This window comes from Schistocerca nitens, chromosome 5, assembly GCF_023898315.1.
Source record: "Schistocerca nitens isolate TAMUIC-IGC-003100 chromosome 5, iqSchNite1.1, whole genome shotgun sequence".
Taxonomy (NCBI): Eukaryota; Metazoa; Arthropoda; class Insecta; order Orthoptera; family Acrididae; genus Schistocerca; species Schistocerca nitens.
In genome coordinates this window covers 426739152-426811240 of record NC_064618.1, presented here as the reverse complement: position 1 = coordinate 426811240, position 72089 = coordinate 426739152, and positions in this window count along the sequence as shown.

Sequence of the window (72089 nt, the reverse complement as noted above, 5' to 3'; positions counted from 1 at the left end):
TAGGACCTACGCTGTGCTTAACAAGGTTGTGGGGAACTCAATTACAACATGAAATACCCAGTTTTATAGTATAGTTAGTCATAATCTCATAAAATGTGTAAAAATTTTTTCTTCCCACTGATGCCTGCAAACGATGTAGCTTTTTGTTTCTGTAGCTGTGGTGCTTCCGTAGATGCATGGCGGTACTGTCGGTCGGAAGAAGTCATCTGCCCAAGCGCAGCAAACTCTGCTGCTACAGAGTTCGCACACAGTGGCCGGTGTCAACAATGTGCTTCTTCAAACAAACTTCTGTGAGGCCGCGCGTGGTTGCGCCTGGCATGTACTGTACACACAGACACACACATACTCCGATGTTTGCAACCGCAGCGAGCTCGGCTCAGTGGAGTTGCCGCGCTTGAGCACTCGCCCGAAGCGGGCCTCCGCAAACCACGACCTCTGCCAGACTGAAGCACTGTTTCCCTTACTAGTACTGGTTGTTTTGCTTCATCGGAGAAAGATAGTAAAGATAGTTTAAAGATACTATGTAATTTTTCTTCATTTTATTAATGGTGAGGACTTCTGAAGAGATTAACTGAATGATCCGTTTTATTTCAAACAACAGCCTATCACCGTTCTCACAGTATAATCTGCAAGTGTTCATTTATATGCCTGCCTAGCACCAAACTAAGAAGCCAGCTAAAACATATCTCAATACACAAGGTAATTTCGTTATGAGAACACATGGATTTTACTATTGTTTTCCATACAATCAATCTTGAATACAAGGACAAGATAAGTTAACAATCATATAATGTATACTACGTTCTGAAGATAAGACACGTTTCTTCATATCGTTATTGGAGCGTTGTGGTGACGATGTCAGCTTTATTCTGCTGTCAGCTGAGACGTAACAAACGTCTTTTAAGTTCAGGCGGGAGGATCTCCCCATGGCACGCAGCTTGAGCCCAAATAAGTTAGTAAAGGCGTTACGAGCTATGACAGTTCTCAATTATGTGACCGAAACATTTAGCGGCAAACATTATCAATGGACAAATAAGCTTCATAGACAAAAAGAATAATGCATAATAAGACAAGGATATATAATAAGACCAGGATTTATTCATTAAGTGATATAGCAGTAAATCTAAGTTTGTTTAATGTCTTATCATTTGGAGTGTTTTTGAATGCAAATAAAATGAAGATCACAAGTTTCTTCTAAATTTTGTTACTCTGAACGTCTTTGTATGCTGAACACTTGAGTAATACACAGTCTTTGGTTTTCCGATGTTGCAGTCAGTGTGGGCAAGCATTTGGGTGACTGTCGAATCGAGTCACAGCCTTGGGCAGTGCTAGCACTTCAGTCCTGGAGACGGGGTGTTGTATAATGCCGGAATGAGCAGCTTGGATAGCGGATGTGCCGCACAGAGATTTCTGTTTGAGGTGTTCCATGATGTGTGACCTGAGGATTAAGGATGATTTTTAAGATGATTGTTTAAAGAGACACCGCTTCAGAAAAAAAGGTAACTTTCGAGTCTGTTTGTTGCAAGTGGTGGTTCAGAAATTGCTATGGTACAAATGATTCATTGGGTCCAATAATATCTACGTCTCGATAATCAGGGAGAGCAATGAATCATGCATTCAGTATTCTAATTAGCTTTTCCCCATCTAGGTTACTAAAATTCTAGTGTACTAAGAATCCAAGAAAACAAATATTCTGTAGTACCAGAAATTGTGTTGTATGACCATTCCAAGAAAGACAATACTGACTGTTCATATAAGTTTGTGTCTAATTTTGTGTCACTAAATCGACTGACTATAATTTCAAAGTAGTTCCTTTTGTCATTCATAAATATCTCACAAACATATATCCAGTCTTCAAAGATAAATATTTGTAAGTTTGTAAGTATGTATAAACGTTGTGGGAAGTTCTTGCAGAAAGTAAATACTTCAGGCCTGATGGATACCACTCACTGAAGAGGAGATGCTTTGAGTAGGCGATAGAAACATACAAACGGAAGAATATGAATTGCGAAGGGTGGACAGGATGCAGGAATGGGAAAGTACAACATCATGCAAGACATTTAAGTACAATACTTTGTAACTACTAACTCTTTTCACAACCGATTTTTCAGACAGTATCCATATAAGCCACTGACTTACCTACAAAAATATATCGTTGTACGATATGAGAGTTCAGGAGATGTACCGCAACACTGAGATGCGTGGAAAACTGCCGCACCATGTATGACATTATAATTTATTACTCCTTTACTGGTAATTCTGTTCACTACACATTTCGCAAACAGTAGCCACATATAACATTGTATGTATCTGCAAAATTATATCAATATGCATCACATACTTCAGGAGATACGATGTCATAAAAGTTGAGCTTTTTCAAATGAAATTACTGGACCAAATTCACTTCCCTTCCAGGTGCAGTATTTGTGCAAAAACTTGTGAAATATGTTAAAAATCAGTGAAAGTGTTTTTTGTGTACATATGCAGATGAAGTCATGGGTAGAAATCTCATCCCTGGAATGACACCAATCAGATCTGGTACACATGTTAGATACAATACTACCTGCCTCCTATTAGGGTCAATGTGATGAGATAGAGAGAGAAGGTGGAGTAGGAGATGGGCAGACAGTGGGGCAGGGGGCAGGAGAACACAGGCACAGGTAGGAGGAGGAGGAGGAGGAGGAGGAGGAGGAGGAGGAAATGAACAGATACAGAGGAGGGGAAAGGACGGAGAAAGGGGAGATGGACAAAGAAAACTTAGTGGGAGGTGAGATATGCAGATTGGGGAGGAGGAGATGATTGTACAGAGGGAAATAAGGAAATGGAGTGAGGATTGAAAGATAAGACAAAGAAAAGGAAGAGGGAATGAAATATAGTTCGTAATAAAAAAGTAGAAATAAAAGTGTCCTGGTACAGGTGCCAATTTCTGTGAATGACCATAAAAAATGTAGTAAGGTCCTAAATGCTCTCATTATCAAATACCGGACACCTACTCCCGCTTCGTGGACTATATTGTTTTTTCGCCTCCCGCCTTACCCCAGAAAGATTCGTTGCAGACAAAATGGTTCAAATGGCTCTGAGCACTATGGAACCTAGCTTCTCAGGTCATCAGTCCCCTAGAACTTAGAACTACTTAAACCTAACTAACCTAAGCACATCACACACATCCATGCCCGAGGCAGTATTCTAACCTGCGACCGTAGCGGTCGTGCGGTTCCACATCGTTCCAGACAATAAATGATATTTGTACCAAGTTTGCTTGAATTGGTCCCATGGTTTACGGGAAATGTGGAACATAAATACATATACATATTTACATGCATATATACATCCCTTTTTATAATTTCTGTAGATCAATTGGTGAAACCGTTCACCATGTTATCTTATATATCCCAAATTCTGAGTCAATAAATCAGTATCTGAATCCAGCTAGTGTATTTTAAATGATATTCTGCATCCAATGGCTCTGTAGTTTTGAATTAGGGCATATATAAGCTAAATGTAATTCTCACTGCATTTCTTGCCTAGAAATCTTTGCCCCGGCATTATGAGTTGCTCACATGAATTACATTCTTCTGGAGTCATCTTTACTTCCTCCGGAATTTTTCATTGTGAGCCGAATTTGGGGCCCAGTATGGATTTCACATTTCACATTTTTTCAGATATCTGGGGAAAGATCCATACTAATTATAAGAATTGATGTACATAAGTTTCCATGTTTCACATCTCCTCCTAAACCTATGGGACGATTTCAAACAAATTTGACAAACATGTCACTTACCTTATAGAATGATAGTGGGTGTTAAAACAATCCACCTATGAAAGAGGTAGGGGAAGGGCGAAAAATCAGAGTAGCCCGTGACACGAGAATCCTCGCAATTTAGTTATCTAGTATTTGAGAATGAGAGCACTTACAGACTCGCAGCAAACTCTGTGCAAAATTTCGAGGTTTCCCGAAACTTTTTCTGTCTGATGATGTCCACAAAGTAATGAAAGGAAAAAAAAGTTTATCGCTTACTGTATTTTCGCTGTTCAAGAAGAAAAACTTCCACTTAAAGCATGACGTTTTAATTTCTTACTTCTTTTCTACTGACTGCATTCACAAAACATTTTCCAGGCGGAATTCACATAAACCATCAAGTACACTAGAAAAATTACGTCACTGTACGACTCTTAGTTTATTAGATATGATGTCATCAACGTTGAGATGCATGTAAAACTATTTTATCGTGCACGATGTTTAAATTTATTACTTCATTACTACAGACTCTATTGAGAAGACTCCTGCAGACAGTATCCACATCTGCCGCTGGATGTACCTACAGGAACATACCATTGTACGACACATAGTTCATGACATATTATGTCAAATACAGAAAAGCATGAAAAACAGCCGTATCATGCACGACGTTTTAATTGATTACTTCTTTGCTATTAAATCTATTTTCAACTCATACCGCAGTCAGTATCCACATACGCTGCCGAACATACCTACAAAAATTTATCATTGTAAGACACACAGTTCAGGAGATATGACATCATGAACACTGCTATGCGTGAGAGACTGTGCGACCATGCATAAAGTTTTAATTTATTACTTCGTTACTACTAACTTTGTTCGCAACACATTTCGCAGACGGTATGCACATATAACAATGGATGTACGAGCAAACTGTATCATTGTGCAACGTATAGTTCAGGAGTCAAGTAGTCATAAACACGCATCTGCGTAAAAATTGTAGAGCAGGGCGAATTTCACTAAACATACAGGTGAAATATGTGTATAATACGCGTGACATATGTTAAATATGGGTGAATTATGTCTGGGTATCTGTTGAGAGGCCAGACAAATGTGTAGTTCCTTAAGAGGGGCAGCAGCCTTTTAAGTAGTTGCAGGGACAACAGTCTGGATGATGACTGATTTGGCCCTGTAACACTAGCCAAAACGGCATTACTGTTTTGGTACTGCGAACGGCTGAAAGCAAGGGGAAACTACAGCCGTAATTTTTCCCGATAGCATGCAGGTTTACTGTATGATTAAATGATGATGGCGTCCTCTTGGGTAAAATATTTCGGAGGTAAAATAGTCCCCCATTCGGATCTCGGGGCGGGGACTACTCAAGAGGACATCGTTATCAGGAGAAAGGAAACTGGCGTTCTACGGATCGGAGCGTGGAATGTCAGATCCCTTAATCGGGCAGGTAGGTTAGAAAATTTAAAAAGGGAAATGGATAGGTTAAAGTAAGATATAGTGGGAACTAGAGAAGTTCGGTGGCAGGAGGAACAAGACTTTTGGTCAGGTGAATACAGGGTTATAAATACAAAATCAAATAGGGGTAATGCAGGAGTTGGTTTAATAATGAATAAAAAAAATAGGAGTGCGGGTAAGCTACTACAAACAGCATAGTGAACGCATTATTGTGGCCAAGATAGACACGAAGCCCACGTCTACTACAGTAGTACAAGTTTATATGCCAACTAGCTCTGCAGATAATGAAGAAATTGATGAAATGCATGATGAGATAAAAGAAATTATTCAGGTAGTGAAGGGGATGAAAATTTAATAGTCATGGGTGACTGGAATTCGAAGGTAGGAAAAGGAAGAGAAGGAAACGTAGCAGGTGAATATCTATTGGGGGTAAGAAATGAAAGGGGAAGCCGCCTGGTAGAATTTTGCACAGAGCATAACTTAATCATAGCTAACACTTGCTTCAAGAATCATGAAAGAAGGTTTATATACATGGAAGAACCCTAGAGATACTAAAAGGTTTCAGATAGACTATATAAAGGTAATCAGAGATTTAGGAACCAGGTTTTAATTATAAGACATTTCCAGGGGGAGGTGTGGACTCTGACCACAATCTATTGGGTATGAACTGTAGATTAAAACAGAAGAAACTGCAAAAAGGTGGGAATTGAAGGAGATGGGACCTGGATAATCTGAAGGAAACAGAGGTAGAGAGTTTCAGGGAGGGCATAAGGGAACAATTGACAGGAATGGGGGAAAGAAATACAGTAGAAGAAGAATCGGTAGCTTTGAGGAATGAAATAGTGAAGGCAGCAGAGGATCAAGTAGGTAAAAAGACGAGGGCTAGTAGAAATCCTTGGGTAGCAGAAGAGATACTGAATTTAATTGATGAAAGGAGAAAATACAAAAATGCAGCAAGTGAAGCAGGCAAAAAGGAATACAAGAGTCTCAAAAATGAGATCGACAGGAAGTGCAAAATGGCTAAGCAGGGATGGCTAGAGAACAAATGTAAGGATGTAGAGGCTTATCTCACCTGGGGTAAGATAGATACTGCCTACAGGAAAATTAAAGAGACCTTTGGAGAAAAGAGAACCACTTGCATGAATATCAAGAGCTCAGATGGAAATCAAGTTCTTAGCAAAGAAGGGAAGGCAGAAAGGTGGAAGGAGTATATAGAGGGTCTATACAGGGGCGATGTTCTTGAGGACAATATTATGGAAATGGAAGAGGAGGTAGATGAAGATGAAATGGGAGATATGGTACTGCGTGAAGAGTCTGAAAGAGCACTGGAAGACCTAGGTCGAAACAAGGCTCCAGGAGTAGACAACATTCCATTAGAACTACTGACTGCAGAGGGTGAGCCAGATGTATGTCGAAATTCCCTTTAAGAAGAATTCCCTTTTAAGAAGAATATAATAATTCCAATCCGAAAGAAAGCAGGTGTTGACAGTTGTGAAAATTACCGAACTATCAGTTTAATAAGCTACAGCTGCAAAATACTAACGCGAATTCTTTACAGACGAATGGAAAAACTGGTAGAAGGAGACCTCGGGGAAGATCAGTTTGGATTCCGTAGAAATGTTGAAACATGTTAGGCAATACTGACCCTACGCTTAACTTAGAAGAAAGATCAAGGAAAGGCAAATCTACGTTTCTAGCATTTGTAGACTTAGAGAAAGCTTTTGACAACGTTGGCTGGAATACTCTCTTTTAAATTCTGAAGGTGGCAGGGGTAAATTACCGGGAGTGAGAGGCTATTTACAATTTGTACAGAAACCAGATGGTAGTTATAAGAGTCGAGGGACACGAAAGGGAGTGGTTGGGAAGGCAGTGAGACACGGTTGTAGCCTCTCCCCGACGTTATTCAATTTGTGTATTAAGCAAGCCGTGGAGGAAACAAAAGAAAAATTCGGAGTAGGTATTAAAATCCACGGAGAAGAAATAAAAACTTTCAGGTTCGCCGATGACATTGTAATTGTGTCAGAGACAGCAAAGGACTTGGCAGAGCAGTTGAAATGAATGGATAGTGTCTTGAAAGGAGGGTATAAGATGAACATCAGCAAAAGCAAAACGAGTATAATGGAATGTAGTCGAATTAAGTCGGGTGATGCTGAGGGAATTAGATTAGGAAATGAGACACTTAAAGTAGTAAAGGAGTTTTGCTATTTGGGGAGCAAAGTAACTGATGATGGTCGAAGTAGAGAGGATATAAAATGTAGACTGGCAATAGCAAGGAAAGCGTTTCTGAAGAAGAGAAATTTGTTAACATCGAGTATAGATTTAAGTGTCGGGAAGTCGTTTCTGAAAGTATTTGTATGGAGTGTAGCCATGTATGGAAGTGAGACATGGACGATAAATAGTTTGGGCAGGAAGAGAATAGAAGCTTTCGAAATGTGGTGCTAAAGAATAATGGTGAAGTGTAGATGGGTAGATCACATAACTAATGAGGAGGTATTGAAGAGAATTGGGGAGAAGAGGAGTTTGTGGCACAAGTTGACTAGAAGAAGGGTTCGGTTGGTAGAACATGTTCTGAGGCATCAAGGGATCACCAATTTAGTACTGGAGGGCAGCGTGGAGGGTAAAAATCGTAGAGGGAGACGAAGCGATGAATACACTAAGCAGATTCAGAAGGATGTAAGCTGCAGTAGGTGCTGGGAGATGAAGAGGCTTGCAGAGGGTAGAGTAGCATGGAGAGCTGTATCAAATCCGTCTCAGGACTGAAGACCACAACAACAACAACATGTCTGACATGTGACTATGTGTGCAAAACGTTAGGTAAAACGCTTATTCTTAACCCTCAAATGATTTGAGTCAAATTCAGCACGGAAGCTACTTACACTCATGAAAGAAATCCTCAGCAGTTTGAACTAGCAGCCTTCTACTGGAGTGAGTGTGATAACGTGGAGACAGAGGAGGGGGAGGTGGACAAATGGGGAGTGGGATGGAGGAGACCGGCATAGGCAGGTAATTGATAGAGGTAGGGGAGGGGAAAGTGGAGAAAGAGAGAGGAGAGGAGGAGATTAGCATAGAAAGGAAAGAGGATGAGATGGACTAGGACCGTGGAGTTAGAAGTTAGACAGAGAGGAGAGAGGGGGAGAAGATCAACAGAAAGATGGAGAGGAAAAGATACAGAGAAAGGGAAGAGGAGAAAATAGAGATATGAGAGAGGGAGTGATAGGGAATAAGAATGAACAGACTGTGGTGGGAAGGGGTAGTGGATCGAGAGAGGGAGAGGAGTATATGGATATAGAGAGGTGCAGGGAGGGATTAACAAAGGGAGATGGAGAAAAAAACAGAATAAGTGGGGGGAGAAGAAGATCTATTGAGGGGGGAGAAGTAGATTGATAGAGTGGGGAGAATGAGACGGACAGAGAAGGGCCAGAGACGGACAGAAAGTGTGGGATGGAGGAGATAGTGAGAGATGTCGGTTCACATAGAGTGACAGTAAGGGAAGGAGGGAGATTGGAATAAATAATGTGATGGAGTAAATACTGCAGCACCAATAAGTATTTAATGCAGCTTAATGTAATTTCGGGAATACGTTTGTGTAGGTAATGTAATTAAACGATTAATGTTGCAAGGTCACAAGTTAATGTAAGAGCGAGATAACTCATTGCAAATGTGGAATGCTGGAACATTAAGAAACGGTGTAGCTGCCAGAATGTTAAACGGAAGAATGCAAACGTTCGTGCACTTTGTTTTACAGGTGCTGATGTAAATTTGTAGGACACAGCTCTGTCCCCGTTGCAGTTGGTCCGCCAATATTGGGATTGTTAATGCTGTTTGTGGATGACACTGGAGCAGTGATCCGATGATGTCCCATGTGCGCTCAATTAGAGACGGAAATGGTATTCGAAAAGGTCAAGGCTACATGTCGATACTCTTTCGAGCACTTCGGGTTACAAGACTGGTACGTGGCCAAGTGCTATCCTGCTGGGATACATCTCCTGGAATACTGTTCTTGAAAGCAACACAACAGTTTGAATTATCAGACTGAATTACAAATCTGCTGTCAGGGTGCGTGAGATGACCACGAGAGTTCCCCTCCTGTCGTAGAAAATCGCACCAAGGGCCATTACTCCTGTTGTAGGGCCGTCAGTGTACATACCCAGGCAACACCGGATACTATGCTAGTTTGTCTTATAAAGTGATGAGCAACAGCCAACCATTTACTGAAATGTTCAATTAGTCCCAGTTTAATATTTAGGGGAAAAAAAGTTTTCCCCAAGTACAGGAGATTCTTGAAGTACATTTATTATGACTGGAATTAACTCTCCTATCGCCGGTGAAATGTGTCTTCTTTAAGTAGGCCAGTTTTCTCATGTTCCATTTATTTACATGAGGATTACTGGCACTTTGTAATGTTGTTGCTTTAATTTGCTATGAAAGCGGTACTGATAGCCAATAAAAGCGGGTTAAAAGCTGTGAGCTGTCTGGCGAAGTTAACCTTGTATTAGTGAGCAACTGTTTCACCAGGTATCCAGTCTAGCTTACCAAATCCCCAACCAGACTAACATTAATTATAATCTTTTAATAGTCATACGACAACCGGTGATATGTATATAAAAAAGAGAATTTAAATAAAAAGAAGTAAATCAGTTTATATTTGGAAATTTATTTTAACATTGGTCATTGAAATTGTAGCATATTAAACTTGATTCATAACTAAGTTAGTGCCTTATTTAGGATTGTGAAAATGTGAGATTGTAATCTTACGGAACACATCAAATATGGAGCCGAGATTGGGAGACTGCATACAACACTGTATTCATAAAATAACACACGAAGAACGTTGAAACATATGCCAGAGGAAATTAACCACAACCAACCGATTCAATTTTCACCCAAAGATGTTACGTTCGTAGCACAATCCTGTCTGTCATGTAATTACCACACACTGGTATACTAAATTCATACTAACTCTGTGTGAAATCTTCCCGAAAAGAATAGCTGAGGGCTACTTTGATGAATACACCACATGCTTCGCGTTGTCAACTTGGTTTACACAAAGAGTGTAACTCCACAATAATTTTGATAATTAAAATAAATTAGATCGAAAAGCAATTTACAAAAGAAAAACCTCGAACTGGTTACTATCGTCTTACTATTAACCTGATGGGTCAAACAATTGTATGAGCACGTGGCACTGGTCTCACAAAGTACACCCCACGTGGGTTGAACATAAAGAAAAGTTGATATCTTGAAAAATATTGTCAAGACGAGACGTTATAATTTCACGCACATTCGCATTTAAGATTGATGAACTTAGAGTTACTGATCAACACGTGGTTCCACTTTACTCACAAAGTAGTGACAAAGCAACTACCGAAATATATTCTGAACTTCACACTCGAATTACACTGCGTTGCAATTTAAGATAACATTAGATATTTTAGGGCTAAATCTGAAATAAAAGTGATTAAATTTTCAGTTTGGCTGAACTTAAGAAATCCATTGTCCTGCGGACTTAGCAGACACGCGCTTAGCCGGAGATCTTACCACTACAGACGCTCGCCGCGGACAAGACTGCCGTGATCCCTTCCTGAGGGGTGGCTCACCAATACAAACGGAAGTTACCAGAGAGGCAGCTTCCTATACCAACATGACAAGGGACGGACAGGACCATACTAAGGATAGAAACCTCTTTGCTTTTAGAAAGCGTAGCTACCTGTTCCGACGTTGGTCCTACTGTTCTCTAGCAGACAGGCTTGTCTGCTACCATCCAGCATGCAACTAGAAATACATTTGTTCATTCATCCTTTCACACAGAAGGGAAGGGGGATGACAGTATCTTATCCTATACGGTATGTAAAAGAAAGCGGATGTAGGTTCCGTATGAGACTGTGTGACATGAATTACATATAAACTGTGTTTTAAAGTGTAGTAGTGTGACAGATCATCCTTGTTTATGTGTAAAAGTAACACGTTTCACTGCTCAGTCTGCTCCCAGAGAGTCAGAAACACCACAGTAATTTTAGAAGAGGAATTTATGCCGTAAATGACACCATATTTAAGAAATTAACATGAAAGGGATCCAACAGAGACCTTTCAACTTACTTATTGTGCCACTGACATATAGATCGATTTCCGCATTTTCTATGCTGTATCAGCTACACTGAGGTCTTTGCTTGTGATCTTACAAGCGAGTTTGGCTCACATAAGAGCGAAGGTGTGATCACCTTACTTGGGCAGGTTGGTTTTCAAAACGAGAAAGTAGCATAAAAAGGCGGAAAAATTTCCAAATTCCATCCCTGCCAACCTCCATCCCATGGGTTCGCAGCAGTAATAGCAGCATGAACGGACAACATTCTGACTAGAGACGGAATCAGTAACGGACCTTAAACTCAGTGATACTGAAGCCACAAGAGAAGTGTAAGTAGCAGAAAGGACCAGGGGTCACTGCTTGAAGAAGAGACCATCACCGTGATTGCAATTCAGTTCTTCTGCTTACTGGGCATATGCGTTAGCCATTGGGCTACAGTGGCACTGCAGTCGCCACACATGCACGGACTGCTGTAACACGTCTCCCTCTCCAATACAAATTGCAACCTACACTTCAGCCAGTCCCTATTCTCCTTTTAAAGTTGCATTAGTATTTCCAAGGGAGACATACTAGGATAGTCAGTGCGGCGTCGACTACTGCAGTACGAGTGGTGGCGTAACGGCTAGCGCATCTGCCTAGTAATCATGGAAGCTGTGTTCGAATCCTACTGTTGGCACAAACTTTAATTCATTACTTAGGCCTATATCATTAATCTAAATAAAGGTGAGACTCAGTACGTCTCAGGGTAATAAATTGTTTATGAAATTCTACCAGTTCAATAACTCAGCGGCAATGAGCCTCTTCTGTGCGACCACTTCCGCATGTCAGTGACCTGGGAGTGGACCGTACTTCAGGAGCGTACTGCAGTTTGACCAACTATCGCCTAACGACAGCCAGACGTTGGTCATCGGCCTCTGTCCTGGACATTTCTGAATGGTATACGAATTCACACCTTTCTGTAAAGTCAGCCTGGAATAGCAGTATTTGACCCCCCCCCCCCCCCCCCCCCAAACTACCAGCACTTCAGAATCGAACAGCTTGGCAGTTGTATGACGACCGCTCTGCGTGCTTTGCGGACGACCCTCAAAACTCCTTCCGTTATCTGACCATCCAGGTGCTTAGGCTACTCAGCCCTCTGTCGCCTCCTCGGGGCTGTGATATGGGGATCGACCCGTCTCCAGCTCTGCTGTAGTATCTGCGGAGCACTTCCTCCCATTTTGCCACTGGGCAGCCTTTCAGATTCACAGCGACAGCCGTCTTCGCCGTGCCGACAACGCTACGGACTGGCGATAAAGCGATGCTTCAGTGAGTCTGCCACAGCCGTATCGGTGTCACACAGTCAGCGGTGTCATTTACACGGCCGGGCTGATAGTCGGCTCACCGAGAGACGCCGTGTCGGTCTATTTGCTGTGCTTGCCACTGGATCTATCAGCATCAAAGTCTAAATGAATGTAATCAAACAGCAATAAACGGTTTCTTGTATCCACGAGCTGCCTTTTTGGCTGTAATTTTTTCTATCTTCGGTAGAGAGACTGCCCGTTCTTACTCAGCCTACACACCCTATTATATTCGACGCACCACTTGCTTTTCACTATAAAAAGTACACTGAGCGGTTCTGGACATTCCTTATCCAGCAACAAAAGCACCTGAAATTTTCAAACAGTGTTGATGAACTAAAATATAAATGTCATTTACCAATTGGCTTTAGATTTATCGTTTCTACAAAGAATTTGCTTACACTTTGACATTCGTGACAAGAGTGCTACAAAACCAATTAACCGGACCAAACGAAATACAATAACTCCCTTATACCAACATACAAAAAGAAAGAACTAATTTCAGTTTCCAGAATGAGTGCTTGGGTAGCTCAGATGGTTGAGCACTTGTCCGCGAAAAGCAATGGTCCCGAGTTCGAGTCTAGGCCCGGCACACAGTTTTAATCTGCCAAGAAGTTTCATATCAGCGCACACTCCTCTGCAGAGTGAAAATCTCGCTCTGCAAACACCCCCCAGGCTGTGGTTAAGACATGTCTTCCCAGAATCCTTTCTTCCAGGAGTGCTAGTTCTGCAAGGTTCGCAGAAGAGCTTCTGTGACGTTTGGAAGGTAGGAGATGAGGCACTGGCAGAAGTAAAGCTGTGAGGACGGGTCGTGAGCCGTGCTTGGGTAGCTCAGATGGTAGAGCACTTACCTGCGAAAGGCAACGGTCACGATTTCGAGTCTCGGTCCGGAACATATTTTTAATCTGCCAGGAAGTTTCAGATTTCACTTGATTATTACAGACAAACTATGAAAGACAGAAACACGTTCCGCATGTTACTGGACTGAGAAAGATTCAGTTTGACACAGTACGTTTTTAGCATTATGGCGACCACCCCACAAGACATATTATTTTGTGTGCTGGAATTTGAGCGCAGTCAATCCATTGTTCAAGTGCACCGTGCATTCCGCTGTCGATTCAGCAAGAAGTCGCCTTTGCACAAGGAGATTTATGACTGACAAGTTGGGTGTATACAAAGAAGAACAGTGGTTGGCCACACACTTCACATGGAAATGTCGATTGTATCCCAGATGCGTTCACACGGAGCTCACGGAAATCCTGAAGACCGGCAGGCTTAGGAACTTTACCTTCCTCAAACAACAACGTGGAATGAGACTTCCTGACAGATTAAAACTGTGTGCCGGATCGAGACTCGTACTCGGGACCTTTGCCTTTCGCGGGCAAGTGCTCTACCAACTGAGCTACCCAAGCACAACTCACGCCTCGTCCTCACAGCTTTACTTCTGCCAGTAGCACACAGTTTTAATCTGCCAGGAAATTTCATATCAGCGCACACTCCGCTGTAGAGTGGAAATTTCATTCTAGAAACATCCCCCAGGCTGCGGCTAAGCCATGTCTCCGCAATATCCTTTCTTTCAAGAGTGCTAGTTCTGCAAGGTTCGCAGGAGAGCTTCTGTAAAGTTTGGAAAGTAGGAGACTAGGTATTGGCAGAAGTAAAGTTGTGAGGACGGGGCGTGAGTCGTGCTTGGGTAGCTCAGTCCGTAGAGCACTTGCCCGCTAAAGGCAAAGGTCCCGAGTTCGAGTCTCGGTCCGGCACACAGTTTTAATCTGCCAGGAAGTTTCACATCAGCGCACACTCCGCTGTAGAGTGAAAATTTCGTTCTAGAAAGAACGCGGAATGTTCTGAAACGGTATCTGCATATGAAGTCTTACAAGTTGCAGTTTCTGCAACATTACGTCCAGAAGACCATGGCAGAAGATACGAATTTTACTTTACAGTTCTCCAGGATACTGCAAAGGACATTTTTTTCCTAACGACTCATCTTTTCGGATGAATCGACTTTTCAGCTACCGCTGAAAGTTAACCGCCATCATGTAAGAATTGGAAGCTCACAAAATCCTGGAGTCGTCGTCGAACATGAAAAAGACTCACCGAAACTTAATGTGCTTTTTTCGTATCTGTTCCCAAAGTTTACGGACCTCTCTCTTTTGCAACATAAACTGTGACAGGAAAGTCATACCTGGAGATGCTGCAAAATTGGTTGTTTCCTCAACTTCACGAAGAGTACAATAACTTCATTTTTCTGCGTGCGGAGCTTCGCCTCCTTTTCATCACGAGGTCTTGCCGCTATTTTAAAAGCACCATCCCACAACTTTGGACTGAAAGAGATGGCTAAGAAAATCTTGTTCATTATTTTTTGCCTCAGTATCGCCAGAACCTACTTCTTGCGATTTTTTTCTGTTTGGCTTCGCATTAGACAGAGTCTTTGTCCCGCCTATAGCAGCTTCTCTTCAAGTACTGACTGCAAAATCGAACTGTTGAAGCTGTCCAGTCAATAAACAGAGGCGTGCTGATTAGTGTGTGGAATGAAATGGAAAACCATTTCGATGTATCTCGAGCAACACGTGATGCTCATGTCGAGTGCATGGTATAGTATCTGTGCGAACTTGTGAAGTTCGAACCTTCGTCTGTCCACTGACATGCACAACATGTTTCCATCTTTCACAGTTTGTCAGTAATAAGCAGCTAAAATCTTTCTTTTTGACTCATCCTGTGCTCTGAAGCTATACCTGAACACCCTCTGAGAGTTTGTCGGTGGGTGAAGCTCTGTATATAACAATTGATATATTATACTATGAGATTTCGGCGTTAATTACTCGAATGTTACTGCAACAGAAAGGAGAAATCCTTGGCAGTATTGTGACAAGATATCTTTTAAAAGAGCTCTTAACTGATGACAGGTAGATGGCACAAAGATAACTCGGACGTAATTGGCTGCATTGAGCTGACGATATTATTGCTGGAAGATGTTTATAGAACAACTTTTCCTACTAAGGAAGATGATTAGGTGCTTAACATGACAATTATGATTATGAACAAAAGGAAGAACAAGATGAAGCAGTCACGGAAAGTACCAAATTGGTCGCAAAGTTGAATAACCTTTGCCGATTGTAGCGGATACGGATACGGTGGTAACATTTATAGTGTTAGGTTTATGCGTAAGTTCGTAGCGCTTTTGTTTTGCATGTTGGTATTCTCGTTGCTATCGCTTTATATGTCGGTCTTAATTTTTTATTTGTAATTCACTGTTGCTATTTGAGTTTACGGCTACCCCGCGCGGTCTTGGGCGTCTTGTCACGGTTCGCGCGGCTTCCCCCGTCGGAGGTTCGAGTCCTCACTCGGGCATGGGTGTGTGTGTTGTCCTTAGCGTAAGCTAGTTTAAGTTAAATTTAGCAGTGTGTAAGCTTAAGGACCGATGACATCAGCAGTTTGGTCTCGTAAGACCATACTACAATTTCCAAAGTTTGGAGTTTACATACTGTCATGTTGTCGTCTGAAGGTAATGAATGGAGATGTGGACGCTACAAAATCGAGTCTCAAGCGGAGAAATTTGAACGTTTCCGATATTTTGTTCAGTTTGAATTCAATAGCGAGCTGACAGCAGCGAAGGCAGCCAGAAACATTTGCGCTGTGTATGCGGATAATGCTAATGTTCTGAGCATAGCAAAAAAATAGTTTTCTCATTTTGAGGAGGATCGTTTTGACATTAGTGACTTTTCACGTTCAGAAATATCTTCGGGGTTTGATGAAGATCGTTTAAACACATTAGTCCACAATGATACTCGTCTGTGAACCCCAGAACTGGCAAATGTGATGCACTGTGATCATTTCACCGTTGTGGTACATTTACATACAATGAGGAATGTACGGATACCGCACTCTCTAAGCCGAAATTACACAAATGAGTGGGTGGCCACAGGTGCATCTCCGCTTGTCCTCATCAGTTGGCTCATGATGGGCATTGAGCGTTCCTATCCTGTATCGTTACTGGGAACGACAAAAGGTATCTTTATGCGTATGTCCACAAGAGATAATGTAATGCATCTGGTGGAACAGAGACGGTGTGGTGTACTAATAACTGCTCCCCCGAGGCGTTACCATCACTGCTGACATAAATTGTCAACAACTGAGACGTCTTACAGGCATAATCCAAGATCAACGACCAGGAAGACTGCGTGAAGCGACGCTATTCCACGATAATGCCAGTCCGCATTCTGCTAGACGTCGTACCGGAGTTGGCTTGGGAAGTCATTCCGCACCCACCTCATTAAGCTCAGACTTTCATCTCTTACGTCCGCAGCTAGTGGTCGTGCGGTAGCGTTCTCCCTTCCCGCGCCCGGGTTCTCGGGTTCGATTCCCGGCGGGGTTAGGGGTCTTCTCTGCCTCGTGATGACTGGGTGTTGTGTGATGTCCTTAGGTTTGTTAGATCTAAGTAGTTCTACGTCCTAGGGTACTGATGACCACAGATGTTAAGTCCCATAGTGCTCAGAGCCATTTGAACCATTTCACCTCTTACGTTCTCTCTCTATCGAACAACTGTTAAGTAATATAAGAACGTAGGCTTCCGCAACCGGTGTCATAGTGATTAAAATTCTTCTGGGTATTATGCCGCGTCATTTCTAAAAACTAACAACAAAAATAAAGTAAAAGCGACGTTTCGGCAGAATTGCCACGGCCTTCCTCAGGTCACGACTGGTTTTACATGGGGATAGGTGCTTCTATTTATCAGAGACTATCGATGTCTGACGTCACTTTTGTAAAACTTTTAATTGGCCGTTAATATGATTGGCTAGTTATGCCGCAAGGCAAGATGGAAGGAAAGGAGTCTATTCTTCGATGTTCATATCGTCAACGATTGGTAGCTGTCCGCCAATCAGCGTCCGGCTTCTGGTCGGTAGTTTTCCTCCTGGTGTGCGCGGAAGTGGCCGTTGCAATTCGGCCGAAACGTCGGTTTTAGTTTGTTATTGTTGTTAGTTTTTAGCAATGACGCCGGTTAATACCCAGAAGAATTTTAATAACCACCAAGTAAATTTCTTTCTGGTTGAAAACGCACTCAGAATATGACTCGGCTACTTCTTCTCCTCAGAACCACGTGATTCCTATCGCGGAATCGCAATGTTACCTCATCGTTGGCAGACCTTTGTGAATAGTGAAGGAGAGTGCATTGTTGATCACTAATACCTTTGTGATGTGTATCTTTTAAGTTTATTAAACTTATGGAAAAACCCTGCAGCCGGCCGATGTGACCGAGTGGTTCTAGGCGCTTCAGTCCGGAACCGCGCTGCTGTTACGGTCGCAGGTTGGAATGCTGCCTCGGGCATGGATGTGTGTGATGTCCTTAGGTTATTTAAGTTTATGTAGTTCTAAATCTAGGTGACTGATGACCTCAGATGTAAAGTCCCATAGTGCTTACAAGGGAACCTCCCCATCGCACCCCCCTCAGATTTATTTATAAGTTGGCACAGTGGATAGGCCTTGAAAAACTGAACACAGATCAATCGAGGAAACAGGAAGAAGTTGCGTGGAACTATGAAAAAAATAAGCAAAATATACAAACTTCGTAGTCCATGCGAAAGATATGCAATATCAATGACAGTGTGCGCTTACGAGCGCCGTGGGCCCGTGGTTAGCGTGAGCAGCTGCGGAACGAGAGGTCCTTAGTTCAAGTCTTCCCTCGAGTAAAAGTTTAATTTTTTATTTTCAGACAATTATTATCTCTCCGTCCGATGCGAGGTAACTGCACCGTAGTATGGGGACGCTACACCTACACAAACATCGAAACACACGATGTCAGTCGACTACAGCGCACAGAAGAGAGAGTATTCCTGCTAACGAGGCTCCCTGGCTGGAACTTGACTGTTCGCTACTTTGGACGAGAGTGCATTAAATATGTGAGATGTATTCCGTGGGCAATATGAATCCAGTAAATATAGCTCGCGACTTCAATAACAAGGTCAATGAATATTTTCCGAACTGCAAGTTTGCGGTGCGGTCGCAAACCACAGACACTTAAAGTTATTACAGTGAACAGAGACGTCAATGAACGAACGGTCAGATCACAACTTTGCGAAAATACAGGATGTAAACTTTTCGCTCGCGGGAAGACTTGAACCAAGGATCTCTCGTTCTACAGCTGCTCACACTAACCACGGGACCACGGCGCTCCTCAGCTCACACTCTCCTTGAAGTTGCATATCTTGCACATGGACTAGTCAGTTTGGATATTTTGCTTATTTTTTTCATAGTTCCACACAACTTCTTCCTGTTTTCTCGATTGATCTGTGTTCAGTTTTTCAAGGCCTATCCACTGTGCCAACTTATAAATAAATCTGAGGGGGGTGCGATGGGGAGGTCCCCTTGTTAGTGCCATTTGAACCAATTGAAAAACCCTGCGAGCTTATGCACCAATCTAATATATAGACCTACACACCGAATGAATTGCGAATTGAGAATGAACTTGCTGAAATATTCATAATATGTGTTTTAAATTATAGGTGAAACTTGGAATGAAATCAATAATAAGAAGGCGACTAGTTAGGAATACTGATACTTCTGACGACTCAGTCAAACTAAAGAAATTCAAATTTCTGTGCACAATTGAAAACAAGTTCGTCTGATATATTTGAGACACACGAATAAACAATAAATGGATGTGCACATGAAATACTTGATAAGTGGAGCAGCACTATTCGAGATATCTTAGGATTGGAGTTCCTGGTGTAGTGAAACAGGACAATCGATCTGCGAAGCTATCTACTCAGCTTATGGGGTTAAGTGCTCAGGTTTAATATTCTACGGAGATGATCAGATACTGAGCGTTCAAAACGGCGTAATAAACAGCGCTCACTGGTGCGAGTCGTGGCACGATATACTGCTTCTCGTGCCATGGCTCCTAGCAGTAACAGTGCTTGCATGGTCCGGTGCTAAAACATACTCTTTGCTTAGGAAAAAAGAAACTGAAACTGATTAGGTTAGGATACAATTTCGGTGAGCGTCTCATTAGGTCGCACAAAGCAGTCAGAGTCTCATAAATTCTTCACGTGTTACAGACAGCACAGTCGGAGACACTGCACTTATTGAATTCACATTGCTGTTTTGCAATTTCCGTTGATACCAGTTCGTTAGTTTCTGTTTTTGGGCCTCGTTTCGCATATTTCGTTACCATTACCGCCCCTAGACATATTGCTATTATTGCTATATGACAAAGAAAATAATACTGTATAATAGCGTAAGCATAACTCTGTGTTTCCTTGTATTACGTTATATCTGGGACATGCGTTTGAAAAAAGATGCGACCTACACAACAAAAACAGGAAAATTTTACTTGCGGTGCTTATAGCTTTTATTTCCACATTAACCATTTTACATTCTTTAGTAGAACATAACTGTACTCGTAATCTCCATTCAAGTTTGCCCAGGTATTTGTGGAAGTGCTCTTTTTTCACCATTAATGGGGAGATAGTTGGAGATGTAGAGTTATGATCAGGAAACTTTGATGAGACTAACATCTTCTGCAAAGGACGAATGCGAGATTGTTGTCAGAATAGCAAAAGAGTAAAAACGAAGGGAAAATTTATTTTAATATCATCTGCATATGTCGCTGTTAATTATCGCATTACGAAGTGCTGTAATATTTCATCTACATCTATGTGATTACTCTGATATTCACAATAAAGTGCCTAGCAGAGGGTTCAATGAACTCTGTGTGGCCCTGTGTGTTTGTAAGTTTTAGTGATGCTATTCAGTTGCACTTTCTATATGTACGTCATACAGAACTTACAAAAACAAAAATTTTGCTTTTGAATTAAGCAATACCCATTTAGAATTTGGGAAACATTTACATGTGTTCCTGATTATTGGCCGTGTATCAGAATCTAATGAGTTCCACGAGCACTGGTCTAATTTGCTCACATTTTTTGTTACTGTCGGCTGTACGTTCAACTTTCCTCATGTAGTGATACACAGTTTAGAAATCTTTTGGCAGTCACAACGAAGCCCAGCGAACCAGGACGGCTGTTAATTGACACTATTTGGCCGCTTCTGTTTCCGGGAATGGGCAGTTTGACGTCACTTGCCAGCTGTTGCTGTAAAATAATTGTCTTATTGTTTTGCTACTACATTTTCTAGGAGCCTGCCACTTCAAATTGGTCGACAGCAGAGATATGCCAATGTCCTTTCCTTCCCGCCGGCCCCTTGCTCCCCCCCCCTCCCCCACCCCACCCACGGAAATGTCCACGCCCCTCCACCGCCCACTCTATTTCACCGTCTCCCAGATCTGATAGCTCATTTTACCGTTCCTTTTTACTGCGCTACAAGATTCAGCTGTGTTGCACAGACTGCTAGAACTCGTTACCTCCAGCCTGGTGCAGCATGTTGCACGGAAGCGAAAGCACGTCTTTATCCGCGCGTGCATGGTGAAAGGAGTGCTGAGACGTGAAACACGAACATGGCGCGTTTTAAGACGTATGTATGTGTTCGAATCTGAATTGTAAAATTGACTATTTTCTGTTAATGTACCAAACTGTGCTGTTTACGTTCGCATGAACAGGCACAGAAAGACGAAAAGGACGACAGTGAGGTACTTCAACTGCAACAATCAAGTTCTGTGTTTTTGCAGATATTTTCCCACTGTTGAAACTTGCCACAAATCATTTCTCGGATAAGTCATTCATGTCTGAAAATGGGAAAATGTCAAACAAACCTGTTGATAACATTACACTCCTCATTAAGAAAAGTGAAGGAATTAATAAGTGGCTTACTAGATACAGGACAAAGATGTCTTCCTGAAACACAAACAGTAAGTCAGAACTGATACACAACTGCTCTTCCATTCAGATGCGAGGGCTTAGCATTATTACGGCGAAGAATCTTTCTTACTAAAAGATGGTGGGTCAATAGCTCGTTTCACGTTCTCATTTCGAATATACCCTAAGGGTAAGAAAGAGAGAAGTATGTTTTCATGAGCAAGAGAAAAGATAAGATAACAAATGAAATTGATTATTGATGGTGTACAGCAGCTACTAGTTACGAATAGCTCTCGATTCACTCGCCACAAGTTAATATGCCTTACAAGATCCTGCTTTCTTCATAGTGCCGCAGAACGAATACGACTTTCTGTTTACCAGTTCTCAAACAAATCAGAGAAGGGCGGAGTTGGCGGAGTGTCCTGCTGACCCTCGCTCGCAAAATTAACCATGATATACTCGAGAACTATTTCTCATAGATGAGAAGTGTGAAAGGTGGCTACACTGAGCCACAGCGCCAGAGATCGCGCTAGAGAGTATTGTTCCGCCGCCTCCACTGGCAGTGATTATTGAGATGTCGTAGCGGGCAGTGCTTGGGGAGAGCTCGTGGTAGTCAGTGCTGAGATGTCGTAGTGAGGAGTGTTTGCTAAGATGAGCTAGTAGGCAGTGCTTGCTGAGATGTGATACTGAAAAGTTCTTGTTGAGATGTGATAGTAGCGAGTTGGTGTGGAGAGATTGTAATGTCTAGAGTGCTTTTCATCAATATAAATTAAGGTAACAAACTCCTTTTCTTTTCTTTCTCATTATTTCAAAGTCCTGAATAATGCGTCATTACAGGTTCAGTCAACAAAGCATCTGGCTTGTGTTCTTGTATTAGAGTGTAATTCTGGTTTTCTTGAGTAATTATGGTATTTCTATTTTCTTTAATTAATTCAGTATAAATGATATTTAAAATTTCTTGTGTTGTTGAAGAAGAACCGTGCCAGATGCGTACGTTGAGTCATACTTCCACACACAGAACAGTTACACTTGTGCTTTGGTTTCGTAGGTTTTATAGTTGCTGGGGACTTAATTAATTAATTGTGTTAATGAAAATTTCCATTTCATTCTTTGTTGTTGTTCTATGCAGTCAGATTGCGTAATAATACTAGTCAGGGCCAACCGTTACGAGACTTCGTAACCGAACAGACAGCTACAAGCAAAAAAATAAAATTATTTGCATTATATTTTAATTAAGCCCCCATGCACGTGGCGACCGCTGCTTCGGATCGTCCCTTGGAATTCTTCTGATTGTAAAAATAGTAGACAGTAGTATTGTTGTAGTACTTTGTAGTTAAGTAATTGTAGTCTATTTTGCATGTATAGATTTGGTAATTGTCACTCTTATAATGGTATTTTTTTTGCAGAATTTAATTTTGTTATCTTGTATACGGGTTTGACAATTTTGTGCAGTTAGGAAGATTTCAATTGTTCGTTAATCGTGGTTAAGGGAAGCATTTCGTGTGAATGGTATTGTTGGAAATAAAGAGGCATTGTGTGTAATTTTCGTACTGTAACGAGTTTTGTATATTTTGTAAATGATTACGCGATCAATGAAAAAGGCGAAAATGATGAATAGTGAGAATGACGAAATTGTCGACATGGCGAACTCGCCAACACAGGACAACAGTATGATGAATAATGCAGTTGAAAACAATTTAATAAGTCGGGAAGACAGTCCGGAACCATTTCAAAATTTTTCTCAATCAGAAAATTCACAGAATACGAGATTAACGATAGAAAATTCTGGAATAGCATCGAACACAGATAGCTTTACAGCTATGACGAATGAAACTGGTTTTGCGGGAAATGTTAGGGGCGAAAGGAATTTCGAACCGGCTATTATGGAGCAGTTGATGGGTGCAATATTAAATTTGGGATCACAAATAGGAACAATTAAAACAGAGATAGGAACTTTGGCAACACGGTTAGACTCACAACGATCTGAATTAAAAACAGAAATAGGAACAATTAAAACCGAGATGGGAACTTTGGGATCTGAATTAAAAACTGATATGGGAACACTGGAAACACGGTTAGATTTACGAATAGGGACATGTTTCAAAAATATGAAAGATGAATTAAAGAAAGAAATTAGGGAAGAAGTACAACCGATTTTGAATTCTCACAATAATAGATTAATTGCAATGGAGATTAGACAAAGGGAACAAGATAGAGAACAGGAAGAAAGAGATCTCGTGATAGTACAAAAACTTTCAGAGTTAAATTTACAACGTGTACACGATAAGGAAGAAATATTTGAGAGAATCGAGGAATCCGTACCAAATGACAGAATAAATAATCTAACACAACAATATGAACAGTTAACTACCAAATGTGTCAACACTGAAACCCGAGTCGCGACACTTACGGAAGACGTAAATAAACAGAAAGAAAAAATAGGTGACTTATCGGAAAGAGTTGAGGAGATTTCAGATAAATTGACAAATCTTAGTTTACATGGGGACAGAGAGTCGGATGATACAGCTCCATTACCATTTGCAGAAACCGAAGAGTACCAGAACATAAATAAGCATGTTGAAAATCAGGGAAAATTTAATGAACGCGTTAAAAGGGAAGTTGAGGCATTACGAAAGCAAGTCAAACAAATTGAAGGCGAAATCGTAGGAAAAGAGAGCAGAAGAAATTTAGAATCACAGATAGCAGAAGGCTTTGAAGAAGATAATTTGTTTCATTTACGGGATGCAACAAGAGAGCGCCAGGCGCGCGAACTTGACAATAATCGACATTCAAACTGGGACAGACGCGGTAGGTCTTTGTCGCCACGAGGCGAAAACTTTGACTATAAACACTTTTTGACTGTTCGGAAATTTAAGATCTTCCGCAATTCTAAGAACGACATACATCCATGTGCATGGTTAGATCAATTTATGTATGCACTCCCACCAAATTGGCCACTAAGTCACAAACTGGAATTTATGTGTGGATATTTAGAAAACGAACCGGCGACGCGGATGCGCGTACTCATTAGAGATTGTAATAACCTAAATGATTTTTATCATGCATTTCTATCGGCATATTGGTCCGAAAACACGCAAGACAGAGTCAAACACAGTCTTATTATGCAGCGTAATTTCAAACAGTCTGAGTTCCGCACGCCAGCGGAATATTTTGAAGACATGATTCGAAAGAATCAGTTCCTTTCCAACCCTTATAGCCCGACTGAATTAATTCGCATTTGTTTAACTAAGCTGCCACAATCCATAAGACAAATTGCTTTAGCTGGAAGATGTAAAGACGACATTGAGACTTTCAAGACTTTGTTACAAGAACTTGAGTATGACAACGACGACGGGACTTCTTGTAACTTTTTCAGTAACAGTAATTACGATAGATTTTCAGAGAAAAGGGATAGTGATCGGAACGGGCGTTATATGGGTAATTTTGAGAATGACAGACGTAACAGACAGGACAATAGATACCAGCCTTATGACAATAACAGACGTTCTAACAGAAATTACACAGACAATTATAATAACGGTAATTCGTACCGGAATGATCATTCATACGGAAACAGTAGTCGGTATCATCAAGACAGAAATTATCCATACAGTAATAGAAATTCTTACTACAGAAATAATCAGGGTAGTAGGTCTAACAATAATTTCAGAAGTGACAGTCGAAATTATACAAGAAGTAGTTATGCAGACAGACAGGAAAACAGAAATTTTAATAACAGACACAACCAAGAATTTGCATCTAACAGACAGGAAGGACCTAATTGGCATCCTCCGCGTGACAGAAATTCAGAGAGACAAGTGGAAATAGTAGAAATTGATCCGCGAAATGTCGGGAATAATCAAAGACGTGACGCAAACAATCGACAATGACTAGCAGCTTCGGCTTCTGGCAGCAATATAGACGGTTCAGAAAGTAATGACACTACAACTTTACCCTACGTACGCCTGGAAGATATGAGAGACATTTTGCTAGGCGAAAAGGAGAATAATGTAGACGCATTGTTACATCCTGTTATTGAAGTATGTGTGGGTAAGAATAAGTTCACTGCAGTTCTAGATTCTGGGAGCCCATTGAACGTCATTAGTGAATCAGTTTTTCGTATATGTGAAAGAACTATTGCCTGTCCTGTGTTACCTATTTCTAAAACTACAATTCGAGGAGCGATTTCTGGAAAAGGTGTGGAAGTTAAACAACAGACCAACCTAAATTTCATTTGTCAAGGATACGAATTTTCTGCTAATTTTATTATTGTTCCATTACTCAGTACACAGATTATATTAGGTATGGAGTTTCTTAACACACATAAGGCAATTTTGAATTTTAAAGAAGGAAGTGTGAATTTGACAGTTGCCGGAATGCCGAAATGTCTGAAATTTTTCGAGTGTTTAGCAAGATCTGAATCAGATACAAAATGTTTAAGGTTTCTTACTTCTGATGTTTTCGTTGAGCATTATGACGACAGTGTGTTTATTCATGACAATGACAATAGATACAGAGACGCGATGGAGGATATAATTAGTAGCGAAGAATTAATTAATGAAAAGGTTAAAAAAGCTGAAGTGCCAGATGACGTTGCAAGAGAAGAGCTGCACCATATTTTGACTTCACATGCTACAGTGTTTAGTCATCACACAGGAACTATGCAAGGCTTACAATATTTATTTAAAGTAAAAGAACACACACCATTTCGCGGGAAAACGTACGCTATTCCTATGGCTTACAGAGACAAGGTTAAGAATGAACTTCAATACATGTTAGATCAGGGCATTATTGAGCCAGCAGTCAGCCCTTATACCAGCCCATTACACGTTGTTCTTAAAAAGGATGGGTCAATTCGTTTGGTTCTGGATTCCAGACAGATAAATAATATTATTATTCCTGAAACTGACCGTCCACAAAATTTAGATGAACTTCTTCAACATTTCCATGGAATTAAAGTTTTATCCACGATTGATATGCGCGCAAGTTTTTGGCAAATAGAACTCCACCCTGATTGTAGAAAATATACTGCCTTTTTAGCCTTTGGTAACTGTTACCAGTTTCGGAAATTACCGTTTGGACTTACTGTATCTTCAGCAGCATTCATTCGTAGCTTAAATGAAATTTTACCTGTTTATCTTCGTGACAATATTACTTCATATGTTGACGATATTCTTATTGCTAAACGTTCTTGGAGTGAGCATAACAAAATTTTGGATTCATTATTACGTATTTTTGCACGAGTTGGCATTACAGTGAACTTGGAAAAATCTGAATTTGGTCGTTCTCAGGTGAAATTTCTCGTTTACATTATTTCTACAGAAGGTATTCTTCCTGATCCAGAAAAACTAGACGCTATTCGTAATTATTCTGTTCCTACCACAAAACGTGATGTTCGTAGTTTCCTTGGCGTCTGTAATTTTCTTAGACGCTTTGTTAGATTGGACAATTTGGCCACACCTCGTTTATGTGAACTATCTGGAAAAAATTCTAATTGGTGTTGGGATGAGGAAGCTCAATCAGAATTTGAACAACTTCGTGACGCTTTAGTTGCTGCTCCACTTCTTTCACATCCGGATTTATCTAAAGATTTTTGTTTGGCGACGGACTCATCATACAAAGGCCTAGGTGCACATTTATTTCAAGAGATAGAAGAAAACGGCGTTGTAGTACAGAAGACTATTGCATTTGGAAGTCGTGTTCTCTCTAAATCCGAAAGGAATTATTCGATTACGGAACTTGAAGCTTTGGCTGTTGTTTGGGCTTTCACAAAATTTCGCACGTTTTTGTTTGGTAGACATACTAAGGTTTACACTGATCATCGAGCTTTGGAATTTCTTATGTCGACAAAATTAACTCATGGCAGATTGTCACGATGGGCGCTGTATCTACAGGAATTTGATTTTAGTATTGTTTACATACAGGGATCTTCAAATATTGTTGCTGATGCTTTATCACGTGCACCTATGGGTTTGAAACAAAGTGCTGAAGAGGACTGCAAAGAAAACCATTATTGTTTGATGTACATTCAAGGTGTTGCGTTTGAGAACTTTATTTCATCTTCGCTCCAGGACATCGCTAAGGAGCAAAATAAGGATCCAATCTGGAAGGACATTAAGGAGAAGTGGAGGAGAAAGGAAAGCGTAGCGATCAGACAGTATTATTTAGTTCGCAATGATATTCTTTTTAAACGAAAATCGGTCGACAACTCTGTTTGGTTAGTTTGTATTCCTGATGAGTGGGTCAATAAATTGATTTGGTACACACATTTTAGTTATGCGCACTTTGGTCCCAGAAAATGCTTTCATAAATTACGAGAAATTTGCTACCTCAGTAATATGGAAAAACGTATTCGATCTGTTCTTGCCAAATGCAAATTATGTCAAAAGGCTAAGCCGCCAACAATTTCTCACAGAGCGCCGTTGTTTCCTATCATTCCAGCTAAATTAAAGGAGATGGCTGCAGTTGATTTGTTCGGTCCAGTGGTTCGATCTACTAATGGTTTTGCGTACATTTTTGTAGCAGTGGAATTGACATCAAAATATGTGTGTTTTACACCGTTACGCAAAGCAACAGCTCGTTCAGTATCTAATGCTTTCATCAAACATTTTCTTAAAGAAGTGGGTCATGTTGATAAGGTTATATCAGATAATGGATCACAGTTTCGCTCTAAAATTTGACTTCGTACTCTACGGCGTCGTAAAATTAAACCAATCTTCATTTCACTTTTTCACCCTCAATCTAACGCTTCAGAAAGATGGATGAAGGAAATCAATAAATTGTGCCGTCTTTATTGTCATCAGAATCACAGAACTTGGGATCAGTATCTTCATATTTTTCAAAACATTCTGAATGAACTTCCTAATGACTCAACTTCTTTACCGCCTCTATTGATATTAAAAAATAAAGTACCAACAAATCGCATTTCTGAAATCGTTCCTTTTCCGCCTTCACGGAAACTGCGGCATTCTGAAGTTGTCAACCTGGCTCTACGAAATATTGCATCTGAGGCTGCTAGAAGAGAGAAATCAGCTAAACGTCCTGGTCGTTTAAAAATTTTGTCAGTTGGGCAAAAGGTGTTAATTAAGTCTCATCGTTTGTCTCATAAAGGAAAAGGCTTGTGTCGCAAATTTTTTCTGCTTTATAACGGTCCATATAGGATTCGCAAAATTATACATGATAATACTGTGGAAGTAGAAACTTTTAAATCTCGGCGCTCTAAGGGAATACATCATATATCGAACGTAAAAATTTTTGTGGAATGACATACTTTTGAGAAACCAAGAGTTATACGTAAACAGGTGGAGAATGCAAGGATACCGCGCCGTGTTCCGGCGGCGGCAGATACTCAAAGCAACAGTGAAGTCTGCGCGCCGCAAAAGGCAGTCGTTGACCGCAAACAATTACTTCATACGTCACGCGCCTACAGCTGATCGAGCGCACAGTGTGAATGCACTGACAGCCGTAAACAAATACACAGTCTAATTTTTCCGACTAAATTCTGTATAAAGCTATGGTGACTTTATAAATTATGTTATTAACGTTCAGTATTTTTCAGGATACAGTTGTGTAAAATATTTAAGACCTTTAGGTAAATTCTTTGCGTGTCCGACGTTAAGACGACTTGCTATGGAGAAAATTTCAGGAAGAATGTAATTACGAAGGAAAAAAGTAATAAACTAAAAAGGGTAACTATTAATTGAGTTTATTTTTCAGGTAACATATTTCCACTTAGGTACGTACTTTAGACGTAATTTGCTGCTTGCGATTACGTGACTCATACTTTGTGCTAAATTTCATGTTCTATGAATTTACTTGTGAAGCGACGTGCTTGTGTACATTTACTGATTTTGACAATGTTTTATTAATGAACAGTGTTATTACTTGCGTATATTATGCATCGCTTGGCTGCTATGCTTTTTCACTGATGTCATATTTTTTTATTATGTGCCTGTTGTGTTTATTTATTTAAGTTATAATTGTCACCTGATTAATTGTGCTGACAGTGGTTATGTATGTAGGTTACACTTTGTGATTTATCTGCTTGCGCCTTCATGTTTACTTTTTAAAGATTACATATGAACATTTATTTGCTTATGCTGATATGATGCTAATCACTTGTTCATTACGTAAGATATATGTTTGCTGCTGTGCGTATGGATTGCATATTTACACATTTCTGTTTTGTTGTCATAACTACTCTTTAATTTAGAATATAGCAATGCTGATGTACAGTGTACAAACATGAAGATTAGGTTACACTATTGTATTAATTGTAGATTGTTCGCTTGGCAGAGCCTCGTTATAGGGATTGTGCTGCATCCACTTGTTGACATTCTGTTCGCTACTGGTATATTGTCGCGATATTGCATGTATTGCTTGCGCTCAGTGCCTGATATTTTAAGATAAGAAAATGAACTGCTATAATTCTACGAACGACATTGGTACAAGAAACTGCTTAGAAGTCACATGAGCTGGAGGTTTTATGGAAGCTGTATAAATTTATGCTAATAGGAAGGAAGCTAACGACATGACATACCAACACTAGGTTTAGACCATTGACAGTTATTACACTGCATTCTTCGTGAGCAATTGAAATAGGAAGTGACACTTGACACGAGAAATACTCCACATGTTTGCTTCTGTTTGCCATAATTTTTGAAGTGGTGTACACACTGAAATATCACGATCATTAACACTTCGTAATCGTACTTAATTACTGAGAGTTATTCGAACTAAGTCTGTATGCATGTATGCATTTCTTTTATTTAATGATGGACAAGGAACCAAAATGTATCTTATAATTTATAATGAGTAGAAAATTTGTGTCAGATGGATTACACAGAGGTTGTGTGTGGACACTGTGTCTTCGGATTGTATGGGATGCTGAATTGAAGTTGCACTAGGATTTTGTCTGTACTTGTTCGAGGAGACTGACTAGAGGAAAGAGTTGTTATGGAAGTGAAATGATATTGGTGCTGAGGTTTATATGTATCGACGTATTATTGAGGTATTGAGATTATGTGAAGTTGATGATTATTGGAGTTTCGTGGACAAGAGGTAAGGTAAATGAGGTATTATTGAAGTATTGAGATTATGTGATGCTGATGATTATTGGAGTTTTGGTGGATAAGAGGTGAAGTAAGTGAGGAGCATATTTTTTTTTGTTGGTCTAGGAGCAAGGAGGATAAAGATGGCAGACTAGAACACTCAAGTAGAAGGAAGATTGTCTACACACACACTTTGTTAAATCACTAAGCAGTATATACTTTTTTTGAAGAGAGGAAGTATTTGCATATCTTGGCTCACTGACAGTTGTTCAGCAACTGTACATTTTGATCTGGCTTGGCAAACGTTGGTCTTGACATGATGACTATGACGTTGACTAACTAATATTGACTGTTATACATTGCTGCCACTACTACTTGATACACATGATGAACATAAAATTTTGACAGAATTGCATTTACACAGTTAACACTATTCAACTACACAGTAGCACTAAATGTGGATGAAAGATGAGTGAGTGTGTTTTGTGTGTTTTCCTTTTATAATCCCAGAGAAGTGATCCCAACCTATCTCCTAAATATTAATTTCCTTTTTGTTGTGGCTTGCACTGACACCCATAAATATTATAGGTTTACTGGTATTTGTGTATTGTAATAGTTAATAGGACAATTATCTGATATCATTTGTGTGTTTGTTATGATTTGTATGTTTAGTGTAAAAGCATTGTATGTGTATTCAAACTATTGTTCATGCCTGAACTGTCTGATTAGTGATGGTGCTGCACTTTTTCTACATGATTGGTGCCACTAGGACATGTTTAATTTCTGCTGATGAACAGTGTGATTAGGGATAGTGAATTTTATGGACTGCGGTCAGCACCTGCTCAACATTGCTGGGTGCCACTGATGGACTGCTTCTACCGAAATGGTGTTACTTGTTGATATCTGCACCTGTTCAACATTGCTGGTGCCACTAATGGAACTGCTTATACTGAAATGGTGTTACTTGTTGGTGTCTGCACCTATTCAACATTACTGGGTGCCACTGATGGACTGCTTCTACTGAAAAGATGTCACCTGTTGATACCTGCACCTGTTCAACATTGCTGGTGCCACTAATGGAACTGCTTATACTGAAATGGTGTTACCTGTTGATGTCTGCACCTGCTCAACATTGCTGGGTGCCACTGATGGACTGCTTCTACTGAAAAGACGTCATCTGTTGATGTCTGCACCTGCTCAACATTGCTGGTGCAACTAATGGAACTGCTTATACTGAAATGGTGTTACTTGTTGGTGTCTGCACCTATTCAACATTACTGGGTGCCACTGATGGACTGTTTTTACTGAAAAAATGTCACTTGTTGGTTTTTGCACCTGTTGACCATTGCTGGGTGCTACTGCTGGAACTGTCAACTACTTGTTTCTTGGGCTATGGAAAGCGTTTATGTGAATATTTGTATAAACTGATTTTTTGTGTATTACTGTTTGTGAAAAGTTATGAGACTCTTACCTGCACATATTCGTCATTGCTGACGCTATTGATTGAACTGTTTAACCACATAATACTTCTGTAAACTGTTATGTAAAGTCACATGTATGAAAGAATTTGTATTGCTTACTGTATTTTATATATTAGGTTATTGAAAGGTCAGTGCAAAGCCAAAATTTTATCTAGTTATATGATATTTACGTATTAATATTATCTTTTATTTTTGTCTGTATTTTTTTTGACGAATTTGGTGGTATTTTCACCACCAATGCTGGCAAAAATACCATCAAATTCTAGCCTGTGGAGGAAGGGCATATGAAAGGTGGCTACACTGAGCCACAGCGCCAGAGATCGCGCTAGAGAGTATTGTTCCGCCGCCTCCACTGGCAGTGATTATTGAGATGTCGTAGCGGGCAGTGCTTGGGGAGAGCTCGTGGTAGTCAGTGCTGAGATGTCGTAGTGAGGAGTGTTTGCTGAGATGAGCTAGTAGGCAGTGCTTGCTGAGATGTGCTACTGAAAAGTTCTTGTTGAGATGTGATAGTAGCGAGTTGGTGTGGAGAGATTGTAATGTCTAGAGTGCTTTTCATCAATATAAATTAAGGTAACAAACTACTTTTCTTTTCTTTCTCATTATTTCAATGTCCTGAATAATGCGTCATTACAGGTTCAGTCAACAAAGCATCTGGCTTGTGTTCTTGTATTAGAGTGTAATTCTGGTTTTCTTGAGTAATTATGGTATTTCTATTTTCTTTAATTAATTCAGTATAAATGATATTTAAAATTTCTTGTGTTGTTGAAGAAGAACCGTGCCAGATGCGTACGTTGAGTCATACTTCCACACACAGAACAGTTACACTTGTGCTTTGGTTTCGTAGGTTTTATAGTTGCTGGGGACTTAATTAATTAATTGTGTTAATGAAAATTTCCATTTCATTCTTTGTTGTTGTTCTATGCAGTCAGATTGCGTAATAATACTAGTCAGGGCCAACCGTTACGAGACTTCGTAACCGAACAGACAGCTACTAAAGCAAAAAAATAAAATTATTTGCATTATATTTTAATTAAACCCCCATGCAAGTGTAAGCCACACCTACGGTCACCGAGTCACACTACTGACTGTTTTGATGCGGTCCGCCAAGAATTCCTTTCCTGTGCTAATCTCTTCATCTCAGAGTAGCACTTGCAACCTACGTCCTCAATTATTTGCTTGACGTATTCCAATCTCAGTGTTCCTCTACAGTTTTTGCCCTCTACAGCTCCCTCCAGTACCATGGAAGTCATTCCCTCATGTCTTAGCAGATGTCCTATCATCCTGTCCCTTCTCCTTATCAGTGTATTCCACATATTCCTTTCCTCTCAGATTCTGCATAGAAACTCCTCATTCCTTACCTTATCAGTCCACCTAATTTTCAACATTCGTCTATAGCACCACATCCCAAATGCTTCGATTCTCTTCTGTTCCAGTTTTCCCACAGTCCATGTTTCACTACCATAGAATGCTGTACTCCAGACGTACATCCTCAGAAATTTCTTCCTCAAATTAAGGCCGGTATTTGATATTAGTAGACTTCTCTTGGCCAGAAATGCCTTTTTTGCCATAGCGAGTCTGCTTTTGATGTCCTCCTTGCTCCGTCCGTCATTGGTTATTTTACTGCCTAGGTAGCAGAATTCCTTAACTTCATTGACTTCGTGACCATCGTCTTTCGTCTTTCTCCGATTTACTCTCAAACCATACTGTGTACTCATTAGACTGTTCATTCCGTTCAGCATAACATTTAATTCTTCTTCACTTTCACTCAGGATGGCAATGCCATCAGCGAATCGTATCATTGATATCCTTTCACCTTGCATTTTAATTCCACTCCTGAACCTTTCTTTTATTTCCATCATTGCTTCCTCGATGTACAGATTGAAGAGTAGGGGCGAAAGGCTACAGCCTTGTCTTACACCCTTCTTAATACGAGCACTTCGTTCTTGATCGTCCACTCTTATTATTCCCTCTTGGTTGTTGTACATATTGTCGAACGCTTTTTCCAGGTCGACAAATCCTATGAAAGTGTCTTGATTTTTCTTCAGCCTTGCTTCCATTATCAACCGTAACGTCAGAATTGTTCTCTCGTCCCTTTACTTTTCCTAAAGCCAAACTGATCGTCACCTAGCGCATTTTCAATTTTCTTTTCCATTCTTCTGTATATTATTATTGTAAGCAGCTCTGATGCATGAGCTGTTAAGCTGACTGTGCGATAATTCTCGCACTTGTCAGCTATTGCCGTCTTCGGAATTGTGTGGATGATGCTTTTCCGAAAGTCAGATGGTATGTCGCCAGACTCATATATTCTACACAACAACGTGAATAGTCGTTTTGTTTCCACTTCCCCCAATGATTTTAGAAATTCTGATGGAATGTTATCTATACCTTCTGCCTTATGTGACCGTAAGTCCTCCAAAGCTCTTTTAAATTCCGATTCTAATACTGGATCCCCTATCTCTTCTAAATCGACTCCTGTTTCTTCTTCTATCACATCAGACTAATCTTCATCCTCATAGAGGCTTTCAATGTATTCTTTCCACCTATCTGCTCTCTCCTCTGGTTCCCGTTGCACTCTTAATGTTACCACCGTTGCTTTTAATGTCACCAATGGTTGTTTTGACTTTCCTGGATGCTGAGTCTGTCCTTCCGACAATCATATCTTTTTCGATGTCTTCACATTTTTCCTGCAGCCATTTCGTCTTAGCTTCCCTGCACTTTCTATTTATTTCATTCCTCAGCGACTTGTATTTCTGTATTCCTGATTTTCCCGGAACTTGTTTGTACTTCCTCCTATCATCAATCAACTGAAGTATTTCTTCTGTTACCCATGGTTTCTTTGCAGCTACCTTCTTTCTACCTATGTTTTCCTTCCCAACTTCTGTGATGGCCCTTTTTAGAGATGTCAATTCCTCTTCAACTGTACTGCCTACTGCGCTATTCCTTATTGCTGTATCTATAGCGTTAGAGAACTTCAAACGTATCTCGTTATTCCTTAGTACTTCCGTATCCCACTTCTTTGCATATTGATGCTTCCTGAGTAATGTCTACTTCAGCCTACTCTTCATCACTACTATATTGTGATCTGAGTCTATATCTGCTCCTGGGTACGCCTTACTGTCCAGTATCTGATTTCGGAATCTCTGTCTGACCATGATGTAATCTAATTGAAATCTTCCCGTATTTCCCATCCTTTTCCAAGTATACCACCTCCTCTTGTTATTCTTGAACAGAGTATTCGCTATTACTAGTTGAAACTTGTTACAGAACTCAATTAGTCTTTCTCCTCTTCCATTCCTTGTCCAAAGCCCATATTCTCCTGTAACCGTTTCTTCTATTCCTTCCCCTACAACTGCTTTCCAGTCGCCCATGACTATTAGATTTTCGACCCCATTTACATACTGCATTACCCTTTCAATATCCTCATACACTTTCTCTTTCTGTTCATCTTCAGCTTGCGACGTCGGCATGTATACCTGAACTATCGTTGTCGGTGTTGGCCTGCTGTCGATTCTGATGCTTATGAACTGTTTATATCGGTACATTATGGACAAACATTCGTCGACACCACTTACCACGAAAATAAACGTTGAAGACGACAACAGTGGATGGTGTCTCAGTGCGTCTAGAGATAATGGTTATAATTTCAGTATGTGGCAAAATAAAAGAGTTGTTATTTTCAGAGCGGTTTACTGATAGACTGTGACATGTCACTGAGAATTGGTTAGGAGCCATCTGCTCAACCCACTTCTTGGAGGACCAGGATTTTCTTTCGGGGTTATCTCCCTTAGCCGATATGTTCCGGTTATTTAAAGGCACCGGAAATAAGTTCGCCTTTCATCCTCTCCCATTTCAATTACCTCGGATGTGAAATAACGTACGGCTACAGCAGAGATATTGAAATTAAGCTTAATAAATCCAGTCGGTTATGTGGAACAATTAACAGAAACCTAAAAAAACAAAACCAGGAAAGACACTCAAATAAAATTTTACAAAACTGTTGCAGTTCCCGGACTGCTCTATGAAAGTGAGACCTGGGTGACCATTAAGAAGCAAGAAAGTCGGATTCAGGCGCAAGAAATGAAATTGCTTAGAGGTCTTAAAGGTTGCACAAGAGAAGACAGGTTAAGAAATCAAGATATTAGAAAAGAGCTGCAAATCTTTAGCCTCAGTGATAAAATTCGAGATTACAGATGAAAATGGAACGAACATCTACAAAGAATGGAGAGTGAGAGACTTTCCTTAAAAGCCAGAAATTATAATTGCCGTGGAAGAAGAGACAGAGGTAGACCCCGACGGAGATGGGTACCGTAACAGGCAATTCCTGCCTATACATGAAGAGAAGATGATGATTATGATGACATTTTACGTTAGGATTGATCCATGACCATTACTGATATCGATTGAAACAACACTGTTACTAGTGCAACTTCTTGTTCCAGTCGAAAGAGTTTGTTACATAAGGTAGTTGTTTGCACACCTTTAACTTTCAGGTTGTTGAAAGACAAAAGTTAGCGAATTTTCTTGATAATATTGAGGTATAAAATAACACAGAAATGATATGAAATTGATCGTTAGTATATATCGATTTGGAAGGTTTATAATTGTAACATTTAAATTTGAAACCAAATTCTAACAGTTATTTCGGAGGGGGAAGAGTGGAAGAGAGAGAGAGAGAAAGGTAGCGAGAGAGAGAGAGAGAGAGACAGAGAGACTACAAACGCCTAAATTTTCACTATTACTCTAATATGAAGCTCCGAATAGATCTATAACTTGTCCGTAATTGTGTTAAAATTGATGTAAAATGCTCATGGCATATCTGTCATGAAAAATGATTGTTTCATGAACCTTAAGCTCATTACTTATGCGAGCGACGGCGCACTGTAACGGCATGGGCAGACAGCGCAAATTCGTTCGCTTGTGTGTCATACCGTTGTTTCTTTTCTACCACTCCGTGCGTGAAAGTGCATAGGCGATACAAGAATGCTGCCGACAAAAGTCGAAGCAATTGCTTCATGTAGTGAAGATGTCCGCTGATGTGATCGCCAAAGCTCGCACGACAACGTGATGCAATTGGAGTACTACTACTAGTAGTAGTAGTTTTATTCATCAGTAGATCACTTTCACAAGGACATTGGACGTCTCTTCGTAATATATTTTAAGAACCACGAAAGCAACGTAATTTATATACAAGGTGTCTGAAACTTTTTGGGTAAAACTGAAATAAGTGATTTCAAGACGACAACAAATTTATTGTGTTATGGTCATACACAGGATACACCGCATAACAACAGCGTAGGTCATAGTAAATGTTCATACCAACGCCTCTCAGTCTCAGTGCATGTATCGCAACGGCGGATGCAGTTCTGCCGAAACCTCGCAAAGAATCCGGGTGTCTGCTGAACAAGGGAACAGGCAGCGGATGATAGACAGCGTACAGCCCTGACCACAAGACGGACATACTGCACACAACTTAGCTCTTAGCACATGTATCATTTGACAGCCGCCTGCGTCACGCCAGCGCATTAACCTGTGCCACACGCAGATCACTATCCCAGGTGTTACGTGTCCACTGTTTCAGACACCTTGTGGTGTGTCCATGGTGAAATGTAGTCAAACATGGAACGACACTCTTCACGAGAGTTGGGAAATATGCATTTAATGTAAAGTGTGGCAGGATGTAGAGCCTGTAAATCAGCACGAAGGTAAAGAGAACGCTTCCGCAATAGACGTCACCCTATCAGAAGAAGGTTGTCTCCGTAGATGCCAACTTACGGGAGAAGGTTTCGTTCATGCCACAGAAAGACCGCCAAGGTTCCCACTAAAGACATTGTCGAACACAAGAGTTTGAGGAATTGGTGTCGGATCGTGTGGCCGACCACCCAGCAATAAGCACGCCCAAAGTTGCCCGTGTATCACACCTTCCAAGGATTCAGTTTGGAGAGTACTGGTGGAACAGGTATTACACCCCTATGATAAAGAAAGTGTGCAAGCACTGGGACCAACGGAATTGTCTGTCAATGGATTACCCACCGTACTGCTGTAGTGCCGAGCTTGAAACAGTTCGTATTATTCAGCCACGTCTGAAGTGAGGACTATTCCCCATGCTATCCACCCATCGTTGGCTCCCAGCATCAATTCTGTGTTGGGTATGAGCTGGCATCTTTCAAGATCACCTAACGGGACCTTATTTGCTGCCTCACCGTTTGAATGCTCCACATTACCTGGTGTTGCTGCGAGATGGGCAGCCACAGTTCTTGGAGTCTGTGCCCCTTACTGCCGCGAAAGGATTTGGTTTCAACACGATGGTACATCAGCCCACTTCTATGTTAATTTCCGCGAGCACCTAAATAGAAAGTACACTCATCGCTGGATTGGGAGGTCCTGTCCCATGCCCAGCGCTAACGCCGGATCCACACCTATGGACTTTTAATCCTGGGGTTACGTTAAGACGTTGGTATATGAACTCCCACAGAAACAAAAGAAGGCCTGATTACTGGTGTCCATGCTGCCTGTCTCCTAGTACAACAGGTACTAGGGATCCTTGGGAAAGTGGTACAGAACTCTATACGCCATTGCTATACATGCGTAGAGACTGGCGATCGTCAATTTGAACCATTACTATTAGTTACGTTGTTGTTATACGGTGTATGCTGGGTATATCCATAGCACAATAATTATATACTTCCGGCCATTCGCTCCCCATCTCAATGTAGTCGGTTGTGGTTCCACTATCTCCTGTTTTAATTTGACTCTAATGTTTTAAAACACTATGTACACAGGCATATTGTCAATATGACAATGCGCCTATAGCGCAACGGACGCAGAGAAAATAAAAATTGTGTATTTCCTTTTAGCACGCGATGCCACGATGACTTGTTCAGTTTGCGCAGTCATGTTGTACGTTCCGTGGTTTGTCTAATCAAACGCGGGTTTTTCAGTCCACTCTAGTAGGCGTCTTGTTAAGCGCTTTCAGGAACGTGTAAATGAACGTCAACGGACGATGTCTCGAATTCCCGTACGGCCATCCATAATAAAGTTTGCTGTGATATTTGAAAATGGCTGGAGACGAATGCCTTTATAGCTCCTTTGATAGGAGCGATTTCCTTCCTCACCAGTCCCTAATTCGAGTTTGTGTTTCGTGTGTGATAAACTAGTTCATTCCTACGCATACATACACCCTCCCACACACACACTCACAAACACCCACATACACACACCCATCGACCCACCCACCCACACACACACACAAACACACACACATACACCCACACACCCACGCACCCACCCACCCACACACACACACACACACATACACACAAACGTATCAAGTAAACGTAAATAAATAGATAAACATGACTGGTAACAGAAAAGTTAATGGGTTTGTTTGGGAAATAAGTTGTCTGCTATCAGTCCCAGGCATCCACCTACCATCTCTAAAAGATCAAATTAAATTTCGTCACGCTGTATTTTATTTCTACACAAGATGTGTGTCACATGTCTCTGAATATATGCCATCGAGCACTTACAAGGGAACCTCCCCATCGCACCCACCTCAGATTTAGTTATAAGTTGGCAAAGTGGATAGGCGTGAGTCGTGCTTCGGTAGCTCAGTTGGTAGAGCACTTGCCCGCGAAATGCAAAGGTCCCGAGTTCGAGTCTCGGTCGGACACACAGTTTTAATCTGCCAGAATGTTTTATACGTTTCATGATTCTAGTACGACCTTTGTTGTTAAACTCATGATGTCACCACCATCGCCCACCTACTTCCTTCCTCCTCCCCCATTCAGCCTCACTCCACTTCGCCTTCCCCCTCTCCCACGCCCCACATACACTTGCTTAAAACAATGACGGCAGTTCCGAAATACAGTACTCTGGCTCAAAATAGATCAAATGGCTCTGAGCACTATGCGACTTAACTTCTGAGGTCATCAGTCGCCTAGAACTTAGAACTAATTAAACCTAACTAATCTAAGGACATCACACACATCCATACCCGAGGCAGGATTCGAACCTGCGACCGTAGCGGTCGTTCGGCTTCAGACTGTAGCGCCTAGAACCGCACGGCCACTCCGGCCGGCCACAGTACTCTGCTACGAGTTTCTGAGTAAGACGGATCTCTGTCGCAACTACATTGGTCAGTTCTACATTTATGTACAATTCTATGCTTTTCTATTTATTGTAAAATAGCTATTTAGTTTCACTTTGTTTTATATCTGAAGATCCTGAGTGATCGAAACATGTAACTTAGTTATAGATGCGCAGCTGAGACGTAACAATAAATGAGGATTTCTTAAATCGTCAATGAACGGTAAAGATGTTGTGGCAATGAAATGTTAATATCTGAAAATATGTCTGCAGCTCAATTCACTTCTTACAAGATACTCAACTAACATTTACGTTCGCAGTCGCGAAGTGTGTCTTCGGAGTCAATACAATGGCACATAGAGTCAGAAAGATCACAACCTGGATTTTCTTCCAACTACAGTGCACGATGTTTTGTTTCAAGGATCTACACTAGATTAAAAGAGGAGCTAACTCAGCAGAAAATTCGATTTAAAATCTGACATGGATTCCAAGGGGTAAATTTTAGCGATTTCACTTGTTTTCGAATAATGCGGTTGGGCCAACGGGATTTTAAAAGCAGGGATGTTCGCAATGAAGAATACTTTCGTTATTATTTTGATTTTTCTTTTGGGCCATCAGTCTTCTGAGTGGTTTGATGCGGCCCGCCACGAATCTCTCTCCTGTGCGAGCCTCTTCATCTCAGCATAGCACTAGCAACCTACGTACTCAGTTATCTGCTGGATGTATTCGAATCTCTGTCTTCCCCTACAGTTTTACCTTCTACAGCTCCCTCTAGTACCATGGAAGTCAGTCGCTGATGTCTTAACAGATGTCCTATCATCCTGACCCTTCTCCTTGTCAGTGTCTTCCACATATATCTTTCCTCTCCGATTCTTCGCTGAACCTCCTCATTCCTTACCTCATAAGTCCTACCAATTTTCAACAATCGTATATAGCAGCACAGCTCAAATGGTTCGATTCTCTTCTTTTCCAGTTTTTCCACAGCCTGTGTTCCGCTACGATACAATGCTGTGCTCCAAACGAGTATACTCGTAAATTTCTTCCTCAAATTAAGGCCTGCGTTTGATACTAGTAGACTTCTCTTGGCCAGAAATGCCCTTTTTGCCCGTGCTAGTCTGATTTTTTGTGTCCTCGTTGCTCCGTCCGTCATTGGTTATTTTGCTGCCTAGGTAGCAGTATTCCTAAGCTTCATCTACATCATGACCATCAATCCTGATGTTAAGTTTCTCGCTGTTCTCATTTCTGCAATTTCTCATTAATTTCGTAGTTCTTCGATTTACTGTTAATACATACACTCCTGGAAATTGAAATAAGAACACCGTGAATTCATTGTCCCAGGAAGGGGAAACTTTATTGACACATTCCTGGGGTCAGATACATCACATGATCACACTGACAGAACCACAGGCACATAGACACAGGCAACAGAGCATGCACAATGTCGGCACTAGTACAGTGTATATCCACCTTTCGCAGCAATGCAGGCTGCTATTCTCCCATGGAGACGATCGTAGAGATGCTGGATGTAGTCCTGTGGAACGGCTTGCCATGCCATTTCCACCTGGCGCCTCAGTTGGACCAGCGTTCGTGCTGGACGTGCAGACCGCGTGAGACGACGCTTCATCCAGTCCCAAACATGCTCAATGGGGGACAGATCCGGAGATCTTGCTGGCCAGGGTAGTTGACTTACACCTTCTAGAGCACGTTGGGTGGCACGGGATACATGCGGACGTGCATTGTCCTGTTGGAACAGCAAGTTCCCTTGCCGGTCTAGGAATGGTAGAACGATCGATGACGGTTTGGATGTACCGTGCACTATTCAGTGTCCCCTCGACGATCACCAGTGGTGTACGGCCAGTGTAGGAGATCGCTCCCCACACCATGATGCCGGGTGTTGGCCCTGTGTGCCTCGGTCGTATGCAGTCCTGATTGTGGCGCTCGCCTGCACGGCGCCAAACACGCATACGACCATCATTGGCACCAAGGCAGAAGCGACTCTCATCGCTGAAGACGACACGTCTCCATTCGTCACTCCATTCACGCCTGTCGCGACACCACTGGAGGCGGGCTGCACGATGTTGGGGCGTGAGCGGAAGACGGCCTAACGGTGTGCGGGACCGTAGCCCAGCTTCATGGAGACGGTTGCGAATGGTCCTCGCCGATACCCCAGGAGCAACAGTGTCCCTAATTTGCTGGGAAGTGGCGGTGCGGTCCCCTACGGCACTGCGTAGGATCCTACGGTCTTGGCGTGCATCCGTGCGTCGCTGCGGTCCGGTCCCAGGCCGACGGGCACGTGCACCTTCCGCCGACCACTGGCGACAACATCGATGTACTGTGGAGACCTCACGCCCCACGTGTTGAGCAATTCGGCGGTACGTCCACCCGGCCTCCCGCATGCCCACTATACGCCCTCGCTCAAAGTCCGTCAACTGCACATACGGTTCACGTCCACGCTGTGCGGCATGCTACCAGTGTTAAAGACTGCGATGGAGCTCCGTATGCCACGGCAAACTGGCTGACACTGACGGCGGCGGTGCACAAATGCTGCGCAGCTAGCGCCATTCGACGGCCAACACCGCGGTTCCTCGTGTGTCCGCTGTGCCGTGCGTGTGATCATTGCTTGTACAGCCCTCTCGCAGTGTCCGGAGCAAGTATGGTGGGTCTGACACACCGGTGTCAATGTGTTCTTTTTTCCATTTCCAGGAGTGTATTTTTAACTCGTTAGACTGTCAATTCGGTTCTGCGGATCATGTAATTCTTCTTCACTTTCACTCAGGATACCAATGTCGTCAGCGAATCGTGCCACTGATACTCTTTCACCTAGAATTTTAATCCTACTCGTGAAGCCTTCTTTTATTTCCAACATTGCTTCATTAATGTACAGATCTGACAGTAGGGGTGAAAGGCTACAGCCTTGACTCACAACATTTTAATACGAGTACTCCGTTCTTGGTCGTCCACTCTTATTGTTCCCTCTTGGCTGTTGTATATGTTGTAAATGATCCGTCCCTCCCTATAGCTTACTTCTACTTTTTTTCAGAATTTCGAACATCTTGCATCATTTTACATTGTCGAACGCTTTTTCCAGGTTGACAAGTCCTATGATCGTATCTTGAATTTTCTTTAGTCTTACTTCCATTATCAATCGCAACGTCAGAATTGCCACTCTGGTGCGATTACCTTTCCTAATGCCAAACTGATCGTCATCTAACGTTTCCTCAATTTTCTTTTCCATTCGTCTGTATATTGTTGTTGTGAGCATTTTGGATGCATGAGCTTCTAACAACCCTACCACAACAAAGGTCAAACTTTAATTATGACTGTGGTGTTGCTCACGCTGCTAAATACTGCATTTTCGGGCAACAACATAGTTATTATGTGGCAGGTGTCATTAGAGCACAGTTAATAATGTCATTTCATGTAATAATGAATAAATTAGGCACTCATATTTTCGTGTTTCCCCTGCTGGTCTCGTCGTAAAATCATGGCTCAATCGTCGAAAATCTAGGTGGTGATGATTCCAAGCTCGGATGCAAAGAGGCCTAGGTTTTATTCTGCTATATTCCAGAGTTTTGTAGATGCGCTTCACAATCCATTCTTGAAGATAAAATCTTTCAAAGTTAGCACAATGGTGATGTAAAAAAATAATCAGCACTCCGAATTTAAGTTACACTTCTTTTTTGTTGCTTTTGTTGCGATAGCACGTAACACACAAACATCACTTCACAATACAAAACATACTTGAAAACATCTTCCTCACAGTCACTGTTAAAGTTCACATTTTATAAGCTGACTACAATATGCGTCTTTCCAACATGACGTCCAAGACTTGACCTTCTCAAGGTCCGACTCTCTAACAACTAACTAACAAAACTATAAACTAATAATCGCTTACGCGCCCAAAAATAGGAGTTACAAGTACGTCAAAGATCATAGTGACAAAAGAAAGAATACACATAAGAATAATATCATTGCAATATAAACATATCGATGTATCACAAATGAAATCAAATCTGAATGTTGTCTCAGAAATATGTTAACTAATTAACAGAAACACAGTAGAATATTACTGGTATCGAGAGGTTCCGGTGAGGTGCCGTAATGGTTACGAATTCAAGTACCATTACAAGCTGTTATGCTGATTGTGCGATAATTCTCGAACTTGTCAGCTCTTGCAGTCTTCGGAATTGTGAGGATGATATTTTTGCGAAAGTCAGACGGCATATTGCCAGACTCGAACATCAACGTTAATAATCGTTTTTTGCCACTTTCCCTAACGATTTTAGAAATTATCATAGAATTTTATCTCTCTCTTCTGCGCTGTTTGATCTTAAGTCTTCCAAAGCTCTATTGAATTCTGTTTCTGATGCACTGTCTATTCTAAATCGACTTCTGTTTCTTCTTCTATCACATCAGTCAAATCTTCCCCCTCAGACAGGACTTAGATGTACTCTTTCCAACTATCCGCTCTCTTCTCTGTATTTACTGATGGAATTCCGGTTGCACTCACAATATTACCACCCTTGCTTTTAGTTTCACCGAAGGTATTTTTACTTTGCTATATGCTGAGTCGGTTTTTCCGGCTAGCATTTCTTTTTGAATGATAAAAAGTTCGTAGGCCAGTGTGTCCGCGACCGTCAACAGTTAAGCGCCCGGATGTTCTGCGCCACTGCCCGCGGCGCGTATTCGGCCGGGCTTTGCAGACAGCCAGACGGCTGCCACCGTAGTAGGAGAGCCGCGGCAGCCGCCTCTTGTGGACTCAGCGCATTAGGCGGCTTCCCGTTCAGCGCCCATAGGTCGGCAGCCGTCCTCCTCAAATAGGGCGGCGACACAGTGTGTGGGGGCCGAACAGCGCCGGGGAGGGCCAGGCGAGGCGAAGTGAGGCGGAAGAGGGAGCGGCCCACCTCGGCGTTAGGCGCGCCCGCCGGTCGCCGCCCCTCCCTCTGTAAACATTATAAGTTTTGATACGGGGCGTGTCCCCGGCCAGATATTGCCAGTCCGACCCCTCTGGTCAATATGAGGCCAGCCCGGCGGCTGCGACTTAGCGGCGCCCCTGCGTGGCTCGTAGAGGGCACACGTCAACGCAGCAAACACGGCTTACTACCTTCACGCTCGTCATTTCGCACTTACCACTTTGCTTGTAGTCTGATTATCGCATTGTCGCGTAGCGCTACAATCGGACTGAGACCGAGAACAGGGATCGGGATTTATTTAAGAAAAACACGTGCAAGGGTGGCCCAACTTGTTGCCTCGTTTATCATTCTCAAACAAATATTTTTATTTAATGACAATTCAGTCATGAGTCAACTGACAGTTACCAATAGTTCATCGAAATACATTGAAGAACCAATGAAACTGGTATAGGCATTCGTATTCAAATACAGAGATAGGCAAAAAGGAAAATACGGCGCTGCGGTCGGCAAAGCCTATACAAGACAAGAAGAATCTGTCGCAGTTGTTAGATCGGTTACTAAGTGAGCCTGAATGTGGTGTCATACTCGGCGCACGAGATTTGGGACACAGCATCTACGAGGTAGCGATGTAGTTGGGGTTTTTCCCGTATCACCATTTCACTAGTATACCGCGAATATCAGGGACACGGTAAAACATCAAATCTCCGAGATCCTGCAACATCGTCACCAACGACGACTGGAGAGATTCGTTCAACGTGACGGAAGTGCAACCCTTCCGAAAATTGCTGCAGATCTCAATGCTGGGCCATCAACAAGTTTTCGCGTGCGAACCATTCAACGGAACATCATCCATAAGGGCTTTCAGAGCCAAAGGCCCTCTCATGTACTCTTTATGACTGAACACACAAAGGTTCCAGGCGCTTCAGTCCGGAACCGCGTGACTGCTATGGTCGGAGGTTCGAATCCTGCCTCGGGTATGGATGTGTGTGATGTCCTTAGATTAGTTAGGTTTAAGGAGTACTAAGTTCTAGGGGACCAATGACCTCAGATGTTAAGTCTCATAGTACTCAGAGCCATTTGAACCATTTTTGAACACACAAAGCTTTACGCCTGGGCTCGTCAACACCGACAATGGACTGTTGATGACTGGAAACATGTTGCCTGATCGGAGGAGTCTCGTCTCAAATTCTATCGAACGGATGGACGTGTACGAGTATGGAGACAACCTCATGAATCCATGGACCCTGCATGTCAGCTGGGGACTGTTCAAGCTGTTGAACTCTCTGTAATTGTGTGGAGTTGTGCAGCTGGAGTGAAATGAGACCCCTGATACATCTACATAGGACTCTGACAGGTGACACGTACGCAACCATCCCGTCTGATCATCTGCATCGGTTCATGTCCATTGTGCATCCGACGGACTTGGCCAATTCCAGCAGGACAATGCGACAACCCACACGTCCTGAATTGCTACAGAGATATTCAAGGAACACACTTACGAGTTTAAATACTTCCGCTGGCCACCAAACTCCCCAGGCATGAACATTATAGAGCATATCTCGAACGCCTTGCAACGTGCTGTTCAGAAGAGATCTCCATTCCCTCGTACTCTTAAGGGTTTATGGACCGATTCATGGTGTCAGTTCCCTCCACTACTACTTCAGACATTAGTCGAGTCCATGTCACGTCATGTTGCGACACTTCCACGTGCACGCTGGGCCCTACACGATATTAAGTAGGTGTACCAGTTTCTTTGGCTCATAAGTGTAAATACAAATACTTAAGATTTTAAAATTAAGTTCACAATATATAGGGACCATAGCATTATACATAAAAATAGTACTTAAAAATGTCGAGTGTGCAACACAGTGGTGGCCCGACTACAAACATATAATTAATTGAATAAACCTAGGGCTGCGCTCTGTTCTCGAACTAGACCACAACCGTGGGCTGATCTCGCAACATGACTTGAATGTAAGTTCAAGAAACATTAAATAAAAAACATTAAAATGCATTCATCTCCACGGGTTATTCTGCTCTCATGTAGAGAAGATACGGCCAAGCTACCCACAGGCTACACACATCTAAAACAGAGGCCACAGTAGCTAGCACTTCACTGACTGGCCGCAAGCCTGTTCCACATAAATGACGTAAAGTACTTAAATAAATTACCATGCCCCTAAAACACAATTAAAATGATAACGACAATTAAACTCTTGACTTTTTAAAGAAAACAAGAAAGTCAGTGCTCAATTTGCCCATTGACTTTCATCACATGCCAAGAAGGGCCTTCAATAACAGAAATACTGAGTCAATCACTTCCTAAACCGGCGACACCCCTGCCCTGGCACGATACCAAAACAATAACAACAAACTACTCAGCTTCAGGCTGGAAAGGAAGGTCCGCAGGATCGCTTGTGACTCATCAACACTTAGGCCCCGAGCTATGACGGAAAGGCCGCCGAAGCAGAAGTGAAACGCGCCGGCCAGGGTGGCCGAGCTGTTCTAGGCACTACAGTATGGAGCTGCGCGACCGCAACGGTCGCAGGTTCGAATCCTGCCTCGGGCATGGATGTGTGTGATGTCCTTAGGTTAGTTAGTTTTAAGTAAGTCTAGGGGACTAATGACAGATGTTAAGTCCCATAGTGCTCAGAGCCATTCGAACCAGAAGTGAACGCATCCCTGTGCCAAACCAGCAGAACAGCAACGCGCCAACTGCTGCCGAACGAAGACCACCAACATATACCAAACAACAAACGGCAAAACAAGTTTAATAAAAAGTAACATGCACAGTAACAGCTAATGGGCAATTGAAAATTCAAATAAAAAACTTCGGTATGGCAGCGGCCCGGTCATAATATTGCAGGTTAACCGCCCCAGCAATAACAAAAAGCAATGTAGAAAGTCATTTAGAAGAATATGTACATAATAACTCCAACCAGATTTAAAAATCAAGGTACATCTTTACTGAGGTCTCTTAGGGGCCAATAGACGCTGTAACTGCAGTAAGCACCAACGGCAAATGCCCGGTTAAACTACAACTATTACCCGAAGGGTTCCTCAACAGGGAGTAATAGAGTGTGCAAATACAAGCATGAAATCACATATCAACCACACAGGCGTTCCTATAGGCTGAGTGCACACAACTTTAGTTGCAAGCCAAATGCAATAAATCCCCTCAGAAAGGGACATGAGATTTACAACATACAGAAATTACAGTCAGCAGTATGAAATTGGCAACAATAAGAAACCATGATTTCAACTACAAGATTAACATTCCAAAATACTAGCTTGGCGCATACAGAATTCTCCAAATTGAGACACACAGCCCCAAAGGGGTTACCAGAAGGCATGAAGAAACTGGATTCCTGTCCAGTTCACCCCGGGCAGAATTAACAACCTTTTAGCATAGTACTTACTAAACAGTCTTCAGAGATAATTTCAAAGAAATTGCGAGGAGGCCAATATGGAGGACTCCAGGTAGGCAACGGATAATACTGCTTATTGATGCTAACAAGTGGTTGAACACATCTCGGAGTATTACGCACACCACAGTTGACTGATGCACGTCGTAACCAGGTTGCAAGTGACGAGAGTTCCTCCTTGCCAATTAAACGTGCCGGTAACAACGGTCAACGCTGCAGCAAAACGCGAGTCCCCACAGCCCAACGGTCAACGGTGTTGACTCGGTACAATCGCCAGGACGTCGCGTACTCAGGCACAAATGGCTCTGAGCACTATGGGACTTAACTTCTGAGGTCATCAGTCCCCTATAACTTAGAACTACTTAAACCTAACTAACCTAAGGACATCACACACATCCATGCCCGAGGCAGGATTCGAACCTGCGACCGTAGCGGTCGCGCGGCTCCGGGCTGAGCGCCTAGAACCGCGAGACCACCGCGGCCGGCTACTCAGGCACACTCGTCCAGCTCCGTGTCTGGCACATCACTCTCCAACACACAGTCCGAGACAGAACACATCACCCAGCAAAGATGATGCAACAAGGGCCAGAGTCGATGGAATGCGGGCACAAGTGGCGTCAGTAGGATCGCGCCCTCACGGAAGCCGCCACTACTCAAGGACCATGTGTATGTGAATAATATGAACACACAATTATAGTGTGTCCACTTAAAGACTGAGTGCTAAATGCGATGAGGCTCAATATCTGGCATTGTCCTCTTCTTCATTTAGACATTTCATAAACATGTAACTTCTCGGATAAATAAGTTGTGGCTCATACAATTATCTCAGAAATCTTTGAAAAACTGAATGGTGTGCACTTGTTTCACGCTCTTTTCCTCTTTTATTTGGTTTTTTGGGATTCCGTGCCCAGTCTGTAAAAACGGAAACCTTATTGGATCACTTAATTTTTATTTATATAATACGAAAATATATATTTTTGATCAATTTTTATTCGTCTGTCTGCCCGTTTGTTAGGAAACTATTTTCTTTTGAAGGGGTTGGCGTATCAAATTCAAATTAGTCACATACCAAGGCCTATGGTTCCTTGGCGATGTAAAACTTCTAAGCTTCTAAGTGAATTCCGTCAAAAGATACGGCAATTTGTGTCACATACTCATCAGCCAGAACGTTATGTTATATCGATATAAACCTGTGCAGGCGACAGTACCGCCACCGGGCGACGAACAACTGCTACTCAGACACACGCACGGTGCATATAGTAACAGTGAGCGTGCTGTCCATTTAAAGAATGGGGAAGGCACGCGATCTATTTGAGTTTCACCGACGATAGATTTTGATGCCGTGAGGAGTTGGAACGAGTATTTCTGAAACTGCACGACTTGGCGGGTGTTCGAGGGTTTTCAACACGTGGCGAAAAGAAGGATTACCCATGTCCAGACGTCGTGGTGTTGGGTGTCGTGGTGTTTCTGAAACTGCCCGACTTGTCGGGTGTTCGAGGAGTTTCAACACATGGCGAAACGGAGGTATAACCATGTCCAGACGTCGTGGTGTTGGGTGGGCACCCTACATTACAAATGACGGACGTCGTAGACTGGGTAGACTCGCAAAACAGGACAGACAGTGAATTGCGACGGAGCATACATCAGATCTTGATGCTGGATGGAGTACAAGTGTGTCTGAACATGCAGTGTGCCGAACACACCTAACGATGGGCCGACGATCCTTGTATATTGTAATGGTAACAGCGCGATATATCAAGTACGACAGTAATGGGCACGCGATATCAGATGTCCTGTTCATCATGCCAATGGAAGGGCTCGAACCTGTCGTCTTCCAGGCGAACAGCTCCTTGACACCAGTGCTACGGTGTGGACACAAGCTGGCGACAGCTCCATTGTGCTCGGAATATTCACGTGTGCACACGTTGGTCCAGTGTAGCTCGTGCAGGGCACCATGGCGGCCAAGGAGTATCGTACACTGGTTGCAGACCACGTACACTCCTTCATGACGATTATGTTTCTCGACGACAGTGGCATTTTTCAACAACGTCATGCGCCATGTCACAATGAGAGCAGTGTGATGGAGTGGTTCGAGGAACACAGTGGCAAGTTGCAATTCATGTGCTGCCATCTCCCTCCACCCCCCCCCTCCCGTCCACCTCCTACCCCCAGCTGGCCAAATATGAACCCGACAGAACACATCTGGTTGGTTCAAATGGTTCAAATGACTGTGAGCACTATGCGACTTAACTTCTGAGGTCAACAGTCCCCTAGAACTTAGAACTAATTAAACCTAACTACCATAAGGGCATCACACACATCCATGCCCGAGGCAGGACTCGAACCTGCGACCGTAGCGGTTGCTCGGCTCCAGACTGTAGCGCCTAGAAACGCACGGCCACTCCGGCCGGCATGTGGGATGTGATTGAACTTGGCGTCAGAGAGTATCGCCCTCTCCCTGGAATTTTCGGGAATTAGGTGGCTTGGGTGTGCAGATGTGGTGCCAACTCCCTCAAGCGACCTACGAAGCTTTTATTGCCTCTACGCCTGACGCGACGCCTCTGTTATCGGTGCCAAAGGTTGACGTACCGGCTGTCAGGTAGGTGGTCATAATGTGCTGGCTGATCAATGTAATATGATACTTGAAAACTCACAGATAAATCCTATAGCGTACTTCGAGTTGACCTACGATAGTGAAATCTGGCAACAAGCAAGATTTTCCAGTACAGGTAGAGTGAAAAGAATCTGAAAACTGTTGAGTTGTTACTATGTCACTTGTAAAATATCTTTTTGCCCATACTAAATACGGTCCATTGATCATTCGTCAAAAACACAATAAACGAGCATTACGGCACGTAAACATAAAATGTGAGCTGTAATCTGTTTTAGTATGTACATAGAAAATATTTTATTAAATCTATGTATATAAACTGAAGTCCCCTGCTCGCTTATTTTTGTACGTACTGCCTAGTCTTTTATCAACTCTACAGATTTTGACTCGGTCTTGGAATTCCCGAAAACAGGAAGCAATCGTTAGATTCTCGATTCTCTGGATGGATGAACTATACGTACATACGTAATTAAGTTTGCATGGAGCCCACAGCGCGCGAGTTCTACTCACTCTTGGTCAGTTTTTAAGTCTTGCGATGGCTTCACCTTGTTACTCTTAATTTGCTACGTCAAAATCACACTGGTACTTGATAGAGGATAAGAGCATGCTATTCTGTTTTATTTTTCCTAATGTGCAGCAGTCTGTCTCACGGTAGCCTTAATGGTTTACTTTTCCCTCCTTGAGGGTTTAGTTTTGAAGCTTGGGTGGAGCCACAGGAATCCCTTTACTCATTCTCCCAAGCAGTAGTACCAAACTCTAGAACTACATTTGTGACGTGTATTTCATGTCGCAAAGAGGTCTCCCTGAACCAATCCTAGGGAATCGTGGTCGTGTCACACCTCGTTCAGATCATCTGCTAAAACAGTATGTAGCTCTATCGGCTTTTCTGCCCATCCTCACTAGCCAGTGGAGAGGGCGCCACGTTCCTCTCTTAATAAATTCGGCCTCCGCTCTGAACATGGGACAGAGATTGAATTTGTAACGAGGAATCCTGTTCCAGCCCTTGCTCTGTAAACAGGTGTGTTCCTAGTGGACCAGAAGTTTGATTAAGTCGTGATGTATTTGAGATAGGACGTCAGTAAACTTACATCAACGCTTTCCAGTTTAATTTTAAATTCTTTGCCTAATATTTATTTAGTTTTAAGTCGCTTTTGAGTCTGCGCTCCTGATTACTCCGTTATTCAGTTACACACACGTGGTCCCCCTGGGTACCCACACTAAATGATGCCTTTCGCGCTTGTTTTCGTTAGTTTTAGCTCGAGTGAATTTCCCCCATGGTGGCAGATGCCAATGCTGAGATGATATCCGGACGGATCAAATTATATTATGAGACACAGTAGAGAAGAAAAACTTCTTTGCCAGGATCGCTAATAATAATCTCTATTCTTGATAACAGGTTTCGATAATCAGTGTTACCATCTTCAGATCTGGAAAGCATTAATATTGTCTGCGGTCTGTTTAGATACAAAAAATTTGTAATACACAGTATCAGGTACAGTATAACAGAAAGGAAGGAGAAATAACCTACCTGAACAGACAGGTTATTCCATATATCTTAAAATAGTAGTGAAAGTATTGTTTCTTATGCATTTCCAGCAACGTTATCAACTACATGACTGATGCTTGGGCATGTCATAATTAAAACAGTTATATACACTGTTATTCAATACATACGGCTGCCTTACGTCACTCACAATGGAGTATATCATTGCAGTCAGGGGTCCGCTAGACACGGCGGCGGTAACCAGTAAATGACAGACGCTGACAACTGGACCGACAGCTGTCGCTAGTATAACATGTATTTCTTAGAGAAAGCATTTATGTGATAACACTAGAGTATACTACCTAAAACGTGGAATAAAATAAATCTAAAACCATGATTTAAAATATTATTATCAATTAATTATTAAGACAGACGCTAAAATATTATTCTTGTTGTGTTAATTACTCACTGTACCTATGTAGAAGCTGAATTTGTTTTTGATACGTTTACTGCAAACTAATATATAATGACGATTCAAAACATTATGACTATCTGCTTAATAGCTTCTTTGCCCTTTTTTGGAAAGAAATGCATCGCTGATTCTGCTTATCAGAGATCCGACAGTTCGTTAGTGGGTTTGTGGAGGTAACGCGGCATTAGACGTCTACGTACACGTCACGTGATTTGCGTAAATAACGAACCGCTGATTTGCGTACACGATGACGGGACGCGATTGAGACCGGTTCAAAAATGGTTCTAATGGCTCTGAGAACTATGGGACATAACATCTGAGGTCATCACACCCCTAGAACTTAGAACTACTTACACCTAACTAACCTAAGAACATAACACACATCCAAGCCTGAGGTAGGATTTGAACCTGCGACCGTAGCGGTCGCGCGGATCCAGACTGAAGCGTCTAGAACCGCTCGGCCACACTGGCCGGCGATAGAGACCGGGATGGATTCCGTAGGATTTACACCTGGCGAATCTGGTGACCGACGCATCAACTACATTTCACTATAATGCTCCGCAAACCTCTATAGCAGGTTCTAGCTCCGAAACACGGACAATTATACTCCTCAACGGTGATATTGCCGTCTGGGAAGACATCAAGCATAAAGGGATGCAGGTGGTTCGCAGCTGTCTTCGATTACTACCACAATTACCATGCGAGAGCTAGAGAAAGTCTCCCATAGCATAATACTGCTCTCCCCAGCTTACTTCCGAGGAGCGCTGCACTTTCGAGTCGCCGTTAACCTCGATTACGGCGTTTGTGGATACGACCAGCGACCTAGTGTAATAAAAATGTGATTCACCAGAGGAAACGAAAAGTTTCAATTGATCGATGGTCAAATCCTGATAGTTCTGTGACCACTGCAGTCGTAATTGACAATGTCGTTGGATCAACACATGAACACGTACCGTTGGTCGGCTGCGGAGCTCCATGTTCAACAATGCACGGTGAAAGGTGTGCTCTAAACACTTGTGCGTGCACCAGAACTGTGCCCTTTCGGCACAGATGCCACAGATCATCATCTTTCCTGCTTTACAGAGCAGAAAAGCCCCCGAACCCTACGTTCTGTGGACGGCCGACAATTCAGATCATAGTTTCATTGCCCTTCTACTTCTTTTCATAGGTGTTTAAAATAGTGCTATGTGAAGATTTGATCAGCTAAGCAATTTTCGAGAGACTCTTTCACAGGTCGTATGAAATATTAATCTGTTTTTTGGCGAAGTCGGTTATCTCAATGGATTGCCCCATTTGTAGTTTTCGAAATTGGGGGATTTGTAAGCAGGACCAGTAGACCTTAGACATATCTTGGCGAAAGAATGGTTAGCATCACATTCACCAGTGACGAGGAAACGCACAAAGTGTTCAACCAAATTGTGGTAGCTAATAGGCCGTGTAATCCTTCCCCCTACACTAGCGGAAGAGGTGAGGGCACGAATACAGATGTCACCTTCATGACGCCCAGCGCCGGAGACAAGGTTAAGATAAGGATGGTTCATGACAGGGTCACCATTAACGCTCACAATCGAATCTGATTCACGCTTAGTCACTGAGAGTGCCATTGGGACTTGTGATGGCAAGTTCAACTTAACTAAAGCGAGACTGATTGGGAATGCCTGACAAGAGAGTGTGACATTTCATCTTTATGAGATGGTGATGACAAAATGGATGAGTATGCCGAGGAGCTGGTAAGTACCAGCCAGAAGGAGAGCAATAGCGGTGTCTCCATTGCCATTGTTTGACGAGCTAGGACAGACGCTCCAGTCGTCAGAAGGGCGAACCGTTACTACGAGCCAAGTATCTCCTGGTATCCAATGGACACACAAATGCCGACCGGGCTGAATATATAAATAAAATGATAGTATACCCATTGTCAGAGAAGGAGACTGCTGCCCAGATAAAATCCCTGAAGAGAAGTTAAGTCTCAGGGCCAGACGACATTCTAGCAGAGATGGTGCAGTTCCTTACCCCTCGGATAGTTGCACCTCTCACAAGGCCTCTCTTAGGCTGCAAAAATTTCCCGCTCTTTGGAAGAAGTTCAACATTATAATCATAAAGAAAGATGCACACAAAGACCCAGCAGTGGCTAAATCGTATAGGCCAATCTATTTATTAGACATACTGGGGAAGCTATTCGAGAAGCAGCTGACTAACAGGCAGTTTTTGTATGTCCACCCTTGAAATTAGAGGTCTGGGGGACTTAGGCCGTTCACTCAAGTAAGAAAATTAAACACCTACCGCCGTCCTTATGATGACATTTATTGCATGGCTACCACTTTCGGTGCTTCAGTGCACCATCTTCAGGACTTAGCTGGTGCCGAGAGGGTTAACCCCATCCGTGTACATGATATATCAGAGACCAACATCTATAACTGGTTTCCACAGATTAAATGTAACCATAATGTGGTCTTTCCAATCAGGGCTCTGTCGTGGGGCCATTCTTTTGGGATATCAACATGGAGCCGTTGTAGCTTACAATATTGCGACTACAGGTAATCTGCAGAAACCAGTTATAAATATTGGCCTCTGATACACAGTATATATGGATGGTGTTACCCCTGTCGGCATCAGCTAAAGCCTGAAGGTGATGCATTGAAGCACTGAAACTGATAGCCATACAATCTTAATCACGATGGCTGTAGGTGTTTCATTTTGTTACTGGCTGGCAGTTTGGCTTTCGGCCAGGACGATCGGCGACTGATGCTATTGCAGTTGTGGCCGAGATCTGTGGCTCAGCTCCGCGTAAGTACTTAGTCGCCAACATGGCGGACATAACTGGCACCTTTGACCACCCGTCTTGGCTTTCGCTCTTCTCCTGTTTACGAGAAAAACAGTTCCAGGGCCGCTATACGGTTCTCTTAGGAGCTCTTCTGAGCGAAAGGAGATTTGGCTATCGTCCCCTAGCGGGCGAGTTAGTAAGAAGATAGCAATGGGGTGTTCACAGGGCTCTGTCCTGACGCCACTCTTTTGGGATATCAATATGGAGCTGTTGTTCGATAGCCTACAAAGCGAAGATGTGCTAGAAGTTATAGCCTACGCAGCCTGCTAGTTGGCGTCCGCTGCCGCGAGGATTTACAGCCACAGGTAGAATTGGCAATTAGTTTACTAACAGAATGGTGTCGTAAATACAAAATGAAAATTGCTGCCAGCAAATCGACTTATTTGCTTCTAAAAGGACAGTTAGTCAGAACTCCAACTGCGTGGATTGATGTCTCACCAGTTCTTAGGCGCCGCGAATTCGTCATAGATGAGAAGTGGAACTTCGCCGCGCATATTAAGACTGTCAGCCAATGTTCCTGGAGGTGCTCAGCAACGTTACTGGGGTTGCGCAAAATAGATTACATCTACCAGCAATCTTAATAAATCTATATCATAATACTATTCTTCTTTGTATAGTGGGTTGCGGTTCAGGAGCCTGAGCACACAGGCTCACGAGGGTCATGTCTGTCATGACGGTGAGAAGAGAGCAACAGAACGTGTTACTACGTTTTGTAGAGGCATGTCCGGGCGGATCATTGTTGATGTTAATGTGGCTTTTCCCCCTTGACATTGAGATTGGTATTGGGTAAGAAAGGGCAAAACTGAGAGAACAGCTGAAGTTGTGGGGGTTTCAGGCTGGGGGTTAAGATTATGATTAAAATGGGAAGAGCTGTGGCAGGATTCCTGGGACGCTGATGACACATCAACTGCTGCCAATAATTAGAGAGCGTCAACAATTTAAGTGTTTTCAGCTAATGGAGAATATTTGCACTTTCTCACGGGACATGGACAATATCCTATAAATTTGGGCCGGTTCTTGGAAGCGGTCTACATCTTCGATTGACTGTGGAGCGATGAAGGGCACCCCTAACCACATTGTCTACGAATGTCCCACACATTATGACGTGGCAGCCTAATTCAGCAACCACCCAAGTATGACCCATAAAACCTGATAACAGAAGAAAGAACACCTTTGAGATACATAGCAATATGGCAAGCGACGTATAAATCAAGACGCTATGGGGTATCTTGAGGGATAATAACTAACCGCAGGATACAGAAGATGATTCATGATCGCACCTACCCCATACCGCCAGGTGTGGAATGGCCGACTGCGGTTACGGTCGGAATCCGCCACGCCGTGGAACAGAGGGTTTTTTCGCCATTAACCGATGAAGACAACTGCACTTAGTACCAGTTATAGAATTAGACTACTTTGTATAGGATGTAGTTAACTGGAGATACTAACAGTAGTAGACTTTTTTGGGCCAGGCCGGTGCTAGGGGTAGCTCTGTGGGGGTTAGCTCGGTGGGAACAGCGAGCATGGTAGGTTTACAGATCTGTGGCACACTTGTAACGCTGCAGGTAGTGTATTGACAGTAGAATTAAGTAGCTTAAGTAATAGTAAAAGAAGTGGCTTGCCCACTGTAGAATTAACTGTAACATCACTACTTGTTATAGCTGCATGTAAAGTTACGTAGAACTGTACAACATAGACCCGTTAACTACTTAGGTGATGGGTTATTATTGTGCGATAATTGATGTTAAGAACGAAGATTAAAAAAAAATCGGTCATGCTTTTCCATATTTAAGGGTTCGATTAATTCAAATTCAAACTACTCTTCCCTGAAAGCCCTCACCGTCTGTTAACGATATTCGTGAAGTTAATTACTTGGTACGATCATCGGAGATTCTCTGCTGCCAGTAGCCGATGCTATTAATGTACTCAGAGAGGGCGACGTCAGACCGTCCAACAGCCCCTCTGCTGCTGAACGGATTACGGCTGTCCGGTGGCTGGACGGAAAGGGCCAATCACCCAATCACCGCTCCAATCTAGGCACGCTGCAGGCGCGTTGGCAGCGGTTGGCTCTCAGGCGATACACGCAATCTGAGGCCACACAGCGCTGACGAGAGCGACACGTTGCGGAACCAATGGGTACTTCGACAAATTGGAATCAGCGTAGCCGAGTAGCATTTAACGCTGTACGTTACTGTTAACAGATTAATTCCTTATGCAGGCTCGGTTTTGAATGTACCAGTTCTTCTTTGTTCTTCATTACTGAGCACGTCTGCATCTATATTCACTCGGAACTTTAACAGTAGTCCACACCGTGATGCGGAACGGCTCTTCTGCGGCATCTTCCGCTTGCGCTGGTTGACCAACTCCGCGAAGTTTTCGTGCTCACTAAATGAAACTGTAACGAAACGCACTGCTCTCCTTTGGGTCTCCTCTATTTCCTCTAGGAGTCCTATCTGGTAGGCATCACGAATAACGGAGCAGTATTTAACTATTGGCAGAATGAAGGCATTTTAAGTTACTTTGTTGATCGACTACATTTCCTGAGAATTCTCCCAATGAATCTCAGTTCGGTATCTACCTTACTTCTGATTAGTTTCCTCTGGTCGTTTCAAATTAAATCGCTCGGTCCGCATACCCCCACATGTTTTATAGAAGAAACTACTTCCACTGATTGTGCTGTAATCGTGTAATCACATAACAATGGGTCTTTCTGTCTATTAATACGTGATAAGTTACATTTGTTTATGTTGGGGCTCAATTACGACTCCATGTACCTAACGTCGATAATCTGCAAAGTCTTCTTTCATTTCACTACAATTTAATAACGCACGACCTCTATGCATACAACAGCATCATCTGCGAAAAGTTTCATAGAACGTGTTACGATGATACCCCCTAGGTCATTAACATACATCGTGAAAAGTAATGGCCATGTAACGCTACTTTGGGGTACGCCAGAAAGTACTTTAAGGTCTGAAGTCTTTCCCTCCGTTGAGAAATATATACCTTGTTCTGATTTCTAGAAACTCTTCAGTCCGATCATACAGTTTGTCTGACATTCCATACGTTCGAATTTTTCTTCACCAGCCGGCTGTGCGGGACTGTATCGAACGCCTTATAGAAACTGAGGAAGAGCCGGCCGAAGTGGCCGTGCGGTTAAAGGCGCTGCAGTCTGGAACCGCAAGACCGCTACGGTCGCAGGTTCGAATCCTGCCTCGGGCATGGATGTTTGTGATGTCCTTAGGTTAGTTAGGTTTAACTAGTTCTAAGTTCTAGGGGACTAATGACCTCAGCAGTTGAGTCCCATAGTGCTCAGAGCCATTTGAGCCAACTGAGGAAGACGGCATCTTCCATGACACCTGTATCTATTGTTTTCTGGGTTTCCAGAAACGTCATAATACACGAGCATAGAATGTTCCGAAATTCTACAACAGTTCATGGTCAGAGATGCAAGCCTATGACTCTGTGCATTTGTTCGACGATCCTTCTTGAAAATGGCAATGACCATTAGGAAGGCTTCCCACCTCCAGAGACCTACCGTGCGCTGTTGCTAGAATAGGGCAAATTCTTTCACGTCCACTATGTATGTGTTGGCACCCCGTGAGGTCCAGTGACCTTTCCTTTGTCGAGCGATTTTAGTTCCTTTTGTAAGCCATGTTTCTTTACTCCGAAGACAGATATTTTGTGGCTCTTGCAACTAAGACGTCCGACGCTACCTGATTGACACCATTCCAGGACGAAGGACTGGAAAAGGAGGAGCAGAAAATGATATTCATCGCCGGTAGCCTTCCAGGTCTCCAAACCTCACACCTTGTGACTTTTATCTGCAGGGCTACCCAAAAACCTGCGTCTTTATCCCTCTTGATATTCTGCGACGTCCGTCGCGTTGTTGAAGCTGAGAATTCTGTAAGGAGAGACCAGCTGCGTCGTGTGTGGCAGGATGTGAGCCACCGTCTTGATAACTGTCGTGTAACACATGGTACTCACACTGAAGCATAAAAATTTGAACTTTTCTCTTTCCTGGAACGCTAGAGTTGTGTTCCTATCCTCTGTAGTTTGGAAGCAATACATGTTTGAAATTTGTTCCTTCCTTGAATAGCCGTGTGTATTCAATATATCAAAACATTTCTGAATAAAAGATCATTTTGTACGTGTTGTTCACTGCAGTATATGAACGTACAGTTTTCACGGATGATACTACAGGTTCGAAAGAACATCGGAAATTAGGTCGACTTTCATTAGCTCGTTAGACAACCATAATGTGATCTTTAACTGTTTTTCTTACATATTCTACAGAGAAATTAATTAGGTTGTTTCATGTTACCTTAAACATTAACAGGTTGTAACACGTATGGAAACTACTGAATCATCGTACAGACAGGCTTCTGGCGTTTTGACTTGCCTTTCGATTGCCAGCTGTAGGCTTGAAGAAGTTGTGCTTTGAATTCTACGCTGCCGAGTTAAATACGCTATAGAAATGACAGTATGGAACTTAACTATATTTTTCCATTGCCAAGAATAGTCAGTACGGTTGCAATGAGAAAAATGTTGTATACCGTCCTATAATAGGGCAGAATAGGTCTTAGCTCATTTAAAACAGTATATGTGACGACCTCGTGAAACTGTCCGTGTTTCGAAATAGATCTCAATGTTGTTGTTGTGGCCTTCAATTCTGAGACTGGTTTGATGCAGCTCTCCATGCTACTCTATCCTGTGCAAGCTTCTTCATCTCCCAGTACCTACTGCAACCTACATCCTTCTGAATCTGCTTAGTGTATTGATCTCTTGGTCTCCCTCTACGATTTTTACCGTCCACGCTGCCCTCCAATGCTAAATTTGTGATCCCTTGATGCCTTAAAACATGTCCTACCAACCGATCCCTTCTTCTAGTCAAGTTGTGCCACAAACTTCTCTTCTCCCCAATCCTATTCAATACCTCCTCATTAGTTACGTGATCTACCCACCTTATCTTCAGCATTCTTCTGTAGCACCACATTTCGAAAGCTTCTATTCTCTTCTTGTCCAAATTGGTTATCGTCCATGTTTCACTTCCATACATGGCTACACTCCATACAAATACTTTCAGAAACGACTTCCTGACACTTAAATCTATACTCGATGTTAACAAATTTCTCTTCTTCAGAAACGATTTCCTTGCCATTGCCAGTCTACATTTTATATCCTCTCTACTTCGACCATCATCAGTTATTTTGCTCCCCAAATAGCAAAACTCCTTTACTACTTTAAGTGTCTCATTTCCTAATCTAATCCCCTCAGCATCACCCAATTTAATTTGACAACATTCCATTATCCTCGTTTTGCTTTTGTTGATGTTCATCTTATATCCTCCTTTCAAGACACTGTCCATTCCGTTCAACTGCTCTTCCAAGTCCTTTGCTGTCTCTTACAGAATTACAATGTCATCGGCGAACCTCAAAGTTTTTACTTCTTCTCCATGAATTTTAATACCTAGATCTCAATAGCTGGAGCAATTCTTTAAGCGTCCAAGTGACGTCACGTAGATCTAAGACATACATCGTCTAACTGATGCACAGAATATGAACCGGAATCATGATCATTGTTGAACGATCACAGCTTTGAAGACAGATCTTAAAGCAATACTTGTAAAACTTGGTAACAATTTTCGTCTAGTCTAGTGGACTAATAATACAAGTGAAACATATCGAAATATGAGTATGGACTCATGCATGTACATTAGGTGGGATGCCAGTGTTTCATTTGTGGGCATTTTGAAAACATCATCACCATCATCATCATCATCATCAATATCATAATCTACATTCATGAATTCGTTTCTTGGAACCTGGTGCGGCTTCATCTTCTTAGCACCACCGCTTCCCGGGCCGATCCACATGTCTTCTCCCTTTGGGTTTCTATTACGTAACTTTTTTTACGGTATCTACCTGGTTGCATACCATGATCCTTCAATTTCTTCCAATAGGTGTCGACTTTTTCTGTTACTGTAAATATTTTAAGCTTATTTATAATTTTTCCGTTTCTTAATGAGTCACCTTTTAACTGATACGAGGACATTCATTTCTCACGACACTATTCTTCCTTGTTTGCTAATCCAGCCACAGATCCGTAAAGTAGCAATGGAACGACTAGTGTTTTATAGAATTTCAACTGCGTTTCTTACTTTATATTTAATGTTATGTTCATTGTTCAAAAGACATCCTGAAATTTGCTGTTTAATTATTTATATATTTGTAGCGATCAAAGGAAATGTCTCAGACCGTCTAGTTCAATGATTTACTTGCTCTAGTATTTCGTTTTCTACCATATTTTTTGATCTCGCGTGTTATTTATCTTGGAATGTAACTATTTTTGTCTTTTCTACAGACATTTGGAAATTAACATTTTGATCAGTTCGATTTAACTTAAAAATATTTCTTTTAATTCAAGTTGTGAAGCGGCTATTTTAGTCTGGTCATCAGCATACATTAGTGTTATTATCTAATGGTCCTTATCTAGTTTTATTCCTTTCTTGTTTTTTGTTTTATCATTCCACATTTTAATCATCATTTAGTTATAAGCCAAACAAAACTGGGAAATGACTTGCGTAGTTATAATGCCATTCTTACTTACTGTGTTCCCCGCTTCTATAATAAATTTATTTCATTGTATAAGCTGCTGACAGCTGGTGTTAACGCGGAGTTTCATTTTGATATAATATTGACTAGAGCGTCGTTCTGTGTAATCAATGAGACGACCTGTCATAATTAATAAAAGCTATGTGACCCTCATTATTAAATTCTTTTATTTATCAATATTTCGCAGTGAATATATTATCCACTGTCATATTAAATTTACTGTTGTAAAATTACTACTGCCATGCGGTTCTCTTACATATTACTGTTTGGTGAGTAAGAGACATAGTCAAGCTAAGCGTAAACCATATCTGCAAAACTTTAGCCGAAAAATTAGTCATTAACGTTAGGATTGTAAAATGTTCGATGTGAACCAATTGCATAGCCAATCAAAATTCATTTTCCAAGAATACAGACCTAATTGGGACTTGTGAGGAAGTAACTAAACGCCTAAAGTGTAAACGATCCTGCATTCATTCAGTTAAGTCTGTCAGTTTAGGAAATTAAAAGCAGTTCTCTTCATTGAATTCAAAATTTGAGTACACTAGAAAGACATTCAGTTTGAATTAGTGTTAAAAGGCAAGAAGAAAATCCGAGGCAGTACTATGACTATTTATAATAGTCTATGTAACCACTAAGCAGAAAAATTTCAATGTACTTGTGGGTGTTACATTCTCATGAACAGCTGTAATGTAGCATGTCGGTACAGAATTAACAACTACATCTCACCTTCTTCATGCCTAATTGAGATAGTGTGAGTGATGAGTATAGTATATGCATTCACCAGAATATTTAACTGAGAGAGGATAGGTGCAAACTGAAGGATTTTGCTGCTGAATCAAGTATTATTTAAGAATGATGAAAAGGGATTTCCTTGAACAGTTCTTGGAATAGGTCAAAGTGAGTCACAATGAAATTGTGAATTGTTTTCTTATTACATTAAGAAACACTATGACAAACCACTTTCTGTACATTTTTTATCCCAATAGTCGGGCTATCGTTCACCTTCAACTGGTGCATTACATATATAAATCCTCATTGGCACATCATTAACCTGCAGACTGTATTGTGGATGCTGCAGCTGCTTATCTATTACAGCATCCAAAACGGGGTCGATTGTTAATGATGTGCTAACGAAGAGGTAGTTATGTTTAAAGCCTATAAAGATGGACATAAGACCGCAAAGAGAATTAAGATAAAAACATATGAAATGTGACTGGTTTCTGTATATCTTAAAGTATTAGAATTCACAGCCACGGAGCTCAACGAAATCAACGGATACATTAATCCTACACGGTTTCATCTTTTTGCAACGTCTTTATGTGATACATGCCATAAGTATCCTTATTTCGTAAATGAGAGCAGATTAAATAATACTCCAGTTTCGGGTAATGTGACCAGAAACATTCGCCTAAGCTACACTTTTTTTACCCACGTCCATAGCCGAGGTCGCTAACGGACATTTATGGAGTGACGCTCGACTCGGAGGTAAGCTGGTTTGAATTCCAGTGGTGGAAAATTTTCTCTACCCTGACTAGTACGGGGATGAGAGGTGGTGCTGTAAAGTTCTTGATCACTACTCCGCAGCGTTTCATGGAGTGTGGGCATGTGACACTGTTGATGAAGGTCCGTACGTCGGATGGCGGGGCTAAATACGGCAGCCACATTGGTACGAGAGAGCAGTAGGTTACGTTAAGGTACCCTCTCACTTCTCTTCATCCAAACAACATAATCCCAACACTACACTATACAAACACTGATCACAGCCATCCACACGGCACAAATACACACTTTACACTTCATAACTGATAGGAGGAAGGTAATGGAAAAGCACTCCACTAGGACCTTGATTTTACTTATGATAACATTCAATTTTTCAAACAGTATAGAAGAGTGGAATGGAACCAACATATTTCACAGTCTAAGATGTTCTTTACTCGTATGGAACAAAAGCTACTCACGCAATACCTTTATCGAAACTATTCGCCGACATTCTACAATCTCGGTCGGTAATAGTTCTTATCTGACGATGAACTATGAAACTAAAACTGGTTTATAAATAAGTATTGCAAAGTATCCATGGTTTATGTATTGATCGGTAAATAAGAGATTTTGCTCGCAAGTAGCGATGTAATAGTCCAGTAGTACAAACTAGACCGAACAAAGGAGGAACTACGTTTTCTACAATTCACTGAAATTAACCAAGGCCACTGGAGGAACTACCACTAAACAAGCGTCACAATGCACCCTACATGGATGGTGCAGTGATGCAAAACAAAGCAATAACAGGAGGGAGATCACCACCATGAAAGCCAATGAGGTGATGGTGACGGGAAAGGACGACATCGATTTCACTACTGCGTCTTATCGTATGAATGCGAGTATCCTGAGATACATCCAGCTACACAGAAATTTTGAAGGACGTCATTCGATACTTAGCCTGAGCAAATGTTTCATAAACGATTCACAGCGCTCATACGTGGTCTCCAAAGAGACTGTAGTCCGGGCGGAAACATTTTTGTTACATCAAAATTCGTAACGTTTGTGGACTTTATAGGACTCTTGCAAAGGCAACATTCACATTTGTAGTGTACGGTGCATTTCAAATTTAGCTACTTAACACGACTTCTCGTTTCAGTACCTTCTTGAATGTTCTTCAGTATTATCTTTTCGCATTATTGACAGAAGAAACGACTTATTTCTTTCAAAAGCTCAATAGGTACAAATGTTTGAATCACACAGTACGGTAGGTGCATATTTGCATAATACAATCTCACACAAAAGAAAGACGACGTACCACGATGAAATCATCCAAATGGGACGGAAATCGGTAGATCTCATTTACATTTGCCATGAAACAAATTATTACTGATTGAGAAAAAACTGGATGATTTATTCGAGAGTAACAGCTTCACAAATTGAGCAAGGAATTCACGCGTTAATCCATCTCTGGCCCTTATGCAAGCAATTATTCAGCTTGCCATTGATTGACACAGATGTTGGATATCATCCTGAGGGATATAGCGCCAAATTCTGTCGAATTGGTGCATTAGGTAGTAAGAATTCCGAACTGGTTGGGGGATCCTGCCCATAATGCTCCAAGCATTCTGAATTCGAGAATATGGTAGGGTTTATCGCGTATAAAGACGAGCAGTAGAAATTCTCGCCGACGGCAGGTGGGCATTGTCCTGCTGAAATGTAAGCCCAGGATGGCTTGCTGCGAAGGGCAACAAAACGGTGCATAGAATATCGTGCTGTAAGGGTGACGTGGATGACAACCAAATGGGTCCCCCTATGAAAAGAAAAAAGCATCCCAGACCATCACTCCTGGTTGTCTGGTTGTAGGGCGGGCACGCTCAGGTTGGTTTCCCATGGCTGTCCGAGTCGTCTTGAGACACGTCTTCGGTCTGACATCTCATTGACTGGTGTACAATTATTTTCAGTGATTAGTCCCGTTTCGAAATGAGACCCGATGCCTAGCAAAGACGTGTCTGGACACGTCCCAGACACAGTGGGATATCAACCTGGCTGTCGCCTGCCATACTGCCAGACAAACAGAACCGCGGCACCCTTACAGCAAAGCGGTAAGTCGACAATATTGTACTCCCGGTTTTTCCCCCCTTCATGCAAAGCCATCCTGGGCTTACACCTCACCAAGGCAATGTCGTTCTCGACACGGTGAGAACGTGTGTCCCTAACTGCCAAACTCTAAATTCGCCAGGAAGGTTGCCGGGTCTGTCCCCAACTGAGCATGATTGGAGCATTATGGGCAGGGCCCTCCAACCAAATCGCGATTGTGTCTATCTGAGACGGTAGTTGGACAGAATTTGGCACTGTATTCCTCAGGAGGAACTCTGTCAATCGAGGTTAAGCCGAATCACTGCTTGCTTAGGAGCCGTAATGGACCAACTTGTTTATGACTTGCTCAATTTGTGAAACTCTTTCTATATGCGTAACTCACGTCCACCGGTTCGTGGTAGATCGTTTTCTTTTTTTGCCTTAGAGTGTTTTGCTTGCAGGCCGCCTTTTTTTTATGTGTGTAAAAGTATTTAGGTTCGTCCTCGCCCACCTTAACCCAAATGCTTAAGAAGCAAAATGGCACGAAGAAGTTACGAGTACTTCGTCGTAATATTTCTGCTACATCTATATGTATACTGCACTAGTCACCTTATGATGTGATGCGTAAGGGAGTTAATGGTAACTGTCACTTTTCTATTTCCTGTTTAAGTCGCAAGTGCTATGATGAAGGAACATGTGATAGTTATAGTCCATATGAGCTTGGATCTGTTAGCTTTCACTTTCGTGATATTTTCATGAGATTAGGAGCCTCCAACAGATCTTTTTCCCGTTCAAGGATAGCACGCTCTTGGAAATTTAACTGCAAACCATACAGTAATACTCTAATAATCTACTACTGTACATTACGAGCATTTTTGTGATAGTTTTATGATTATGATACGAATGTGTGACGAAGCGCGCTGCTCTTCTTTGTCTGTTGTCCATTTCCTCTATTCGCCCTTCTTTATAAAGGCTTCAGAAGGAGATATAAAACTCAAACATCGCTTAAATTATGTCAGACGGGCAGTGTACAATTCCTGAGAACTCGTTCAGTTACCCTGTCTGGCATCTGCCTTATAGACTATGAGTTTTATGTGGCTACTACACTTGATTTCGCTCTCTGTTATTCAGTGCAAATGACTGCATCCAGTGATAGTTCAGCTGTCATGTAATGAAACAATAGTGAGTTTTGTGTCTATTTAGAGGGCAACTATTACATAGGTTTAAGCAGAGAGTTAATTGACAATCTCTTTTTATGTGCTTTGTAGTATGCACGCATGCAGCTGATGGTTCCTAAGTAGTATTTAATCATAATTTGCATAACACACAAAACCATAGCTCAGTATGAGGCAGAGTCAGAGTAACACAAGTGAAAGGCAATCCTGATCTGGTATTAGTGTGTCGCAGTCAAAGTACTTGGGGCCCTTAGTCGCAAAGGCACAAGTACAAGGCTAAGTTGTACAGAAACATTACCAGGCCAGAGCCACCGAGTCCCGGGAACCAAAGGAAGATCGCTGGTGGTTCGGTGTGGCTGCTGCGTAATGTCATACCTAGTGGCCGCTGGATCGGCATTACGGTGCGATGTAGATGAGTTCCCTGGGGTTAGACTTCCCTGGGGTATACATGGCGAGATCTCCGATTGATGGGGCGCTGCGGGGCCGACGTAATTCCCGGAGCGAGAGCGTATGCTGCTTGCTAGCTATTGAGCCGCTGCTTAGCTAGGCCGCAGCGGGAACGACACCGCACGTCACTCGACGAACACGGGACGTACGATGCACATAGTCCCTGCAATAGCAGCGCATCTGTCACCGATGGCTGCTCTGCTTGTGAACGAGGCAGATTGCTCTGATGACGTCTGCTAGAGATTATCATGTCAACAGGCATTCTATTGTTTCTCTGCAGTAAAGTTTCCTAACACAAGGAGTACTTGCGAAGTTCAGTACTTGACCGAGGGAGCACCTATAGATCTGCAGCAGACTACTCGCCGCTCGCAGGCGTTTTGCCGGAGTCAGAAGGGAGCGCCGAGCGCTCTGTTACAAGAATCTACACTGAAGTTACAAAATTCATGGGATAACGTTGTGCACGTATGCAGGCTGCCGTGGCATTGCGAGCACAAGGTATAAAACGGCAGTGCATAGGCGTAGCTGTGGTTTGTACTCATTTGATTCATGTGAAAAGGTTTCCGACGTGAGTTAACAGACTTTGAAAGCGGAACGGTAGTTGAAGCTGGATACATGGGATATGGAATTCATTATACAAAGATCGTCAGTGTCAAAAGTGTGCTGAGAATTTCAAATTTCAGACATTACTCTCGCCATGTTCAATTCAATGGCCACTTAACGAGAAGGAGCAGCGAGATTTGCGTAGAATTGTCAGTGTTGACAGACCACCAGTACTGTGTGGAATAACCACAGACATCAATGTGGATCGTATGAAGAACGCATCCGTTAGGACAGTGTGGCGAAATCTGGCGTTAATGGACTATGGTAGCAGGGGACCGACACGAGTGCCTTTGCCAATAGCACGACGTCGGTACCAGCACCTCTACTTGGCTCTTGACCGTATCCTCTCTCAGTGAAATATTCTGGTGAATGCATATACTATACTCATCACTCACACTATCTCAATTAGGCATGAAGAAGGTGAGATGTAGTTGTTAATTCTGTACCGACATGCTATATTACAGCTGTTCATGAGAATGTAACACCCACAAGTACATTGAAATTTTTCTGCTTAGTGGTTACACAGAATATTATAAATAGTCATAGTACTGCCTCGTATTTTCTTCTTGCCTTTTAACACTAATTCAAACTGAATGTCTTTCTAGTGTACTGGAGAACTGTGGCCTGGTCAGATAAGTCCCAATTTACGTTGGTAAGAGCTCAACGTAGGGTTCGGATGTGGAGAAGACGTCACGAATCCATGGAAAAAGGTCGTCAAAAAGGCACTGTGCAAGCTGGTCGTGGTCCCATATCGGTGTCGCCTATGTTTACATGCAATGGACTGGATCCTCATTGACCGGAAGTGGTTATGTTCGGCTACTCCAAGACCATTTGCAGCTATTCATGGACTTCAAGTTCCCAAACAGTGATGGAAATTTTATGGATGACAATACGCCACAATTGTTAGCGACAGCTTTGAATAATATTCTGCACATTTCGAGCGCCCGATATGAATCCGATTGAACTTTTAAGGGACATAATCAAGAGATCAGATTGCACACAAAATCCTGCACCGGCAGCTCTTTCGCAATGATGGACAGTGACGTAGAGGGCATGGCTCAATACTTCCGCATGAGACTTCCAACAACCTGCTGACTTCGTGCCACATCGCGTTGCTGCACTATCTCGGTAAAATGGAGGTCCGACACTATATTACGCGGTACCCTATGATTTTTGGTCCTTCAGAGTATACCAGCGGTCGTCAAACTTTTTTTCTCAAGAGCCTGAACTGGCATTGTAAGTCGGCACCTCCGGCCGCATATGTACCGATGTTAAATATCTTTAAAAATGCAGCTATTGTCAGATAAAGTGCCCCAACCACAGATCTTTAGAAGTCGGCGCCACTCAGAACATTTTGCGTCGACTGTTTTCTGTTTCAGGAACCCCAAAGTTGTGACACTGTAACTCAGTGCCGAAATTTTATTTTATTGTTTGTGTAAGCGGATGATTAATTGATTAATAATAATAATTTCTCTTGCAGGGCTATTCCGTGATGATGTCTCAAACTTTTGGGGATGATACAGAAAGTTAAATGTATCACTTAGTGGTAAAGACCCTGGACCACAAACGACGGAGTCGATAGTTATAAGGGAAAATCGTTCTGATACCTCAGACAATGGAATACATGTACCCATACTGTTTTTGCTAAGACCGAATGATAAGCAACTTTCAGAGGAGGGTACTATGGATTAAAAAAATTGTCTAGCAGATATGTCCTCCAAAATGCATACCTTAAGAGCTATGAGCACTTGTTCATCTTGAACACCTACCACTCCAAATGGTCTCTTCATCTAAACGCTAAGGATACGACCTATACCATAACGCGCCGTATCAAAAGATATATCAAAAAAACTACAACTCTACGAATGTCCAACGCATCAGGCATGAGGATAAGCCTAAATACTTGAGCGTCACATTTGATCGTATTCTAACGTGTAGCTCACATCTAGCACCCGTAATGCTATCTTCTCGAATCAGGCTGGAACGACATAAGGTTGTGGAACGAGCGCCTTGAGGACTTCAGCACTAACTCTTGTCTACACTATGGCTAACTATTGTTCGTCACTCTGAATGAGAAGTGCACACGCAGCTAAAGTGGACGTCCAACTGAATGACGCAGTTTGGAACGCTCAGAGCCACCTCATGTGCCTGGCTCCCTGTCCTATTCAGGATTTTGAGAAATTAAAAGACGAGGCAATCCTGCTGAATCAAATGTTTCCAAAAAACAATAAAGGATCTCACTATTCTTTTTCCTTTATTCTTCGATTTTAGTTTGTAACTATTTGGAATTTTTATCCTAACGGTTACCATACATTGTCGGTCAAGGTGCTACCTAAACACTTACTTGTTGTTTTTTGTAGTTTTACGCCTAGATTAGCTAATTTTTAGGGACAGTACAGCCTTTTGTTGACGTACCGCCTTACTAGCGCGGGAAGTATGAATTCGATGTGGCCGTCTATTAGACCGTTTACTCACCCGCTCTTAAGGTTTATCCGACGTACGTGTGGCTCTACGCTGCGCCTCATCTGGACACTATAAATATTAAGATAATTTTCGTCCCTTTACCTCTATGTGAGCTTTTCTCCCCTTTACGTTTGCCTTCAAACATTTATCCCTGATTTTTATTCTTTTAAGTTTATGCACTTGATTTGGTTCCAGTGTAGCTACTGCGACCGCTCTTCCTTTAGGTGGTTTACTACCATCGTTCTGATAACCACCCTACCAGCCATTGACATGCCTTTCATTGACAACCTTTCGTGAGTGTTAATTCGCTTTTAAAATTTTGTTAAAACAATTTTTTTAAAATACTTTAGCACAGCTTAATGTCCCTTAATTTGCAATTTTATATAATTACATCCTGGCTTTTCCTTTTCTTGTAGAAACATCTGAGGAAGCCTTAATCAGGCGAAAGGGATTATTTGTAATAAAAGTAACTTTGAAACGGATACTGTCTCTTTAAATACACTCACATTCAGTAAAAACAGAACAACGTGAACTACTACAAATAGGACGTTCATACTCACAGGACGTGTAGATTAGTATGTTGTACAGAAATGATTAGAAATTCGGTCACGTCGATTCAGCACGTGTCCTGTTGTCCAGTGGTCACAGGGTCTGCCATGGGCCCAGATAACTTGTTCCATGCGTAACGCTAACGAAGCTTATAAGGCGCAAGTGGCATCCTGGGGTATAACCATCAATCCTGCATTCACCTGATTCCAAAGTTCACCTGTGGTAGCTCGCGCCGGCTCAAAGTAAACGTCGTTTCATCGTATCCCACATGTTTTAGATTAGTGACAAGTCTGGCGATCTGGAGCGCCAGGGCCAAAGGCTGACGTCCTGTGACACCACAAAGTCACATGTTTGTGCAGCAACATGTATTCGTGCATTGTCTTGCTGAAAAATGCGTCTGCGGGGTTGTGCAGAAAGGGTCGCAGGATGTCATTCAAGTGGGTCACACGGGTCATAGTGCGCTGAACACGCGTCAACTCTAATTTGAGGTTCTACCCAATAATACTCCACACCATAAGGCCTTGTGACGCCACTACCCCTGTCTGCGACGAACGAAAATTTGGCCATCAATTTCAAATAAACCGAATCTGGATTCATCCGAAACCACTCTTTGATGCCATTCCTGTCCCCACTGACATCGTTCCATATACCATAGCCGTCTAGTACGTGTCTGAACATTAACCAAAGGTAGACAGAGAAATGGACGACGCGCATATAACCTGTGTCATTATAAATGGCGACGGATTGTCACCCCTGGTGTTACACTGCTCCATTGTTGCGGCAGAGGCGAGGAGGAGGCAAATCTGTCCTGCAGTGCCATTCGGATGAAGTGTCCGTTTATCGGGGAGTGGTCTAGGTGGTGCGACGTGAACCATCTCGTCGCGTTCTACTGACTTCCGTGAACCATTCTGCACACATCAGTTGGACTGCCGGAAGACTTCGTCACACACGAGCAGAAATTTCCCAGATG